The sequence below is a fragment of the Lepisma saccharinum genome, chromosome 20, assembly GCF_977018435.1.
Source record: "Lepisma saccharinum chromosome 20, izLepSacc3.1, whole genome shotgun sequence".
Taxonomy (NCBI): domain Eukaryota; kingdom Metazoa; phylum Arthropoda; class Insecta; order Zygentoma; family Lepismatidae; genus Lepisma; species Lepisma saccharinum.
Genome location: NC_139248.1, coordinates 9,171,004 through 9,243,092, shown reverse-complemented (window position 1 = coordinate 9,243,092; position 72,089 = coordinate 9,171,004). Strand labels below are relative to the sequence as shown.

Sequence of the window (72,089 nt, the reverse complement as noted above, 5' to 3'; positions counted from 1 at the left end):
AGCGCTCTCTGCCAACGTCATCGAGAACTACGCACAGTCACGACTTCACGGTACCTGGTTTTCTTGTTTCTTTTTGCTCTCCTTCGAATTCCTGATGCACTCCGACGAGAATGCAGACGTTACGCATCAACGCTCACAGGAAAAGATACGCAGATTTTACGCAACGTATGTCGGCGTTTGAGAATTAATCTAACTGGATTGAATCTATGTGTCCCCAGTCTGCGCACAAAGTCTGCAATCCACAATTGAATTTCGGTTATACCTCAGGACATCCGGTAATGCTGTTTTGACTCAAACACAGAATTTTAAGTTTATAATTTCAACTAACATTCTTATCCGGTTAGAAGACATTTCAAGTGTGTGTGGGGGGGGGGGGCTGGAGCTCCGTAATCATTGTAAACACTAAAAGGGAACTAAAATTTCTGTCATATGATCATTCACTTTGTGTTGGTCTTGGTGGGGCCTCCCAGATCGTGTAGTAACGTCGTCGCCTTGTAGTCGAGGGCTCCCGGGTTCGATACCCAGTGAAGGCACATTGTGGCTAGGATCCCACTTTAAACCGTAGGTCCAGTCCCGATTACCATTTCTCAGTGTCGGCATGCTTAAAACAAAAGAATGTTTAAAACATATTCATATGTTTTCTTACAAATGTAGAAGATAATCTAAATGGAAAATCTAACATCATCGCATAAAAATTACAGTTCATCAAAAAATATTAATTTAAACTGTTTTGGGCCTACCCGATGGCATCGTGGTAACGTCATCGAATTGTAGGTAAATCAAAGGTTTTTGGGTTAGATACCCGGTAGAGGTTCATAACGGTTCGAATCCTACATTAAACTGTAGTCCCAGTTCAGATTAGCCTATCTGTGCATAAAGTGGACTTAAAAATAAACCTTTAAACTTTTTAAAATTTCGTTTACAAAAGTGCTGTTTAGAAACGAATAAAACAAGGTTTAAGAAATGCATCTAAAAAAAGAAACTATCTTCGACAAAGCTGTTCACAGCCAGCCAGCCGGTGTGGTATTCGAAAATTTTCAACAATTACAACTAGAAGCTCTCAAGCTATTATTTCATTGAAACTTCCTCGAAGTTCTTCTGGATATTGAATATTGTTTCAATGTATGAGACAGACATCGCTTTTCAAAAGTTTAAATGAACAATTAGTCTTTTCGAAGTGATTTCGGAAACAAAACTACTTATGTTGAAGTTTGGAACTTTACAGAGCTAGGCAGCCCTCTTGTGTTAGGGATGTTAAAGGATCTGATTGATTATTTGAATCGAAAATGTTGGGTGCATCAACACTTCGGATATTTGCACCAGTCACATTATACGGGGCGAGCTTCTTAATTCAATACAGGTACATGTCTCTGAGGACTAAAATCTCCTTATCTAATTAATAGCTGAGGCTGTAAAGAGGTACTCGGCACTATAAGGACATACACAGGACAACACAGCCATGGGCGTCGGGAGGGGGGTCGAACAGTTACGACGTGCTCTCCATACCAAGAGACCGGAGCTGCAAGGTAAGGTCATCAAACTCCATCATGACAATGCCAAGCCTCACACAGCCATGATGACACAGCAAAAAATCATGAAAATGGGATGGGAAGTCGTCCCTCAGCCGCCCTATAGTCCGGACTTGGCTCCTTCGGATTGCTTCCTGTTTGGTCGTCTGAAGGCCCATATGCGGGGAAAACATTCGACAGTGACAAGGACCTCATTTCTTGTGTGAAACAATGGTGTAAAAGTCAGCCACATGAATTTTACCAAAGTGCATTCAAGGCATGGAAAGAACGTTGAACGAGATGCGTCACAGCAGATGGAGGCTACATTGAGTGACATGGTCTTCTAGCCAAAGGATCAAAGTATGGTCACCTAAAATTTCATCATCATATTGCAACAAATAAAAATATTATAACCATCTGTGCAAAACTTATTGAACGCCCTTCGTACAAAAAAGCCAAAGGTTTGTTACTCTTATTGTTAAGAACAGAAATAAAGTTAATTTAGTTAGTATTTGAACAGAATAATCAAAGTAAAAATGCATTGAATCGAAAATATTGAGTGAAAATTACAGGAACAATGGTACGAGTATATTCTACCATTTCATCCAAAGAACAAATGGTTCCACAGTTTTCAAAATTCTAATAATTACAGTTGTAGGTGAGAGGCCACACAACAAACTTTATGCAAAAAAAAATTCCCCTAGAATTTAAAGCCTTTTCTTGAACGAAACGTGCAAAAGTTAATATCAAAATGCATTTCAGATACTAACTGCATAAAATTCAAAAGAAATAATGGAAAATAGTTAACTGGTATTCACTCGTTTCGTGGATCGAGTCTTCCCATTTATATAATAATAATAATTATTATTATTTTGAATAAAGTGAATTTTTGTTAGTTTATAATATTTATTATTGTATAATTTATAACAGTGGTAATAATACTTATTTGTCTACTATTCAACTTTTGTCATTTGTCCGACCCCCCTGCAAAAATTTCTGGCGACGCCCATGAACATAGCCTTACAGAGGATTATACTGGCCGTAAGTTCAGACGCCAGAGCCTCGTCGGCCTGCAAGACGCAGTTACCGGGGTGTACCACGTGGAAGGTGCCTTAGCAGAAGTTCACCCCTTGCACCCCGATAAATGATCCAGGGGTAATAAAATTATCCCCTGTGAGAGGGAGGAAACAGGTTATTTCTAGTTGGAAAAAATTGTTAATTTTTATGTAATTTTTAGGCCGTACCCGGATTGGCAAGCGCTCCGTCCCGTTCTCTCCCGTTGCTCTCGTCTGCCGTCGAAGTCGTCCGAATCTACATGTCCCCTTGCAGTATGGTTGTCACTTTTCCCGCCAGGTGTCGCCCCAAAGCCAAACGTCTCTCACCGCGCTCTAGGACGCAGGCGCACAGGATGGAAGCAGAAGGCCCCAAAGCCAAACGTCTCTCACCGCGCTCTAGGACGCAGGCGCACAGGATGGAAGCAGAAGGCCCCAAAGCCAAACGTCTCTCACCGCGCTCTAGGACGCAGGCGCACAGGATGGAAGCAGAAGGCCCCAAAGCCAAACGTCTCTCACCGCGCTCTAGGACGCAGGCGCACAGGATGGAAGCAGAAGGCCCCAAAGCCAAACGTCTCTCACCGCGCTCTAGGACGCAGGCGCACAGGATGGAAGCAGAAGGCCCCAAAGCCAAACGTCTCTCACCGCGCTCTAGGACGCAGGCGCACAGGATGGAAGCAGAAGGCCCCAAAGCCAAACGTCTCTCACCGCGCTCTAGGACGCAGGCGCACAGGATGGAAGCATAAGGCCCCAAAGCCAAACGTCTCTCACCGCGCTCTAGGACGCAGGCGCACAGGATGGAAGCAGAAGGCCCCAAAGCGAAACGTCTCTCACCGCGCTCTAGGACGCAGGCGCACAGGATGGAAGAAGAAGGCCCCAAAGCCAAACGTCTCTCACCGCGTTCTAGGACGCAGTCGCACAGGATGGAAGCAGAAGGCCCCAAAGCCAAACGTCTCTCACCGCGCTCTAGGACGCAGGCGCACAGGATGGAAGCAGAAGCCCGACACCAAGCACACGATTCAATGATTTCCAGTTCCACCTATTTACTACTAATCATAGGCGTAGCTAGAACTTTATATTTGGGTGTGCACAAAGAAAATAAATGAGGTCTTGTACCTTTTTAATAGCATATTTTGCAACACAATCACTTGCCTCTTTAACTGCATTGATGTTTGTAAAGGAATATAAATTCACTAAATGACAGTGTTGAAAATTTCTGAATATATGTAGTAGAAAAAAATCAAATTGCATAGAAATTACACACACACAAAATGTTCATAAATGTTACAAACAAATACACGTCATCTATAACAAGAGACGTCTGTAAAAAGGTACAATGTTCTTAAACTCATCAATAACTTCATTTACATCAATAGACGAAGTTTTTTCCTGTTCGACAAATAGCAACAGCAGGGATTCCAATCTATCCTGCTTCTGAGTTGGTCTTAATTTAGTTTTAACTTGGGTAAGCTTGGAGAAAGCTCTCTCTTACACGTGCAGCTTGTGACAGGTATAGAAGAATGGCGCTGCAGTACAGAGTAGAATGCAGTAAATATCTTCTTTCCCCAATGACATAAAAAAATCGAAAATCTATAGACACCCGTTTCATCAGCGATAATGCACACGTTTGTACCAAGTAATGACATTTTCAACTTCTTACAAACTGCCGCTTATTTTCTCTCTTATTGAAATATCTGTATTTAATTCTCTTTGATAAAGCAGCCCATTAGGGTGTGCCTTGGCACACCCGGCACACCCCGTAGCTACGCCTATGCTACTAATATTCGAAATGTGACATATGATTTCTTCATTTTCAATTTTTCTACATTCAGTTTTGTCGATAAAATGTCCAAGAATCACTGAGTTTTACATCATCTATTCAGTAAACGTTCTCTCCGCAAAGCGGAAGTTGCAATATGGCTGCCAAGCGCAGGGCCACAGCGAGTTTGGAGCGTGCATCTGTCGCGCCGTTCGTCTCTCCCCTCCGACTCCATGTCTGCCGCAAATTCGGACAACGGAAGTAACATGAGTCCCCGGATGGAACGGCGCTCTAGGCGACATCTGCTGCCGATTCGGACGCGTCCTTACTCGACTTATTTCTTGTTACTCCGCTACGGATCATAGTGCCTCTTCGTTGATCCTGGGCCCTGGCGTCAATTAAAACGGGGCAGCGAAAGGTTTTCCTAAAGTTTGCGACTTGCAGCCCGAGCTGGCAACTACTTGGGGAGACGGCCTTTCGTTCGGGGTTCACCAGGGATAAGAGGAAACGTCTTTCCCGCCAGTAATGGTAAGAACTCAAAGCGACTGAGAGTTGATTGTCACCCGTGCAGCCTCCAAATTTGAATTTCAACTGTGGGGCCGTTTTCGAATTAGAGCCGTAAGAGTTAAGCGACTTGCAGCCCGAGCTGGCAACCACCTGGCAATATGGCCTTCCGTTTGGGTTTGGAGATCAGCTGCAATAACAGGAAATGTTTTCGCGACAGTTGCGGTGATGGTTCAAACGATCTAACCGAAGAGGGGGGGGGGGGCATTGCTTCCCGCCTCCAAATTTGGAGTTGACAGACAGACACCACAGTCAAATTACTTTGTGCAGCAATTTTCATGAACAAATATATTGAAGTGGAAATAGTCTGATTAACTGGAATTTTCCGGTGTACGAAATGGAACATGCCAGTGAAAATCAGCACTTAACTAACTAACTAACTAACTCTCTAGCCTTCTTAAACCCGAAGGTTCATGGCTGCAGCAACATAGGCCTTCCATCCGTCCCTATCCTGACCAAGATCTATATACTCTTTTCCATCTCTCCCGATTTCCTTAAGGTCCATCTCAACATTATCCCTCCATCTTCGTCTTGGTCTTCCTACTGGTCTCTTACCATCAACATTCCCAACAAGAATCCTGTGAACTCCTCTTTCCTCTCCCATTCGTGCCACATGGCCTGCCCACCTAAGTATTCTTGATTTAATTATTTTAGTAATTTCTGGACATGAATACAAATTATACTTCTAAATTATGTAACCTTCTCCACTCACCTGTCTCCTCATCCCTTTTAGGTCCAAATATTTTCTTAAGGATCTTATTTTCAAATACTCTCAATTTATGTTCCTCTTTCAATGTAAGAGACCAAGTTTCACACCCATATAATACTACAGGCAAAATTACTGTTTTGTATATTTTAACTTTTAGTTTCTTAGATATTAAACGAGAACTCAAAAGTTTATGAAGAGAGAAGTAACATGCATTTCCTGAATTAAGCCTACTTTTTATTTCCTCTTTAATATAATTTTCATTTGTTGAATTTGGAAATTGGTTCAAACGAGTTATTATCAATAATTAGATTTTGATTATTACCTAACACTTGGTTTCGGCCTGTAAGCATATATTTAATTTTCTCCTTGTTAACTTCCAATCCTATCTCAGCACTTAACTAATTGATTTTTAGAGATATTGGACCCCATTAGATTCAGTCGCTGTCAACTAATTTGAACCAAATATTGTATTTGTCAACAAGCATGGACATCAGTGGCGTGCACAGGATTTTCGAAAAGGGGAAAGGGGTTACGTATACTTTTTTTAGTAGTCAGCCCTCATTTTGCCATACTTTTTTTCATATAAAAAATACAAAAATCTAAAATATAAAAATGGATGTATATGTATATGTGTGTGGGTGTGTGTTTGCGTGTGTTCCGGCATAACTCTCGAACGCCTGGAGCGATTTGAACCAAACTTGGTACTCGTATCACTTGCAATCTCGAAAGAAATACTCGGGGGTAAGACGCCCCTGGCACCCCTAGGGGTGGGGGTGGGAAGGGGGTGACATGTGAAACGACGTATATTAGTTTGGAATCCATAGTTTTCGGGGTCGCTAAGATGAATAGTGACACTCCTAATGCCGTTCAACTCCAAGTTCATTTTACACTATAGTTAGAATTCATTATTTTCCTGCGACGCCAAGGGTCACGGGTTCGAATCCCGCTCTGGCTTGGTTGTTTGTGAATGTCCATTCATCAATTTCATCATTTCATCACTCATCCCCATCTTCGCAAATTAGCCAAGAGGCACAAAACGCGAAGTAAAATAAACTAAATCAATCAATCCAAGACACTCCTGGCACTCCTATGGGTGGGGGTGGGAAGGGGGTGACATGTAAGACCGGTATTAGTGTGGAATCCATAGTTTTCGGGGCCGCTGAGATGAATAGTGATACTCCCAATGCCGTTCAACCCCAAGTTAATTTTACACTATAGTTAGAATTCATTATATTCCTGTCTAATATAAGATTGGGATAAATAAATTCCCGGGCAACGCCGGGCAATCAGATAGTTAATGTATAAAGGTAAGAAAATTAGAAAAGTGTTTACGAGTTAAATGGTTGGGATCGGAGCATTGACGTTTTATAAAAACAAATTTACCGGGGAAGGTTGAGAACAATTGCTCTAGATTAAATAGCGACGGTTGATAGTTCTGCAAAATGTTATTGAACAGCCTGCAGCATTAGAGCAAAGAGAGGAAGATGTATTTTTTTTTCACGACGAAAGACTGGAATTAATTACTGCGTTTTACGATCGACTATGTCCGATCTAAATCCTCGGCTTGTATGTGTGGTGCGTACTGTCTGGCCCAGGATATAGGTGCAAAAGGGGGAGGGAGATTAAAACATCTAGGAAACCAGTCTTGCGCGAGCGCGGACGTGCACACACACACACACACACACACACCCACACACGCGCGAGAGAAGATATTACCCGTAGACCCGTAGACACAACCCTAACGCCGGACGTCAATAATTATCGTCTGGAGTGAGAGGCTGAAGTATGAGACATGCGCAGACTAGTTTTCGGATAGTTTTTTACAGACGTACTATGTCTAGACGCTCACCCTCTCCTCCCTCTTTTCTAGGCACCCCTTGCGCTTGCAACCCCTTCATTCTGCTGTTCTAGTTTTTCCTTGTTCGAGGAACGAAATTTTCCAATATCTTTCCCTCTTAACCGCGAGCGATCAAATTTCATATCGGAACGGAATTGTGGGGGAACTTGCTCTATCTTAGACAATATAATATTTTCTCCTTCCACACTAAAACAAAACCTCTTTCTGTCTAGTACCAGTTTACAGGCTTCAAAGAAGCTAGAGCTGCAGTTACTTTTATAAAGCAAAGTTTCAAAGCAAAGAATGTCTTATGATATTCCTAAAACGGAAAGATTCAAGAATTCACCATTATTTGCGTACAACAAAATATCTGTATTGCAATCTAATCTTGATTTTAGTATCTCAATCAATGAGTACAAAATAATATTAAGACAAGTGTTTACAACATAAATTATCAGATTTAGTGTTATACTTGGCAATATATCACTGCATATGAATAAAAATGACATTTGGTTTGTTTTTTTGGTCTTGTTTTGTATTGTTTTGGGTGAAGCGCTTCTAAATTGCTAATTGGGTGTTACATTATTCTATAGTATAGTTTAGTAATTTATATTACATTATATTTGTGTATGTGTTCTGCCTGTGTTATGTCTCACTGTATTATATTATGTGTTTCTTTTTTTTTATTATTGGCAACCTTCTGTAAAAGGAGATAATTTCTCTGTTGAAGGAAATAAATAAATAAATAAATAATAGCCATACTGTGGATACTTTTGCCTACCCGTTATAATCTACTTGGCAGTCTACTAATATCTATAGCAAAGAAGCTAAAATGATAACACTAATTCAACTTCCGTCCAATTTTGTATGGTTTAAGTCAAATTTCCATCACAAAAATAATCTACATCCTCTTGACGCGCCTTTGGACACCCCTGATCTTTGTTACCCTGTTAACTCATCTTTTCTCTCTGAATTTACGTCTATATCTCGCTTTTTCTTGATCTCTTTTCTAGGGTGACCAGATATTTGTTGACCAAAAAGAGTATAGTCGATAGGTTGAAGGTGCGCATGCATTTTTGCTCTTTCACGGAGTGCGCAGAAATCCCGCGCGACTTCATGACAGTCTAATTATCTTGGAAATTATGCAAAATTAAAACTTCCTTTTTATTTTACACTAATTTTGCACAATAAAACTATATTTTGTGACCACATAATATCTATTTGGAACGAGTTTACAATACCGGACCACTCTCCAATTTCTATGAAATTTCGCCTACTCACTAATTGTGAACTCCTAATCACGAATCTGCATGTAATAATTGGCGGTCGAGTATGGAAATCGAGAAAAAGCTAAATAAACTATGTATTCTTAACGTAACGTAACCCTGCCATAAGAACAATAGCTCCACAGAATACGCCATTTTCCCCAAATGGGTGTCACTTATCGCACAACACTTTAGCATTTAGCAACATAGTGTTCTGACGTCACGGAATAGTGCTTTTTCATGTTAGGCAAGACAAGGTATAGTTCTCTTAGCCAAAATATTAATTTTTCTTTGTATTTATGCTAATGGAACCTAACCTAACCTCGTAGGCATTCCTCGTCTGACGTCAATATTGAAGGTAGCAAGATTGTTGTGCGTAGAGGAAGACCATTAACGAATTGCGAAAGAAAGATGGTTCCGAATTGCTCTGTATGGACAATGACCGTAGTAAATCGCAAGGTTATTTTACAAGTTCTACACGTAAATGTACAATTTTAACGCGTGACCGCCAAATATGAACTACAGATACGTCATCAGGACACCGACATTAGTAAGTAGGCGAAATTTTATAGAAATTGGAGAGTGGTCCGGTATTGTAAACTCATGCCGGAAATTCTTGAGTCAAGGAGTAAATAATTCAGTTTGTTGACATCTTGACGTTTTCCGTTCTGTGGATTTTAAGTCATTTTTACACGTAACATAATGAACGAAATTAAATAGCAAGGAAAAGAGTATATTTGGGGATTTTTGCAAATTGAAAAGAGTATAGAGTATATGAACCTCTAAAAGAGTATAATACTCTTAAAAAGAGTATGTCTGGTCACCCTATCTTTTCTCTGCTTTTCTGTCACCTCGTCTCTCCTCTTCCTGTCTTTTATCTCTCCATTTCTATTACAGCGCCTTCTCCTTCTATTTCTCACTGCCGTGCATTCTCTTTCCTCTCCCTCTTTGTAACCTTGTCTTTTCGCCAGGGAGGATTTGCCACTAGAGTGCGCGTCAAATCTCCTGCATATGGCGATAGCCAATAGCAGCGCATTGCAGCGGTGCCATGTCGAAATCTCACACGGAAAAGAGACAGCGTGGTTCAGGGAAACGCCTTGTCACGGAACAAGGCAACGCCGCACGTCTGTGATTCGCTGGCCATATGCAGGAGATTTGACACGCACTCTAGGCTACAGTTCTAAGGACCGCAGAAAAATGATTCGTTTTAGTGGAAGAAGTGACAAACACCAGCAACTATTGCAATAATATCAAAATATAATAACACACTATGAGCTAGTATTACTAGCTTATTTCATGAAAGGAGGTAGAAGGAAGGACTTTCTAGCGTTTAAATATTAAAACTGCCCCTAGAAATTCAGCGTCCAATGGCAGACTTTCTAGTTTGGCATCCTTCACAGCGAATACTATTAACATCCTTCAAGAAATTGACTCATTCATCACTTTACTGCTATGAAAGCCAGAAGGAAAGAGTTTTAGGTGAATGTTCTATTGTTAAATCTAAGTGTATTGTTTTAAGAAGATTAATAAGTAATTTTTAATCAGATGTGTCCATATTTAAAATTTTACAAGTGTTTTTCATACACAGCATGTAATTAGTGGAAACAAAGTACCACGATAACAAAAATAAAATAAAATATAAATAATAATAATGATGATGTCGGCCGGGCCCAAAACAAAGGAGAGCCTAGGCTAGAGGGCAAAATTTCATAAATCCCTCCCTGAAACTGTAACTTACTATCTTTTTAAAATGAGTAACTGTGACTCGATTAAATTTGAATCGAGTAATTGTCAGTCAGTGTCCCGCACCGTGGCGTCATGCATTGGGCTCCCGCTGCGGAACTCGCGCAGGTTCGAGTCTCGTGGGTGAAGCGTAACAATTTTCCTCCTGAGATTTCGGCCTGTGTATGGGACCTGTGGCCACCCACCATCGGGAGGAAATTGGGAGCTGCGAATGAGTAGCGTAACCCTGTCACGAAACCTACAGCAACGACTTGTGGAGTTCGTCGTGCTGACCACACGTCATTCCGTAGGTAGGCCCTATACTAGCATTCACGGTCTGTTCCGCCACGGGTTATTTAATTGTAACTCAGCAACTTTCCGAACACTGCATATAGAGCATCCGATACATTTGAGGGTTTAGTACGAGTAAATTATATTTCCTTGCATAACATGAAAACAATCAGCCAAGCAACAATATGGTTATGTAAAAAAGAAACGCATTCTAGAGGAGAGTAATTTGGCAAAATCTAGCGCCCAGTAACTCCATGATTGGCTACGCCAGTGCTAGTGCTAGATAGTTAATGCAGGTCATTACTGACTTGTGGGAGCTACGCATATCTAGAAGGAGAATTCGTTTTCGTGGCTGCAGATGCGAGGGTTTGTGAACTTCTTATCAGGTCATTGTAGGTTAAAGTTCGAGCGACCTTGCGTGCAGGACCAGCGAAGGAACGCACGGCACATGCTGGCGAATCACGACAAGCGGGCAGAAGATAGATAAAATACCTGCCCACCCTCTGGCGGGAGATGGGCGAATTACTCCAGTGTATCAAACTCGTTCTGTTCAGATCGTATGCTCAAGTGTCTTGCCTTCCAGCAAAGAGAACATGAAATAGCGTGTCCCAAGAATTTCATACGAGGCAGGAGTCTACATGGGCATCTGGAAGGGGGCAAGAGGGACTACTGTCCCTCCTGTTAGACACAAGTGACCATCATCAATAATAAGCACATTAGTAACAAATATTTTCATTACACTTTAAAAAGAACTTCTTCACGAAGCGAGTATGGTCTTGAGATTTCAAACGCAATGAATGCAATAGTTGACAGCACATTGTGAAGCAGTAGCGTACGCAGGATTTCATCAAGGGGGGTGTTATTTCGAAAACTTTCTACAAATTCACATTACCATTGTTTTATTATACCTAGGTACTTTAATTAATTAATTAATAGTAATAATTAATTAATAATTCTTATAATTAATTAGTTTAATTACCACTAATAATTACTACTAATGCAGCTGCTATTTATGAAAGAAATAGAACAAAATTACATTTCTTTTGTTTCTCTGTTACAAAATAATTGTCTAGTCAACGGTTATTTGTATATGATAAGTGAGACATTTTAAGTTTGAAGAAAATTCATAAAAACAAGCAAATATATTGGATTTATTGAAATAATCGAAATATGAAACTCATTCAAGGAGCCGCGCTGGTCTAGTCTGACAACTTGGTGGGATATCCGAGTTCGATTCCCGGAATTGGTTGGAATTTATCCAGCCTTGTCTCCGCACCCAGCTTCATAGCAATGGGTACCTGAGAGCAACCCTGGGGGATGAAGGCAGCCTGAGCATGGTGCTGATCACATCACCTGCAAAATAGTTCGAGATCGAGAATCTTTGGGGCCCACCACACCACTACGTGTGCCTTCATGGCGCAGTGCTATATGCACGGGGAAATGTACATTTATGGAACTCACCCAGGATGATGATGAAGCGCGAGAATACGTGTTGCTAAATTCCACTGAGTCTATGTTTTCGTTGAAAAGTAAGTTTATAGACATTCCAACACATTTATCACTTCTAGGTGATTCACAAAGCACTTCTTCAACATTATTTAATGATGTGGATGTAGACTCAGCATAACTTGAGAGTTCACAAGGGGATGTGAAATCGGTACCGGGAAGAACGTTTGCAATAAGGTCGGCACACTGCGACGAAGCAAGGATTTTTTACAATTCTCGCGAGAGTCACTGCGCGACTTTGCAAAAAAAATGCAAAATTGAACATTGCGCCCGCTTAGATTGTGTTTGGAATGTTGTGTTTTTCTTCATGCTGCATGGGAATAATAATTCAAATTATTATTATTATTACTGTCGCAGATCTTTGACTGTGATAAATTAGCCATTTTTATTTTTTTCTACAACATTTTCCATAATATTTCAAAAGCTCAAGGGGGGGTTTAAACCCGGTAACCCCCCCCTTGCGTACGCCACTGTGTGAAGTAGCTGGCATGTACCCTACTTTTTATCAAATTCTCAGCAATATTTAAAGTAAATACCTTTAAAAAAAAGTAGTGTGTAGTAACAAATTTAACACGAGAAGTTTAAAGGACGAGATAAATTCATGCCATATCGTTGCAAAACTTTTTGGCACGTCATTCTCGCATTAACTTCTTGCAGTAGTGAACTGTTCATAGTAACTGACACATAGTGTGTAAAAAGCGCTCCCCTGTGCTTTGTAACACACCATGTAGACGTATAGGGAGTGTGGAGTTAGGGCCCCACACTTTCTTGATCATGGCCGAAGGTGGAGGTGATGTGACAGCGCCACGTATCTGGCCGCTCCAGGTACCCACTTTATACGACGCTGGGTGGGCACCAGAGCCGCTTGAACAGGTGGATAAAATCCCGGTTCTCCCCTGCCAGGAATCGAACCCGGGTTCCTCGCATGGTAGTCAGACGCCCTAACGACTTTTTTTTTTAATTAAAGGAATACCCCTAAGCGGTAGTATCCGCCGTTTTTAACTTTTTTCTCAGTTTTCAGTTTTTCTCATTAGGACAAACACAAACAGTGCCGTGCCCAGTATTTTCAAAATGAGGGGGGTTATGAGTGCTTTTCCTTGGTAGTTAGCCCTCATTTTGTCATATTTTCCTAACTTTGACGTTCTTTTTTTTTAGGAATACTGGGCCAAAAGGGGGTTATAACCCCCACCAACACCCCCCCCTTGGGCACGCCACTGAACACAAATATCCATGTGTTATATCTGGGATTCGAACCCGGGGCCCATGGCGTCGCAGCGGTCTCCGCCACGTAGGTCGCCATAACGATACAATAAATGTTAAAACAGTCTTGTCTAAAACAAGCAAATGGTTAGGAGTAACAATTTGTGACAAATAAATAAATTCAAATGAACAAATAAATACCGTGAACTCGCAGAGAAGATATGTTGTGAGGAAATGAATAATTATTTTAATGTGTTCAAGTTCTTAAAGAACACAAGCAGAAGAAAAGCTTATTTTGCTGACTTTGATGCTTAAAAGTAAACTAATTGGTAGAAATTCAAAATCCATGCCCACTCATTACTTACTGAGTAGGAACCTAGACACTGAGTGAAACTGGTAAAAAATCACTGAGAAGAATTGAAAGAAAATACAACGGAACATATATGGGTCAAATTATGGAGAATGGAATATGGAGGCTACACTAATAATGATTTTGTTCCACAACCAAAGGAATCTTTGTTCCACCTGAGTCGAGGGAGCGTACAAGTAGGGTGTCCCAAAAGTAACGCAGGATTTTAATTGTGCGCCATTTTTTCCCCGCAAGGTTGACAGCGTTCTGAGAGGTCACATGTTGTAGGGAAAACATTGCGGTTAGTCAATATGGAGCGCTACATGAAGAAGGAGCGAGTGACGATCGTTAAAATTCGTTACAAGTACGGAAACTGTGGGCAAATTACCTGACATTTTCGATAGGAGAAGCGCCCCAAATGAAACAACTGTGCAACCTCACACCGAGCAATCTTTCTCTTCTGGGGATTCATTAAGTCCAAAGTTTATGCTGCGACAACGATTCCTGAATTGAAAGCAGAAATTCAATGAGCTATCGACGGCATTGAGCCACAGTTATGCGAAAAAGTGATTCAGAATATTGTAAAAAGAATTCGAGTGTCGAATGCGTCGTGGAGGACATTTTGTCAGATATTCTCTTCCACATTTAATGGGAATGTTCACTCTTTCATATAATGTAATAACTTTGCCAACTTATAAATACATGAAATGTTTTTTCCTTAAATTAAATCATGCGTTACTTTTGGGACACCCAAGAACCACTGTTGCCTGTGGTAACAATTAAAAATAGTAAGTATGTTCGTATTTAGAGGGTGTTTGGGTAAATTTATAGCCAAAATGACCATAAATTGGGCATCAGTCAAAATGTTGGAAGGGGGAGCTCAGTGTAGGGTGACCAACACTCTCTCCCGCATTTCCCGGGATCTCCCGTATTAGAGCTAGTCTTTTTTTAATCCTCCCGGCTCCCTTATTGACATTCTATTTCTCCTGTAATTTTCATTAACAACCAAGATCACAAAATTTCAACTCATTCTAGTTCAGCGGCCCACACAAAACTTCAGTTTACTGCAAGATCTTGCACGTTAAAACTTTGGCAGGTGGAAGTGACGTCATATCTTGCAGTAGTTGATTGATGCTTAGTTCTGCAGCAGCAGTGGAAACATACATATGGGTTAGTACTAAGAAACATGACAATTTTAAATTTTTATTCTCTACTTAGATCTGTATGTTATGTAAAATGTAAATTAATTCTTGTGTTTAATACCATCCCATGAACATTTGCTGGAGTGATGCCGGGCCGCTAAAAATGCTCAACATTTGTAGCGGCTGAATCCATCGTAAATTTAATACAGTTTTTTTTAACGAAACGCTGATGTAACTTGTTATTTCTTTTTAACCTGCAAAGGAAAAAATAGGTTAAAAACCTAAAATCCCAGGTCTACTGATGACACACAGCGAGGGCATTCTAGGTCAATATTTCCGTGTTTGTGAGTTTCAAAATGAACTCTGAAGCTCATCTCTTTCTGTAAACACTGTTAATGTAAATAAAACGTAGAACGATTTCTTTTTCAGACAAAAGCTAGTAATAGTACAACAGTGTAATGAAAGTCCTGGGTTCGATTCCTGGTGGAGCTACAGTAGTTCGTATTCCACTTTGAAGGCACAGTCGCGATAACTTTTTCTGACCACAAATCGGAAGAGAAATAAACCCTCGTAGTTGTCTTCATGTGAATTTGATATATAATATATTTGAACTTGTTATTAATGTATAGAAAAGGTCTGCAAATTAACTTTGTATTTGCTTGTAGCATATTGTGTGTCCCTTCCAAGAAAATATTAGCCTATGCTTCTATGGTTTAACATAGTGACAGTGATGAGACAGCTATTGCGGTGGTTTGAGAAAATTTTGTTACCTGGGGATATGCCATCCCCTACACACACCCTCACTTCAAGCACTGCTCTAATAGCGCGAAGAATTCTGTCCCTCACAATCATGACGGTCACGACTCCATCCCATATTTCGATGACGCCAGTGAAACTCACTCATGCCCTGATGCTTCGATAGAAGGCTAAAGAATCCACCTCCGAACAGGGTACAGAGGGCGCACTTGCCCCCCCCCCCCCCCTTTCCTCCAAAAGTGATAAGTAACAGGAAAAGGATGATATCTTGAAACTCCAACGAACAAAAAAAGTTTGAGCAACATCAAATAACAATATTTCGATAATGACCTTTCCGAACTACCAAAGAATACAAAAATAAAGTTTAACATAAATAGGCTAATCGGGACTGTATCTACTTTATATTTATAGGTCAATAATGTTAATAGACCATTAATATGTACCAACAGCTTTGGGCTTCTCTGCAGAACTGATTAAGGAAGTCCTTTATAAATCGTGCTTCATAATGTTTCCCTCTAGTTTCCAGTATGCAAGATTTTTACGCACAAAGGAATCTACCGAGAATCCATGAACACCATCGTGTTGTGTTATGCAAGAAAAATCGAATTAATTAAATAATAATGGTTACATATTATCTACAGTTTGATGAATCGTGTAAAAATTTGTAATACATTTTTTGTAAGCCTACTTGCTAGAACATTAAAATATGGGTCCCTTACTCCACCACGGATTCTATTTGCTTCAAATGAAAGACTCCTGCATCACTTCAGACAATCTTTGCCTACTGATTACGTTAACCATTTTGCAAAATATTGTGTTGTTGAAATACATGTGTTGACATCCGACAAACAAATAGGAATCCCTTGATTGATCAATGACTTCTTGGATTAGGCTACAGTGTCATCATTAATATTTCATATCAAGTTTTATAGAGGGAAATGTTGTATCCTCTTTGCATTATGAAAAATACCTTCCTTATAATGACTATGGCACGAAACCGAACGATACAAGGGGCTTCCTTTGCCTTACCACATTTCCGCGGCAGGAGGTCTCTGGGCCTCTTATCGCCACCCCTTTTTGAGCAGAAGAGTACAAACCCCAAATATCAGGTTTTTTTTTATGCTGATACTGATTTCTGCCAGTCACACAATGGCTTAAGATATATGAATAAAATTAGGAGAATCCACTCAACAGCAGAAAGTTGACATAATTATTTGTCAAAAAATTAAGGTTGTGCCTGAGGTACTTCAACAGACAACGTCTGCTAGAGACACAATGTAATATTATAAATATGAGAAAATAAATAGAATATAATTTGAGAGATTTTAAATCGTATTTATTTCACTACAGCTTCTTTCTACTTGTCATTTTCTTGAACCTATATTCATAAGGTGCCACCTGATAACACCGACAGCTTTTACAGTGTGTACAGGACATCAAGTCAAGCAACTTTTTTCAGTCACTATTTGCTCGTCTAATTCTTCTTTCGATGTTACAAGCAATCGAAATATGGCATCTTCTGTCCTTAATGTATGCAATCCCATTGTAAGCTTTGCAGTTGCAAATGTCATTTATTTTTACTGCCGTTTAAAATTCTGAGAGCAATATATAACATGCTATGGAAACGATATCATGCAAACAGCCAGGGTTAAAACTTAACTTTTCCTTTATAAAATGGATATCATAACACACACCTATGTTGCTTATCATATTTGATGCGTTTGCATAGAGAAATGATTCATAAGATTTGATATTTACACTCCATAAGATGCTTAGTGTAACCCGTATCAAACTACAAATTTTATCGCTTTCCAACCGAAATAATAAATGTGAAACACTATAACATTTTCATCGTGTTTGATAATAATTTGAGCCAGTGAGCTGTCCTACATCTTTCACTAGCCGTCCTACATGGTGGGATGGTTACATAACACACTACGAAGCCAGGGGTTCCAGGTTCGAGTCTGGGCATGAGTGTTCTTTGTGAGCAGAGGAGAAATGCTTATCTGGAAAGGAGGGTCAAGTACCAGGACAAACGTGCTAATAATAATATTATATAGCGGTGGTAGTAGTAGTAATAATAGTAGCATTACAAGATGTTATTATCGTCGTAAATCATGCAAAAGGGGGTAGAAGTCGGTGCTAAAGCATTTGTGTTTGATCAAATAATTTGAAATATTTTTCCAACACGTTCAATTTCATATTAGCTAATAATGGAAAGACAGAATATGCATGACGAACATTATTTTTTTTGTACATATGAGCGACATAAAATAAGAAAATACATATGCAAAATGTTAACGCTAAATTGTGTACGTATTCAAAGTTTCTTTAATTTATATATATATATATATATATATATATATATATATAAATATATAAAAATTTAAATACATTACACGATCAATTCATTTGACAAATTGTCTCTCAAATGTGCACGCTCCTTTTCACAAAATAATTGTTCATGCATTTAAGCAGGTCTTTAGAACCAAATATTTGCAAACTGAAAACAATATTGATTTATTAGGGCGCAAAAAAAAATCACAGGTCGCCATGGCATTCTCCTTGACATTTTTTTTTCATTTTTTTTTTCATTTAGATCGTTTTGGCTCCCAGAGCTGACTCTCGCCGCCCCCTAGCTATGGCTCTGAACTTGGACTATATGAATAGCAGAGATTGCGCTTGCGAGCGAAGTGAGCAAGAAAATTTTACGAAATGTATTTTTATTTCTATAAAATTTGAAATCGATGGGGCAATTGCACCTCTGTGCCCCCTGCAAGTGCCCTTAGCCGTCTGGAAGAAAAATGCAGGAAACACTTGAAAACTAATTCCATCTTGAGTATCCATTTGCCCTACTATTCTTAGATTCTGCTAGTCATGTTCCTTTACTTCAATGTGTGCCCCCCTAGATTGGGGGGGGATGCCCCTGCCTGCCTGTGATTCCAGCACTGTTTGCGAGTGTCTCTACATCAATTTCACGTCATCACTCATTTTCACTATTAGCTAGATGTGGCAGAAATGCAACGCTAAGAAACAAAAATCAAATATCCACCTCCTCTCTCTCTCACATGAATCGCTATTACCAAAAGGTAGACTTGGGAAACAAAAAGATATGCAGTTCAAACTTCATAGCAACACATCCAAGAAAAATATCCAAGTACATTAGGAATCTTTAATACAAGACTACTCAAAATGTCACAACTGTTCTAGATACTGAAAATTGTAAAATCATTTCCCGAAGTTTGAATCTGGAAGAGAATCCCCCCCCCCCCAATCCTGATCCGACATTATACGAAATCCCACACACCTTCATAAATCACAAAATCAATAAACGTTTGTTATGTTGCTAGAGTATTATAGGATATAATTGTAAAGATTAGTGAGAATTCCAGGTAGAAATGATTCTGTATTTTTACATGGGGCAAAGCAGGCTCTCAGGGGGCAGTTGCCCCCCCCCCTCTAGCTACGAGCCTGGTCCGAACGAAACGAAACGAGACGATTTGTGAGCGGAATGATGTCAATGTCACTACCGTTTGGTACAGCTACAAAAAATTCTGGCGATGCAACAGGTACAATTTTTAAAATACAGCAATGTTACAGCTACAAATTTGATTTTTGGCGCAGTGGTAGCGTCGTCGCCTTGTAATCAAGGAGTCCCGGGTTCGATACCCGGTGGAGGCACAAGTGGTTCGGATCCCACTTTAAACTGTAGGTCCAGTCCCGATTAGCCTTAATGTGCATAAAGTGGACTTAAAACACCAACTCAACACCAACAACAACAACAACAACAAATTTGATTTTCTTTGCCAGCTACAGATGTGTGCGTCATGGGTGTAGCCAGACTTTTTTTTTCGGAAGGGACAAACTTTTTCCGGGGGATGGTTAACGACACTTTTCGATTAGCTCATAATTGTGGCAGTGCTATATTTTGAAATATTCGGAAAGGGAATAACATTTATTTTATTTTCCAATGTAAAAACACAATGAACAAAATAAAAATTTTCATCTCTCGTTTTCCAGGGGTAAAGTGTCCCCCCTTCGCCCCTGCTGCATCGAGGCCTCGAACTGTATATATATCTTGCATTCAGTGCATTTATATTTAAAGTGGGTTTCTGGTCTACTGGAAATGTCCATAAAAGAAATACGTAAATAAATGTATATTTCGAAACGAAATGAACACGCTTTGCGAATTGGACGCGTTGCGCTTTTCACTTGTTTCTTCCTTTTTTCTGTGTTGTGGTTTGTTGATGTGACTGTGAGGAAAAAGTTTAGCTGGCACTGGAAGTTAGTCTTTGTTCGGATAAACAAAATTGGTTTTCATAGTACAAACATGTTTAGGTAAGTTAATAAGTATATTTTTAATGTATAGTTATTTACTAAACATTATGTAATAAATATGAGTGGTAATTTTTAGTAACAATACATTTCTGTCCGTCTGTAAACAAAGCCGTTTCACATTAATGGTTTCATGTGAGAACAAGCACTTCAAACAAAATTAAGTAGAAAGTAGTGAGTATTGAGACAGTTAAAAATCTCCATTATGTATGTTAAAGTGAATGAAAGCTAAGACTAATGTTAATCTGGCGTGATGGCAAATCACACACACAACACACACTTTGGGATGCATAGACCTACTTAAATGAAGTCGAGAAGAAATTAAACTAGGGCAATTAAAATAAAAACTTTTACCAACGTTAAGCTGCACCTAAGTATTTTCTACTTCTTCTATTGATGTGTATTAGTACGATGCAACCCCTCTTTTGTAGTAAATCGCGCGGAATTTCATGAAATCCGAGGGTGGAGGGACATACGTGGTGGAGGGATGTATTCTGCAACCAAAATAGTTTTAGGCCCTTTTGCACTATCTTTATAAGTTATAGTTAAGTTTTAAAAATAACATTTTGATACTATTATCGTATGGGTGAAACACCTACGAATCATATATTTCGGACTTCTTTACATTGCTAACGTGTTGCGGAACATTTCTTAAGGCGAAATAATGCATTTCTAACTAAGATAATGTTTATTTTCTCTATTTACGAGTACTTACTATTACTTGCTGTTTCGAATCTGTAACACATTATGGCCGTCATAGCATACAGGTTTAGGGGGCGTTCTGAGAGTGTTTTGTCGATTTATGCAGTGGTGCAACCTCGTTCACCGGAAAATATCTACTTTCGTGCCCCTATTTGAAATTATGCTAATACGTCGCATTTACGTGTAGAACTTGTAAAATAACCTTGCGATTTGCCACGTTCATTGTCCATACACAGCAATTCGGAACCATCTTTCTTTCGCAATTCGTTAATGCTCTTCCTTTACGCACAACACTCTTGCAACCTTGAATATTGACGTCAGACGAGGAATGCCTATGTGGTTAGGTTAGGTTCCATTAGCATAAATACAAAGAAAAAATAATATTTTCGCTAAGAGACGCGTTACCTTTGTATTGCCTAACATGAAAAAGGTCTCTCCTGTGACGTCAGAACACAATGTTGCTAGAGTGTTGTGCGATAAGTGACACCCATTCGGGTCGGAACCATCTTCCTTTCGAAATTTGTTAATGCTCTTCCTTTACGCACAACCATCTTGCAACCTTGAATATTGACGTCAGACGAGGAATGCCTACGTGGTTAGGTTAGGCCTGTTGGGTTAGGTTCCATTAGCATAGATACAAAGAAAAATTATTATTTTCGCTAAGAGACGCGTTAGCTTGTATTGCCTAACATGAAAAAGATCTTTCCTGTGACGTCAGAACACAATGTTGCTACAGTGTTGTGCGATAAGTGACACCCATTCGGGTCGGAACCATCTTTCTTTCGTAATTCGTTAATGGTCTTCCTTTACGCACAACAATCTTGCAACCTTGAATATTGACGTCAATGCCTACGTGGTTAGGTTAGGCCTGTTAGGTTAGGTTCCATTAGCATAAATACAAAGAAAAATTGTAAAAACAGCTCTCTCCTGTGACGTCCGAACACAATGTTGCTACAATGTTGTGCGATAAGTGACACCCATTCTGGAAAAATGGCTTGTTCCGAACTCGACAGGTGGTTCTAGTGAAAACACGGCGAGGCTGAAACACTGGCTACGGGGTTGCATCGTCTTAACACACGGAACATTGCACTCTCATCCAAAAAGCAAATGGCGGGAGCAGAAACAGCGTGTCGACAGAGATTTTCGCAGAAAACAAAACGCATTCACATTAAAATGGATCAAATCTACATTCAGGAACTTCCAAAACGCTCAAGAAAATGATTTCCGTAAGTACTTTCTTCTGTAAATTTGAAGGAAATTTGAAGGAATCCATTTTACCCATACGATAATGTTACCAACATTTTTAGCTCATCCTGTGTTAAAAACAATGTACAGTGTTTTCTCAGGAAGTTGAGCTAGTTATTTCAAATAAGTTTCAGTTGCATGCTACATATTTAAAATGGAGAAAAGATTCTACATCTGCCATTGCTTTCATATAAACACCTCCAGTTTTCTGTTAATAACCATTCTCTTTTGAATTGAAGCAACATTCTTTTTAGACCATAGTTAATCTTGCAATCATCTGTCATATTACACCGCAGTGTGCTACAATACTAAATAGAACATAATCCATGTGTTGTATTTCAATCTTTACAATGTAGATGCTTGAATTTGCAAAATACATATGTATATACTTACTCACCATTGTTGGCAGAGTTATCGTTTCTTCCATTATGTATCTTTCCTTAAGCCAAATTGTTTGACAGATGTTGGCCATTATTTACAAAGCCAGAGCCATCTACTCTTTTCCCACAACTAGAGTTAACATGATTAAAATACTGAACTTGAGGCCTATGTATCAATTGAAATTTGGTGTTAGTTTTATCACCAGCTGCACCTTAAGAACAGAACTCGGGGGCTGTTAACCCACTGTATCCCCTTCGAGAAATATGTTCAATTTTTGTTTAATTGACAGATTCCGATGTTTTACGTAATATAAAATTGATTCCACACAAATAATGGAGATATTTGATCCCAATGTATGGCTCACGTAATTAGAAAACTTGACTTACTTTTGGTTTTTTTATTAGTAAAAACAGTTTGTATGCACACTAAAATAACATTTTGATTGGGTCTAAACAGACAGAACTAAAACATCATGCGTTGTTTTCAAGGAATGGTGAGTTAATTGCTAACAATGTGGTGCTGGGGAAACTTCTTCCCAGTCATCCTCAACGGGTATATAGGTGGTGTGAAAACCACTTCCCATCCGTCCACTAAAGGTTAAAACAGACTTCAAAGTACAACCAACAGAGCTATTGTTCAATTTACAAAAACAAGCCAGTTATGCTCCTTGAGGCATTTTTCTCCTTTCTCCACCATTGCATAATATGACTCACTTTGTTTTACTTTTCAATTTTTACAAGTTTTCAAATGATACAATATTAGATAAAGCAGTATTAGATTTAATGGACCATTGTAAGTAAATTGGAGGAGATATTTTCATCTTTCTCTAAAACTGTATAATTTCTCATCTCGCCTTCAAGATATGCAGTTCACTCTCTTTATCACAACTAACCTCACTGAAGTTCCTGAGTTTGAGTTCTGTCTTCAGGGGCAGATTTATAAATTTTGGACCTCTATGCTATTCTTTGTTTTGGGCTCTGCCGACATCATTATTATTAACAGTTTTGTTATAGCGGTACTTCACTTCTGCTAATTGCATGCTCTGTATTAATAACGCTTGTAAAATTAAAAATATAGACACATCTGATTAAAAATTATTCATTAACCCATCTGCATACCTAGTCGTTGAATCGACGGCCTGTCTGGACATTCGCTTGCCATACCTAGTCGTCGAATCGACGGGTTCCCGATTTTCATCATGTAGTTTCTTTTTCTGTCAATAGATGGCAGAGGTTGTATGATCTTTCGAATCTATGATGTGTATGTTTGTTCTGCTAAGTTTTTCATACCATTTCAAGCTTGTTATGTTCAGTAATTTGTCATGTAAACAAACCTTCATTTGTTACGTCTTGCAAACATGTCGCGTAAGAATGTTGTAGACGATTCTGCGATTGAAAAGTTGGTTTTCAATAGCGATAAAGAGGAAAATGTGGATTTTGGAAGTGGAGATCAACACAGCGATTCATTTTGTGTTAGTGAGTGAAGAATGTAGTGAAAGTGAGGAAGAGGTGACTGTGGCAGGAAAAAAATGAAAGGTTGAGGAATGGAAATAGACAGATATGTGTGATCAAAACTATTAGGTGAGTTTCTATTTATTTTTCAAGTAAACTGCATATGTGCATACTTATTACTGTACTTTCACTTCAAAATATAAAATTTTCACATAAATTGCGTGGATAGTTTTTACAATATTTGACATCTTGTCTTGCCGTGCAACCATCACGGGAGATGGCCAAATTTAAATGGTATTTCATGGCAAAAAAGTTGGCATTTAAATGGTATGCGGATGGGTTAAACTTCGATAAAACAATACACTTAGATTTAACAAGAGAACACACTCCTAAAACTGTACCGCAAGAACCTCCTTCCTTCTTTCATGAAATAAGAAAGTAAAAGGACTTGATACGTTGTTTTATTTTGCTATTATCACAATATTAAGGAATTTTAATGGCCTTCGTCGCTTCTATCCCTTCAGGGTCTCATTTTTGTGGAGCCCCTAGGCTATAGCCTAGGATAACTTAGTACCAAATCCCCCCTGCCTGTCCTGGGCATGGGTGTTCGTCGTGAGCGACCTTTCATCAATTCCATCTATCATCACTCATCCACATCATCGCGATTAGTCAAAATTAGCAGGAGTGATGTAAAGTAGCAGAAATATAAATATAATATATATATATAATAAAACAATGGGAATAGGATGAGAGAAACAATTTATTTGACATAAATCTGGAAATCCAGTATGAAACCAATTTTTTCTTCACCATTGTAATACAGCATACATGCTACTATTTTTAGTATTCTTATGAATACTACTACTGTTATTTATTTAAACATCAAATTTTATTACACCAAATGAAATATAGTGCCTCCTTGATGGCGCAGTGGTAGCGTCGTCGCCTTGCAATCAAGGGGTCCTGGGTTCGATACCCGGTGGAGGTACATAGTGGTTCGGATCCCACTTTAAACTGTAGGTCCAGTCCCGATTAGCCTTACTGTGCATAAAGTGGACTTAAAACACCAAATCAACAACAATCAACAACCAAATGAAATATGCTAGCTTCCATGACAGAGTGGTTAGCACATCATGATACGATGCCAGGGGTCTTGGGTTCAAATCCTGGTCTGGGCATGTGTGTTCTTTGTGAGTGCCCCTTCATTAATTACATCATATCAGCACTCACCCTCATCTTCGTGATTAGCCAGAAATGACAGAAATGTGAGGTAAAACCCAATTAAGCAATCATCCAAATGAATTTTTTAATTTAAGAACAGCAGTAATAACAATAATTATTATATTGACCTTGAGATAATTTTAATAATTACTATTGCTATTATGTCTATAAGTTGTAGTGGGGCTGGAAGTAGAATAAGATCTTAGACTATTAAGTCACATAATATGAAAACATACTGCACCTCCCCAGGAATAGAACTGTATAATGATTCTATTACACTAACAACAATTGTCTGAGTCAGTTATGAATTTTTATTAACGTAGACAATTGACGGAAAATCGTTAAACTAACTTCAAGACCATAAAACTAATAAAGACAATTATCCAGGATAAACCTTGAAGTTATTTTTTAAAGGAAAGACAATTTATATTTTACAAACTTTATTATAAATATGGAAAGTATTGTGTGCAATTCTAGCACAGATGTAAAATACCACACATATGGGCTAGTGTGGGATATCTAGTAGATAAGCCAACAATGATCATTCTTCTTTACAACATTCATTAATTTGAGGAGAATTAAGTACAAGTCTGAAGTCAAATCAAACAAAATATCACAGAAGCACTTTATACAGTGGAACATGCTTTTTTTTTTTTGTTTACCTGTCAGTGAACAAAATTTTTATACCTTTCCAAAAACAAGATAAGCACCATTTGTTAGAAACCATTATATCACTTAAATTTCAGGTACTAATGTGGATTGGATAGTTTTTTATTGTTCCTTTTTCCCCCTTACAACTGCCACTTGTTTGTTTTTGTGCATTGTTTATTAACTGGACTTTCCTGGTGTGGATTGAATCTGTTCACATTGTTTAGGAGTTCTCTGGCAACATCTGTTACTGCCGTTGTGTCCATGCCATCTTGCTGTGTCTGGTATCCGGTCTTCATTTTTAATATTGAAACTAACAACACATTTAAAAATATCATAAATAGTCTGCATTGTTGACTTTCTGTCACTAATGATACTGAGCATGATCTGAAATGAAAAACATTAAAATATGTAGTGATTAATCTGGTTTAGATACCTCATATACATGCTCAAATATAGGTACGGTGAAATCCCAATTTTATGTATCTAGTTTGTACATTTTCCTTTATTCTTAGTTCCCTTGGTTCATATCCCCTGCTTTAAACTGTACGTCCAATCCTGATTAGCCGATATGTGCATAAAGTGGACTTAAAGCAAAAGCTCAAACTCAAGTGTTTGTCCTTTCATTCTCATATTCAAAGTTAAACAAAAGTGTCAGAAGAGCAAAAATCAATCTCTTGAAATACACATTTTGCATCACAGTGTTAACATCAAAATCAAACATTGCATTGTTGCTTTATTCTAAAATCAGGAATAAGCACCATTTTTAAACAGCATACAATGTGACTAAATGCCATAAAAGCTAAGGTTGCTTATATAAGATGCACCTTAACTTTTCGCAGTTGAAATTTGGATAAAAAGTGCAGCTTAATTTCGGCCCAATACAGTATACTCAAAATATTGAAACTAGGGATGGTCATTTTTGGGGGGAAAAAACAACAAAGAAATCTTGTGAAAGTGAAATTTATCATTCTTTGCTATTTTTGAAACATTTTTGTTTTTGAAGAAAATTTCCATTTTTTAAAATATTTGTTTTTCGAAAAAATCTATTTTTCATTTTCGGTCTTTTTGTTTATAGAAAAGTTTTTCATTTTCCAAGGTTTTCTTGTCTTTCGATGTTTATAATTTTCGAGAAAGATTTGTTTTTGCAAAATGTTAGTGTTAAAAAGGTAATTTCTTTCGACAAATCCATTACTTTCTTGCATTTCCATGTACTTTTTCCCAAAATGGATTTTCCAATTTTTAATTTTTCAAAAATGAATGACCATGCATAACTGAAAGATACTGGTAAAGAATGTTTCTCATTGTACTTACCATTGGAATGACTTGCATAGTTAGGAGTAGGAATAACAAAGCCATGAGGGAAGCCAAAGAGATAATTGTAGCCAATGGGAGGAGCAGCAACCACGCGATGTCCAATGGTTGGGGCAGCGTAATGACCATAATTAATGCTGGGAGCAGCAGCAAACCCGTGGTTGGCACCAAGAGCAGGGTAGGATGGACCATGAGGACCGGCTGCCGTAGGATAACGGGCAACCACTGCAGGAGCTGCAGGAAGAGGATGAGTGGGAATAACGGGAGGAGAAGGACCAGGTACCACAGCAGTGGCTGGAACGACATATTGCCCTTGCGCTGGATGGAGAACCTGGTTCTGGAAAAATGAGAAAATTATTTTCAGTAAAGAAATAATTAAGGCTCAGCTGGGCCTCTGGCTGCTGCCACAAATATTTCCCCACTATGATATTCCAAAATGTGAAAAATTGTCTGTTAGAATTCCTGCTAGAGCATTCACGTGATTTAAATTATCTCTTAGTTGACTCAGTTGCACTTTTCACTAGACATGACTTTTTTCAGAAATTGAGTAGTTTGTTTCAATAACATCATAAAATTCACAACATGGAAGTTCTGAATTAATTTTAACATTCAGCAGATGTTTAACAGTGGATACTAGAAGTCTACCTCTTTCTGCAGACCAAATATTCCCCATAATTGAAAAGACTCTCTCAACTGGAGCAGATGTTCCAGGCAAAGGCATAACAAACTCAACCATTTTAGAAATGTTGGTACATGAAATATCAGTCTATTAAAAGAGCTTAAAAATTGGTTGTGAATATTCAATACCGGTAGCTATTTTCATGTTCAGATTCTCAAAACCCCAGATATTTTGCAATCCAGGACATCACTAAAAAACCAGGACTGTCCGGGCTAATCCCGGACGTATGGTAGGCCTAGAACAGGTGTTCTTATCAGCCTCGTTAAATCAGAGTTGGTGCCAGGTGTTTCAAGCATATACATTGCTCTCATCATCAGGGAATGTAAAGAAAGGTAAAGTGCTCCCCTGTGCTATGCACCATGCCATGAAGGCATATAGGGGGTGTGGGGTTAGAGCCCCACACATTCTTGATCACGGCCGAAGGTGGGGGTGATGTGATCAGCACGATGCCCCTGGCCATCTTTACCCCCCGGAATTTCCTCCAGGTATCCACTTTATATGATGCTGGGTGGGTGCCGGAGCTGCTTGAACAGGTGGAAAAATTCCCAGTTCTCCCCTGCCGGAGATCGAACTCTGGTCTTTTGCATGGTAGTTCAGACATCCTAACAGCTACCGCAGCTATATCATCAGGGAATGTAGAACTGAAAACCAGTATTAGGTTAAATACATGGGCTGTAAATTTAAAAATGGCGACACTGTCAGGAAGAGGTGATAACACCGTGCATGTGATATCAAGCCATTGTCAGTTGGGACTGATGTCGATGTGTGGAGTACCAAAATTTGTCGGTGCAGCGAGTCTTGTTGTGTATGTACGAGGTTGAAATGAACACAATTTTATGTACTACCCTAAAACATGTTTACAAAGGTAGAACAGCAATTGTGGATCAAAATCCAGGTAGCCCGTGGCAAATTATTCACGAGAATGTCATAAAGACCTGCATGAAGCCTGAATCAACACTTGAGGAGGTTGGGATGTGTCTGTGAGAACAACCTCAACATGAGGAAAATTGCATAATGCTGTGTTCCCTATATTGTCACCATTGTGGAACCATCAGATATGGCTAGGTATTGTTGCTACAGGCTTCATGCAAGTCTTGATGACATTCTCGTGCATTTTTGCCACAGGCTACCTGGATTTGGATCCACAATTGCTGTTCTGCGTTTGTAAACATGTTTTAGGGCAGTACATAAAATTGTGTTCATTTCAACCTCGTACATACACAACAACACTCTGCACCGACGACTTTTGGTACTCCACACATCGACATGAGCCCCAACTGACAATGCTCAATGCTTGATATCACGTGCACAGTGTTATCACCTCTTCCTGACAGTGTTGCCACTTTTAGAATTACAGCCCACGTAATTAAGTATTATGGAGTAGAGCTTAGTCTTTGTCTTGTGATTGGTATGCTCTGGATGCCAATGTTTTATTGGCAGATGTGCTTTTAAGGAACAGTGGGTTCCAGGTGTGACTGAGGTGGAGTTCCATGTCTGTGTTAAGATCCGTGCTTTCTCTGGCAATGGCTTCCTTTTCTCTTCTGTCCCAGAAATCGTCACATTTGACTATGATTTGGTATCTGCAAATAAAATCCTGCAACCCTTGGAAATGCTGTGTTCTGCTAGTGCTGCCTTTTCTGATTGTAACAGTCTGAAGCACATGTATGCACTCAAAACATTTGATGGTAACACTTATTTTACCTGTGTGGTAACCCAAGAACATTTGTCCTAATCATGTTGCCAGAAAAGCTACAATTCCTATATTCACAATAGTTTTAATAGGCTTGCATAGGAATGAGACTTCACATGATTAAACTATTAATAAATCATTGTGTTCATTCTGATTACTCCACAGCAATTTTCTACACATCTATATTTTTAAAAATTCTGAATAATGTTGCAATTCTTATAAAACTAAACTGAAAATTTGATTAGACATGAAATGTAATTCAATTTCAAGTGGAGGAAAAACCCTCTTTGTAAGTAGTACATACATGGAAAGTCACAGTTCGTACTGGTTGTTGGCTTGAAGCTCTCAGTGTAGAATTACTTGTTTGAGAGTTGTCAGCAAGGGGCGTTGCAATGTATGTCGTTATGATTGTTTTGCTAACCGCTGGATGCGCTTGCTGGTTCTGGAGTGGAGGCAGAATTCCTGCTGGTGCATTAGCTGCGTTTTTGGAGTTTGTTTTTGTGATGGATGCCGATGGTAGTTGAGCTGGAAAATAGAATTTGACAAATGTACTGATGATTACTGTTGGGGCTTGGTATTTCTTAAGATGCCTCATATTAAAGTAAATTTAATCTAATTTTCAATATTGTAGCAGTGTCTCGAAATAGACAAACCTTTGTAATATTGAGACAAGATTGAGACTTCGTATTCGGGACTCGAAGTGGAGCCACATAGTGGTTCAGATCTCACTTTAAGTCCAGTCCAAATTATCCTTACTGTGAATAAAGTGGACTTAAAGCACCAATTCAATCATTCAGATCTACTCTTGTTAGATATCAGTGGCATATTCTCTCATGCCAATAAACAAACTTTTTTCATATATAGAGAGAAATTGCTGTAATAGAGTTGTAGGATTTCTGTTTTTATTCTACTTGCATGCCTACATTGGTGTTTTATATATATTCTATAGAGTAAATATGTACAGTAAATAAGAATTGTTTCAGTAAACCAGTCAAATTTTCAGTACGTGCCACTGCTTGATACTCACTTGATTATGAATGAGGGTCAAAATATTGTGAATAAAAAAAATAATAAGCTAGAACTACAATAACACACTCTACATGATTTTTTATAATTATTATTTGATTACAAATTATATTTGCACAACAGCTGTTTTAAATAAATTTTGATTTTAGCCAAGTGTTATTTGAACATAAGTCAAACGTGGTTCATGTTATTACAGCTGTTTTAAAAATTATTAATGGTCATTAATGTTTTTGGCCAGTGTTCATGTTGATGCAGTCATGTGAATAAAAGATACTTGATTAAACAGATTTTTATGTGCTTGTTGATTACTGCAAGTACATCTTGCATTTTGTTTTATTCTTCATGCTTCTCAAAATTTATATCATACTTAACTTACTAATTATGCTTCACACAAACTTTTGTATCCTTATTTATAATATTGCTAATATTTTATAACAGTGTTTAGTTAACATTGAATCATTGACCTTAAATCAATACTACAAAGGTGTTTTATTATCAATACTCCTTAGTTCATATCTTCATTATTGTTTGAGTTTTTGTTTTACATCCATTTTATGTACAGATAGACTAATTGAAACTGGACCTACACTTTAAAGTCGGTTCTGAACTATACGTGCCTCCACCATTATTTTTTTAAAAAGTACAACAAAATTTTTATTTTTATTTTACAAATCCATCTAAAATATATCACATACAGCTTCAAGGTATGCCACATTTGTATGTATTTGTGTTTGTGTGCATAAAATAGCAGGTTTTAGAAATATAAATTGTCACTTCGGTTATTTATTATGAAAAAGGGACCAAAATAAGTTGCTTTATTTTAAATACCAGTGCATATTTTTGTGAATATAAACCACACTTGCTTAATTTTTTGTAGTCTTGAAACATCCACATTATATAAGTTACAAGTTGAAGTAAAGATATTACCTGTGCTGCCTTCATTCAGTGTAGGAATTTTTTGAATTCCTTTACCCTTGGTTACTCCACCATCTTTAGCTGCAGTGGCAAGAGCTGTTGGGGATAGAAAAAAGAAAGTAGTAACCAAAGTGAAAGTGATTATTACATGAATTTATAACATGAAATTATTTTTCAGTCTGTTTATAATGTGGAATTATATTTTCATGGCTTGCCTTGCTCACTTGACAGTTCCATGCTATGAGGGCCATTCAGAAAAATATGGAACGTTCTGGTGTAAATCATAAATGACAAACGATGCGTGAAAAGAAATTGTGGTACAGAAACTACAAGGTAGCGCAAAAGTCATCACCTTGTTTTCTTACCCTATAGCTTTGGTTTTCAATTAAACAAAGTAGGTTTTTTGTGTTAAACTTTTATTGATACTTATAAGTTTTATGTCCTCAATTTTTAAAGATAACATCAAATAAATGACCACCATTCGAATTGTTGCAAATTTGGGCTCTTTTTATTGCATCTTCCATGGTGTTGGAAATCTGCGGGGAAATGTTTTCAATTTCATGCTGAATATTGTCCTTTAGTTGCTGTAACGTCTCTGGCTTATTCACATAAACCAATGACTTCAAATATTCCCAAAGGAAAAAATCTGGAGCAGGCAAATCGGGGGACCTGGCTGGCCATGGCAAATCACCAAAATGGGAGGAAAAGTGTCACGCAAAATTGTCACATTTTTCCACGTTCTTGTGGGGTATACTTATTCATTTTCGCACAAAATAAATTTTGTGAGTATCTTCTATTTAACTGACAAAACACTACTGATATAAACAACAAGATGTCAAAATAAAGGTCAGTTCAAATAGGATGATCACTTTTGCACCATCCTTTACATACCTTACTCTAATTTTCTGCATATTCGCCATACCCATTCAAGAAGTAATGTAGTATAATTTTTTTGCACACATCATTTGTCATTTGTGTTTTACACCAAAATGTTCCTTTTTTTTCTGTATGACCCTCGTAGTTTTCAGAAATATTCCTTTTAGTGTGTGTGTGTGAGGGAAATATGTGTGTGTGAGTGTGTGTGCCCGTATCTATAGGTTAGATTACATTTCTTATATGTAATTTTTCTTTGTATTTTTCATTTCTCTGTATTTTAATTATTTCATATTCAATTTTTTTTGTAAATATGGTCAAGTGGAAGAAAGGCGTCACAGCCTTAACTTCGCCATGTAAAAGAAGACGAAATAAATAAATAAAAATATATTCTGTCATTTTTGACAATGATGTGTTTTAAATGTTAATTATTGCTGATATGAATAGTATCGTTATTGGAGACACTCAGTTCTGGGCAATGCTTTTACTGGTTCAGGGTACTATGTGGAATTCCAACCACTTCCAGATATCGGCCATTTTGGGAGGTGATGTAATCATACATTTTAAGATGTGATCAGCCCGATGCTCCAGTCACCTTTACCTTCCAGGCTTGCCCCTAGGTACTCATTTCTTAAGAGACTGGGTGAATCCCAGAGCCGCTTTGCTTTATACAGGGACAAGGCTGCAAAAATTCCGACCTTAAACCCCCCACCCCAGGAATCGAACTTGGTTCTCCCGCTTGGCAGTCAGCTGCCCTAAGTTGGAAAATAATAGTCTCTTACAATGTTGGATGTTGAAATTGTGAATCAGTATTTTGACACCCATTTGAGAACTATTGATCAAGTAAAAATAATGTTTCTAGAAATAGTTTGACTTTGTTGTTTCAAATTAAGAGACCTATCAAACAATTCACTCTACCCCATTTGAAATTTTTGTGATACTGACCTAGTGCGCACCATGTACATTTTTTTTGACTCACTCTGTGCATTTTGGTAAATTGCCATTGGTAGATTCTGCAATATACAGGGTGTACACACAGTGTTGTGACAAATTTCAATTATTAATAAATTAGAAACTAATGAAGATAAAAATAAACTGTACCATATCAGTACACTTCTATGTGTGCTTCTTTTGTCGTACTCTTGCCTAAAAACAATTCTGCCATATATCCCCAGTGGGAAAAAAAATCATGGGGTTGTGCTGGGTGACCTTCGAGGCCAAATCCAACTTCCCGGAAAGCGTTCGTTCAAAACACGACGAACGTTACAAAAAGTGATGAACATTGATGAATTGAAAGCCAGAATAAACAACACGATAGCTACCGTGGATGTCAGCATGCTGACCCGAACGTGGGAAGGAATCGATCATCGTCTTGACATTCTCCATGCGACAAAAGGAGCACATACAGAAGTGTACTGATACAGGACATAAAACTTTTAAAATGTATCTATCATTGCCACCAGTTTATTTTTATCTTCATTAGTTTCTGATTTATTAACTATTAAAATGTGTCAGACACTTTGTGTACTCCGTAGTCTAGCCATTAAGAAACATTCACCCTGTTTTGACAAGCATATACTTTCTTAAGGAAATAGTTAGCTATTTTTTTTCTTTTTAATCTGAACTGATTTAAAATTGATCAGCAAGATTTCCCGAGAGATAGTCTGTAGGCAATATAAAGATAGTACAATACATACCAATAATTCAATTGATTAGAGTTTGTTATTTCGGGTTGCTTTTCTGCCAATTTTGGCCAATGAGAATGAGTGATGATACAATAAAACTGACGAGGGAACACAAAGAACACCAATGCCCATGCTGGGATTCGAACCTGGAACCTCCTGCATTGTAGCATGCTGTGTTAACCACTCTGCCACAGAAATCGGCAACCTTCATTTTGAAGACAGCACACTAATACATACCAATGATTGATAAACACACAAGCACTTTCATTTTGTGTTAGCCGCACAAGTTCACAATCACAAGCAAACACAACACTGAGAGACAGAGGAGGGTTTTGTGGTTTATATACAGGCCAAGCTGTTGAACCACTTTCAGGTAACCCAAGAGGAAGCTCTAAAAGAGAAAGAAAGAAGAGGTGCATCTTATTAATATGTTTGTAGTCCACTTCACCCAGAATTGGATTGGCGAAATTCACCACTTTCTTCTTCACAGCAAGGGAACAGGCGACTCACTCTCTGTTTTGTTGCCATAATATTTTAAAACTTTCCCTGCTTCAGACAATGTAAAAGGTTCCAACGTCTGGCCGGAGCCCAAACGTGCATTTGCACTCCAATTTTTGCATTTGCTGCGCTTGCATCCGTGTTTTCTCCTTTCTGATTTAGATTGACAATTATTTCCTCTTAATTCCGTGGTTCATTATACAAAGGACTGAGTGAACATTTTAAAAATCTGTCTTGTCGATGATCCTGGTTTGAAGCCTCTGGCTGTACGGAGGCCATCCTCTCCAGTGCAATGATATGTAGTTCACCAACCTTAATCAGTGGTCGTTTGTGGTTTGAGCAGGTTTTTTGTGCTCATATTAACTAATTGTTACAAGACTTACAGTTTTAAGTGTACCTGAATCACTGTATATGATCCCCACTGCGAGTTGAACCAGCGATTCCCTTGAGTTTTAGGGGTGTAAGGGCCCCAAAGGCACCCAAATATCAACCTCCCTTCTTCGTAGTACACCCTGGACTGCATTTTGCAGACATACAAGTCTCTGCAGTCTGGACTTGCAGCCAGAATAATCATCTATGGGGCACGTGTTGTGTCATCCATACATGTTTGTGATTAAACTTTCACCCATTTCATCTTATCACCATTCATTATCATCTTCACAATTAGCCAAAAGGAGCAGGAAGTGAAGTAAAATAAACTAAATCAATCAATCAATACCATGAGTTTGTTTTTAAGTCCACTTTAAGTACAGAAAGGCTCTGTGTCTCCACTGGGTATTGAACCTGGGATTCCCTTTAGTACAAAGCAATATCATTAACCAGTGTACTATGAAGAAGGCATGAGCATGTTGTTGATCACATCACTTTCATCTCCTGCAAAGTTACTGCACCTCCTTTGTACCATCATAACCATGTTGTTCATCCCAGTGAATAGCATCTGTCATCATGTATCCTGAGTTTGAAAATATTATTAGACTTTGAAAAATACCCCCAGCTTGTATGTTGGCATGAATTGTAAAATATAAAATTTCATTATCGTAGGAGATCTTTTACTTTATCTTAATGAAATGAAGAGAACACATGTCACATCCTGATTAGCCTCAGTGCATGAAATGAAGTTCCATTATTCAATAGTACTTTATCTAGTAAATGTTATTAATTGAGCGGTTTGGGAATAAATCTTAATAACCCACAAAAGTGTGAAACAGAAAAATGCAAGTGATAGTTCATTCATCGCATTGTGGCGTATGTATTACCCAGATGTCCCTGTGTGGTTTCGCCAATTACTAGCTTCTGAATACACTTTGTTCACTAATGTGCGAGTTGCTATAGACATTAACTGATACACAGTTTTTGTATAGTTGATGTTTGGTTGTTAAGACGTTAGGGGTCCTAGGTTTGAATCCTGGCCTGGGCATTGGTGTTCTTTGTGATCAGTTTCATCATAACATCATCTAGCAATAATGCATTGCTAGAAATAGACCTGTTAAAATTTGAATTGAAAGGCACATTTCTAATAATGATACTCATCATTACAATTAGCCAAAAGTTACAGAAAAGCAATGCTAAATAACAAAATTCAAATTCAAAAAGTGAATTGGAAAATAACCATGCACTGGAGAAATGTTAGGTTTTGCTATTTTTTTTCTGTTAACTAAAGCTCCAAACTTTCCAAATTAAGTTAATAATTTTTATATTACTTCATATTCATGTTTGTAACCTCAAATTTGTTTTCAAAGTGAAAGGTAGGAACTAAGAATTTTAATTCTTCAACCCAGCTACTTTCCCTGATGGAGCTATTTTTTGCTCATTTCCTTTCTTCAGAAAAATGGCAGGTGCAATATAAATCACTTGATAATGTAGAAAATTGTGCAGTAGACACTAAAGAAGCCATTCAAAAGCCCTGTCAGTATGAAACCACAAGATACTTTACAGAAATGAATGACTGTGGAATTCACCTTTGAAGTGGCTGCTGCAAATAAGAAGAACGCTACATAAGATTCAGCACAGTTATTGTTAACAGCAGGAGATCCGTTGTAGCCTCAGGCGGTGTAGAGATTTCAAAAGATACCGGTGTGAGTCTGTTGTAGAAGATGGTGAAAGTTATTTGTTGAGGTCCAATTATTTTGATGTGTGCTAACAGACTATCGATAAGAGACCTTCCTCCCTTTTTTTTTTGCTGTTAAAATTTTTTGAAATGAAAGGACTGAAAGAACTTACCTCTGGTGGCAACGACCTGCACGGAGAAGACACAGTCAGCCTCTAGACTGAAGTTCAGTGGCCCACTTAAATTTCTGTCACAGTGACCTAGAAACTTTGTTTTGCCCCGAGGGAAGAAAACTTGCTCGAGCAGGTGGATGATCTGCAGTATTCAAAACTGAAAGTGTTACTTACGGTTGCACGTGTTTATTTTTTCTATTTTCTCCTTCGGTTATCTTGTCCTCTTTTCTTTTTGTGATCAAGTACTTGTAAGTAAATGCTTACTGTGAGTTGTACTTTATACCTCTGTTCAGGTTTAGACTTGTAATGTATGAGGTTGTTAATGCTTATCCAAGTGTGCCTACAGGGTGTTTCTAAAATTGTTAGCATCTGCATTTGGTGAAATGTTTTATTGTTCCTCATATAGTATTTGTAATTTCTTGCTGTTAAACTTACTAATCATGATTTATCACCTGTGTAAAAAACAAAACTTTGATTCATAGTAAGAATTATTATTAATATGTCTTTCATGTCTAAGTTAAGTGTATACAGGGTGTCCTAAAACAACTTCAACAGTGTGTGGGTGCTGACATGGGCATAACTTTGGACCTAAGTTTGAGGGGGCATAATTAAACTGGGCCTAATTTTGAGGGGTGCAGAATTAAATTAAGCCTAATTTTGAGGCAAAATTAAATTGGGCCTAATTTTGAGGGGGCAGGACTAAATTAGGCCTAATTTTGAGGGGGCAGAATTAAATTAGGCCTAATTTTGAGGGGGTAGGACTAAATTAGGCCTAATTTTGAGGGGTCAGAATTAAATTAGGCCTAACTTTGAGGGGGCAGAATTAAATTAGTCCTAATTTTGAGGGGGCAGAATTAAATTAAGCCTAATTTTGAGGGGGCAGAATTAAATTAGGCCTATCTGTGAGGGGAAGAATTAAATTAGGCCTAACTTTAAGGGGGAAGAATTAAATTAGTCCTAATTTGGGGGGGGGCAGAATTAAATTAGCCTAATTTTGAGGGGTCAGAATTAAATTAGGCCTAACTTTGAGGGGACAGAATTAAATTAGGCCTAATTTTGAGGGGTCAGAAATAAATTAGGCCTAACTTTGAGGGGCAGAATTAAATTAGTCCTAATTTTGAGGGGGCAGAATTAAATTAAGCCTAATTTTGAGGGGGAAGAATTAAATTAGGCCTAATTTTGAGGAGGCAGAATCAAACTTGGGCCTAATTTTGGGGGAAGAGATTCTAATAGTATTCCATCAGATAAAAGCAGCATCCAGGATTATTTGCTAATTAACTGTGACGTTTGCGAATTCACAAATATTACTCTTTATTACTTTGCTCCTCAGGTTCCCTAACTTGTAAATTTTAATAAACCAAAAAAAATTGAGGGGGGTAAGTGCCACCCCTTGACCCCGCCAAGTTACGCCTATGGGTGATGGTAGATATCGTAAAAACAAGTAACTTTTCCTTATAAACATTACCTCGAAAGCACTTAAAATCTAACCTAGATGTATGCAACCCAACACAGTGAATGATCGCTCTGCTGTAACTTCCAGGGACACATGGCAGGTTTGCCAATATCGCCCCTTCTTAAGAGAGACAACTTGTAAACAGCAACTCTGGAGTCTTAACCTGAGTAAAATACAAAATAATAATAATAATAATGCTTGTGGTGTTGCAAGAAGCAGGTAAGAAAGGTAAACATTTAGGGGATGTGCAGGTAGGGCCCCACACATTCTCGATCTCGGCCATTTTGGAGGTGATATGATCAGCACCATGCTTTGGCTGCCTTACCCCCAGGTGCCCATTGATTTGAGGTTGGGTGAGCCCCAGAGCTGCTTTATGAGGGGACATGGTAGGAAAAATTCCGATCTTAGATCACCCACCCGAGGATTTGAACCTGGGTCTCCCGCATGGCAGTCAGACACCCTACCGACTAACTCTTTTTATTTTATTTTGCTCAGATAAGAGTCCCTGTTGTTTCCAAGTCGTCTCTCTTAACAAGGGACACTAGTGGCAACCATGTCATGCATCCCTGGAAGTTACTTCAGAGCAATAATTTGCATTTTGGGTTGCATACATACAGGTTAGATTTTCAATGCTTTAACTGCAAAAACTAAGTGCTTTTGAGGTAAATTTTAGGAAGAAAAGTTTCTTGTTTTTATGATATCTACCAGCACCCAGCCATTGTTGAAGGTGCTCTATAATATTTCTAGTGAATAGCAGCAACGTTGTTCTTGTGTGTCTGGAGAGATTTAAATGAATTAAAAGAAATATGTATACTTGGCATAAATACACAGAAAGTAACTCTCCTAGACATCAATTTTGATAAGATTTGCAGAATGAATTTGTTTTGTGCCTATTTTGGGAATTTGTTTCTGTGCAAGCTTAAACTGGTTCTGCAAATTCTACCCAAAATTTGTTAATATGAGGGCCAATACCTGTGTAATTTAATATGGAATGACCCCCCCTCCTCTCTCTCTCTCTCTCTCTCTCTCTCTCTCTCTCTCTCTCTCTCTCTCTCTTTCTTTTTCGTGTTTACGATCTGGTTTTATTTAATGAGAATTTTTTTTTAGTGAACAATGTGAAACATAAAAATGGACAGAAATTTTGAATTCCAAATCATTTTCCATGTTGGCATTTATCGTGTATTCTGGATTAGTTTTCAAACATTTGGTAACTAAAGTTGAGTTAATGAAAAGCAAGTATGACCCCCCCCCCCCCCTCTCTCTCTCTCTCTCTTTTTCGTGTTTACGATCTGGTTTTATTTAATGAGAATTTTTTTTTTTTTTTTAGTGAACAATATGAAACATAAAATTGTACAGAAATTTTGAATTCCAAATCATTTTCTACGTTGGCATTTATTGTGTATTCTGGATTAGTTTTCAAACATTTGGTAACTAAAGTTGAGTTAATGAAAAGCAAGTAGAATTAGTTAAATAAAGGCTCCCATTTATTAAGTTGGGTTTAGGTTCTGAAAGTATTATCTGTTTACTTCGTTTCTATAGTCGTTTTCACATTCAGAAGACACAACGGCGCTTATGGAGAAACCGCACAGTGTTGCCAATACAGCGCTAGCTCATGTCGCCGGGAAATGATGACCTTCCTTCACAATGAAGGTGTTACATATTTTGTATATATAATGATAATTATATGTAATTATTAATATTAATATTATACTGTGAACGTTACAGTTACCCTTTTTACTATGATCCATTGCGATCACTACACACGCGAGTGTAATGCACGAATATGACACTTCAGAAATCACTTAAAAAAGTAAAAATCACTGAGCACTCACACAACTGAAAACACTTTTTCGAGAGAGGAAAAAAGTCTAAACAGACCAAAGCAGATCTCTCTCACTCAAGTAAGGGGAACCTGGCACCTGGGTTAGATTCAAGTTGCAACCCAAACAAACAAATGAGTTATGGCCCACCTGAACTGATAAGAGGTGAATGACTCAAGCAAGGCATGACATATTTCTATCTTGAAGCCCCATATTTTGTCACGTGTTTGAAAGCCTTTCAAAGGTTAATGTGGTGTCTATGAATTTATGTGTAGTTGGAAACTGAAAGGTGATCTTCATTTCAGTATTAATGTCGACAGTAATGTAAACAAAAACAACTGTATTTGGGACAGCACTAATGTTGCTCACAACAGCAGCATTGGAAATAATTGTCAATTATTAAATTTAAGTCATTTCAATTCTATTATAACAAACTGCATGAAGTTCATATTTTTACTGAATGGAAATAAAATAACAACTTGAAAACTTGGTGGTGATTAGCCGGAATGCTCCGGTGAGTCAGCTCAAGATACAACGTCTCCTTACTTCGCACGCGGTTCGGGTTAAAAAGAAACTCCAAATGCATGGAAGTAATATTTCTGGGAACCTTTGAGTGGTTATAAAAAATAATTTCATTATTTTCTCCACAACTTTGTCGCTGGAAGTTTTTACTTGGAATTACAGAACAAAAAATGGCCAGCGACGACATTTTCTACTGCACGAATATAAAAAATCTCCACATACTTTATTTGAATATTTTTTAATGCAAATATGTTTTAAAGTATTGATAAATTCTGAGTACCACCGTCACCTATAACAATTAAAAAACAGTGTCGATTTTTTAATAATGAATGCTTCAATTTTACGGCATGTTTCAACGTTAGGAATGAAAACAATGTAAAAATTGTGTTTTCACAGAAAATTTGCGTTTTTAATTTATCTAAAATTATGTAAGCAAGTTACCAGTTTTTTGTGTTCACCATCGTATTCTCTACAAAATTTCCTGCAAAACTGCAGGTACTGATTTTACTTAAGCTAAATTTGTAAATCCAGAAATTTCACAACAGCGCGCTCGTATTTTCCATAAGAAAAGCATTGCCCATAAGAGCCCATTGTGTCTTCTCAACGTGAAAACGACTTTAGACAGTATTTTTTTAAAATTACAGTGTAAGGATTTAAGTGTCTCCTTTTTATATTCCCATATTATCCAGTCTGCGAGTTAATAATATTTAATATGGAAATTATGTGGACTATTTTAATCCTCATTCACACAACTTCTCACATAGAACAGATTTGTGTTTTGTTCCAAAATCATATGGTTGACCAGTTGGGTATTCTCTAAAGAGGGGTCTATTTGAATGGCCAATTGCTTTTTGGCAAATTTGCTCATAAATCACAATTGATTAACATGTTGTTTCAGAGATGAGTTTTGTTTGTGTATAGATAGGCTAATCGGGACTGGATCTGCAATTTAAAGTGCAGCCCAAACTAACTACTATGTGCCTCCACCAGGCATTGGACCTAGACCCCTTGATTACAAGGTGATGACTTAACCACTACGCCATTGTGAAGGCCCTGTTTCAGAGATGGATGTGTAACATATTATTATATATAAATAATGAGTATTAGAATTGCCAGTATTACCTTTAATATTTGGGCAAGAAATCTGCTAGTCATAGGAAAGCACTAAGGTTTATTGTTTCAAAGACACCCATCTCCAATCTATTTTCCTATTTGATGATGTGTATATTTGTTTTTAAAAAATCCCTTTCATAGAATTGTAATGTATTGAATTGTATTCCAGGTGCAGTAAATTGAAGAGTGTGTGACTGCGAGAGGTATCAGCAGATGACTATGACTCAAGATGGACGCAGTGGAAATGGCGAACGTACAGTTGGAATCCTCAGCACTTCAACCGTTGATCCTGGACCCAGTTCAACTTGCAACAGTAACAGTACAGGCATCACTTGACTCCGAATCAAACATTGTTGCCAGATTCTTTTTCATCCATTGGGAAAACCACTTCCATCACCTTACGAGTAAACTGCAAGAGTTTCTGCGTCAGAATATATTAACGGACGTCACGTTTCTGGGAGAGAACTATTGCTTGTCTGTTCATAGAACTATTTTTTCTTTTTTTAGTCAGTATTTGAAGCAAGTCTTCAAGCAAGAGAGTAAAAAGGCTTGTTATATTCTTGTGAAAGACATAAAGCAGTCCACGATGCAGGCGATCGTGGATTATATCTATGAAGGTAAGATGTCACTGCCCACGAACGATATCGAAACCATGTACAGAACGGCAGAGTTCCTGCAGGGAAAACTGTTCCATCAGTCTGAATGCCAAGAGATAGGGGATCATTCGTACTTCAACTGGGTACATTACCAAAGCGAAATTCTTCATCATCTGTGGCTGTCGAGGGCCGATGCCTCGCAGTGCGACGTTACGTTCATTACAAGTAACTACGTACTGGTCTATGCCCATTCGTGCATTGTAGGTGCCTGTAGCGAGTATTTCTTAAATATTTTTGTACAAAGTGAAGTTAAATCTGGGCCTTTTGTATTTGCACTGCAGAACGTCAGCAGTCAAGACTTGGAAATTGTGCTGGAGTTCTGCTACAAAGGGAACGTTTCCATTTCGAAAGAATGTATGAAATCGTTCTACGAGACAGCATCGTTGATGGGTGTTAAGGAACTCTGTCAGAGGTTACTTTCCATCGATGCTTCCTTAAAAGAAAACAAAGCTGCCATTAGTAATGCAAACTGCGTTACGAAAATCAAGACAATAGGCAACATCGAGCAGACAAAGCTAACAAACATCTTCTCTAATTTACTGGAGGTTGAAAGCCTCGTTGATGTGTTCATACTGAAAAACACCCAGTGCTTCAAAGTTCATAGTGCTATTTTGTGTGCCTTTAGTCCGTATTTCAGGAACTACTGTAAAATCCAGTGCTTTAGAAATGCCTTCTTTCTTATTAAAGACATGGATGTGCAGAATGTTCAAGCTTTCTTAAATTATATTTACCGAGGAGAAACAGAGTTTGTGGGCACCGTGGAAGATTTTTATCATGTGATGTCAGAATGGATAGATTTTAATCTTCTGCCAGTTTCAGAAGAAACTTTGCAAGTTTATGTGAAGAACAATGTCAGTGGAGATGTGCAGAGGAGCATTCATAGTGCAGTCGAATCTTCCATTGAACCTAAAGGGGGAGAAGTCGTATTTCAAGAAGATATCCACCAGGTCAGCTTTTCGTCAGAGGAACCCTCGGCGCAAATCAAAGATCTCCAGCATAGTGAAAGGGTGGACGAGAGTCAGAAACATGAAGAGACCACATTCCAAACCAGTGGGAACACAAAGGTATTTTCATTCTTTATTGTAATTAATGATATCTCTTCTACTCTTTGGACACTGTTTCCTATGGACCATATTTGTGATGTCACCAGCAGACAACTGAACAAGATTGAATCCAAACAAACTTGTCACGTTTGCCTATCTGATAGCATTGGATTTTCCATGGAAAGGGCCAACTTTTAAAATAGTGACAGCAGCTATGAAACAAAATTGTGATGTGTATCGTACATCATTGTTCAGATGAGATTTCTGAGATTACATCAATATGTTACACTTACTTTAGAGACCATAAAGTGAAGAATAACTGGAACTAGGAAATCATGCATATATATATATATAAAAAAAAAAACCTTTTTTGGTTCCGAAGTTCAGGAGCTTCACGTGACTGCAGCAGTGCCACCTATTGGCTGCGGTTCTGGATTGGCTGCTGGCTAAGAGCATTCACTTTATTTGATTTCTTACTCCAGATATTCTTTACCTTATCCTCTGTAAGGTATGTGTAATATATATAGACGTATTCTCTGAAATCTCATCTTAGATGTACGACATACTTCACAATTTTGTTTCGTGATTGCTGTCACAATTTTAAAATTTGCCCCTTGTGATGGATTTTCCAATTCTATTGTATAGGGAAATGCGACGTGACAAGTTTGTTTCATCTCAGTCTTGATCAGTGATGTCACAGTAATATGGTCCATTGTTGTCACCTAATTACATTCTTCAACCATAGCCATCATAACATGAAAAATAAAAGGGAGTAGCCATGCCCACTTTGTGACTGACCACTCTTTACAGTTTGGGCGTAGTTATGCTACTTATTTGTTTTAATACACTTTTAAAATTGGAGAATGTGCAGGGAAACACTTCATAGTATGAGAATCAGAGGAACGTATCTCCAAAAAAATGCTGTTTTTTTGCATATGTATTAACTTTAAAGATCTCTATTTGCAGGGTTCCCACATGATCTCAAAATGTATTTTCGCTGAGATTTGTCTTGAGTTCTCCAGGATCTTCAATTTTTTCCCAGAGTAATTAATACACAGTGCAATACTATTGTAAATATATTTTACATAGCCCATATTTCCCCTCAGAACCATTCCACCTTCACCTTCTTTATTATTATTAGATTTCGTTTGTTTTTAGTTATTTAACACCACTTTTGCCTAATCATGACGATGATGACTGAGTGATAGAATTTGATATGAAATTGATGAAGGTACAGGACAGTCACACAGAACACTCATACCCAAGTCAGGATTAAAACCTAGGACCTCTGGCTATTATTATTATTACAGATGGGACATAAATTCTTACTCTATTGGTATCGTCAATACTAGTCATAATTTTACCAATCTGATATATTTATAAGAAGTCTGTAATTTAGTGTAATATTCTGCCATTTTATCATAATTGAGGAAATGGAAGTGGTTATCTGAAAAAGAAATCATAACCGTTTGCTTTCTGATACTAATAACAAAACTAATTCAATATGAGTGAATATAACACTGGTCGACATTTTTTCAAAAGTTGAACGATGTTTTGAAATGAATAGGTGACTCTGAAAGGATTTTTCATGCTGAATTCAAATTTGAAAACCGTTTTGCTCCATCACGTCACAATTTTTCACAAATCGTGAAAACTGAACAGCATATAGGGGTCTATTATGTTATTATTGGGATCATTTGGGGTTTATATAATCATATTACAGACACATAGAATAAATAATTTTTGCAAATATAGTAATCAGTGGGACATATATTGAGATTGTAAAATCTATATTATATACTACAGGGTGATTTTTTTAAAACTCATGGTTTTCTTTGTTGTGTAAAATTTGTAAATGAAGTATTATTTCCATGCGGTTTGTGGCAAATGAATAAGGAAGGATGGGAGCTTTTTTGGAGTATGTATACCGGTTTATATGCATCCCGGGTAATATCGCCCACGCCTCAACAAAAACAGCAAATATTCACCAGTGTACCTTTCGCATCTATATGGTCTGGGGGTTTGGATGCAGTGCGGAGGTTTAGGTTTCCTCCTGTAGATAGCACCGTTGTCATTCTCAACAATAACCAGGAAACTGAGTTGTTATATTGTTGTGCTGGAAAGTTGTGTGCTTTTGCGTAATTGTTGTGCTGAAAAGTTGCATTATTGTGATCAGGACACACAGTAAGAATGGTGTACTTGCAGGAACGTGTGTTTATCGTGAAAAGTTTTTGGAAATCTGATTCTGTTATTGCTATGCAAAGGGCATTTAGAAACAAATTTGCCTCACGTTCTGCCCCAGACAGGAACACAATATTGTCGCTAGTGAAGAAATTGGAAAAAACAGGATCGCTTCTGAGTGAGACAGGGAAGCATCAGACCCCGCGGGCAGGTGTTGTGGAAGATGTCAGTGCTCGACTCTTGTGGTCGCCCAAGAAATCTCTCCGTCGTTTGTCACAAGATATCGGCTATAGCTATTCAACATGTCAAAAGGCAGCGAAAACTGCGAAACTAAGGGCGTACAAAATTACAGCTGTTCAAGAATTGAAGGATCCAGATTAAGTTAAACGTGTAGATTACTGTAATTGGTTTTTAATGTTTATTGTGCGTAATCCTGATATCCTGAAAATAACGTGGCTTACTGATGAAGCCTGGTTTCATCTCTCTGGGTATGTTTATTCTCAGAATACACTGATATGGGCAGCTGAAAATCCACATAGTGTAATCGAAATTCCGTTCCACTCACAGAAAGTTGGGGTATGGTGCGCTGACTCAGCATCACGTATAGTGGGTCCAATCTCCTTCAATGAAACAGTGAACACAGAGCGGTACAGGGCAATATTCATGGAATTTGTTGAAAGTTTGGACGACATTGAACTCACAAAGGGTTATTTTCAACAGGATGGTGCTACATGCCATACATCGCATGACAGTATAGCACTGATTGAAAGTTTCTTTGCGAATAGGGTTATTTCAAAGGGATTGTGGCCTCCGAGGTCTCCAGACTTAACTTCACTTGACTTCTTTCTGTGGGGCTTCCTAAAGGGACATGTGTACACAAACAACCCTACATCCCTGGAAATGTTGAAGCAGAACATTATCACTGAAATTGCGAACATTAGCGCAGAAACACTGTCAGACAGCCCTTAACATGGAGCGGCGTGTTCGACTTTGTTTACAGGAAGGAGGTCGACACTTTCAGCACCTTCTTTAAAGGTGAGATGTTATGTCATATGTCTGTGCTATAATTTTTATGTTTTATTTATGTTTGAGTGAATACAAAAAAAAAAGAACTCATTTTCATTAATTCATTTTAGCAAAAATCCAATACTTCAATGTTATTGTTGGGTACACTGGTGAATATTTGCTGTTTTTGTTGAGGCGTGGGCGATATTACCCGGGATGCATATAAACCGGTAAACATACTCCAATAAATCTCCCATCCTTCCTTATTCATTTGCCACAAACCGCATGGAAATAATACTTCATTTACAAATTTTACACAACAAAGAAAACCATGAGTTTAAAAAAAAATCACCCTGTATATTCATGTACATTTTCATTTACACATGTCTAGAAAGAGATATAACATAGTGCATTTGGAATTACTGAGACTCAGGATCAAACTTCATTCTTTTTGACTTTGTGCCTTCCCCTACACCCGAAGTAGGAACATCTCTTTTTAACATCCAACAAAAATCTGCCATCATGGAAACATTCCATCGTCCCTGGTATCTCCGTTCCATCTCTGCTATGTCCTTGTGAAATCTTTCCCCGTGCTCCTCGCTGAAGTGTCCGAGATTACTCGGAAAGAAATCTAGATGCGAGTTAAGATGCAATTTGAGGCTTATTTTACAACCAAGTTTACATAAATTCCTTAGCAGATTTTTCACAAAATGTTCATAGTTAACGTGTTTTTCATTGCCCAGAAAATGGGCAACCACCATTTTGAAACTTACCCAGGCATCCCTTTCTGTAGCAGTCATTATTTCTTCAAAATCTGCATCCAACATCAGTTTCCGTATCTGAGGGCCAACAAAAATACCCTCTTTGAGCTTATCCTCAGTGACGGATGGAAATTTCCTTGCAATGTATTTAAAGCATTCGCCGTCTTTGTCTAACACTTTCACAAACTGTTTCATTATCCCTAACTTAATATGCAACGGAGGAAGCAGTATTTTAGACGACTGAATTAATTGCTGTTGTGTCACATTCTTCTTCCCTGGAGAGAGAGATTCTCTACTTGGCCACGTTTTCACTTCCCACTGAATCTCCCTGTCCCGATTGTCCCATTCGCACAAGAAGCAGGGGAATTTTGTGTTCCCAGCCTGGAGATCCAACAACAAAGCTATCACTTTGAAATCTCCACAGACAGACCAACCATGTTCTTCATATTTCACTTTCAGTAGCGTGAACCTCAAAGTTTCATAAGTTTCCTTAAGCGACACAGAATATGCAACTGGAATCGATGGGAACACATTACAGTTATTTAACAGAACACCCTTCAGACTAGTCTGTGATGCATCAATGAAAAGTCTCCATTCACTTACATTGTAAGAAATACCATACAATTCTATGACTTTCCTTATGTTGTCACAATAAACAAGGTTTTCGTCTTCAGTAAAGTATAGGAGTAGCTCTGTCTCTCGATGCCTGTACCATGAGAAATGTGTTCCTGGAGACAACAGGTTTTTCTTACTCAGTCGGGAACCAAGAAGTTGGGCACTCTCCTTTGGTAAATTTAGGTCTCTTACGAGATCATTCAGTTCATGTTGTGTGAAAGGTTGCGGAGTGCCTGTACTTGTACCAGGACAGAAATCGTCACTGTCATCATAGTGTGCACGTTCAACTTCAGTGTCACTTGAAGTGCTGCAATTATCACTACTCGTACGTGGTACAGGTACAGGTACATCTGGCCCATGAGGCACGGGCCTAATGGCCGATGTTATGTTGTTGGGATAGCTCACATTGCTCTTGTTCTTAGCACTGAAACCGCTAACATCTATAGCACAGAAATAGCAGTCATCAATGTGATTTTTTGGTTCCCGCCATACCATTGGTATTCCAAATGGCAATGCTTTCCTCTTGCCACACTTCCGCAATCGCAAAGCTTCCACACATGTTTTGCAAACTTCATGTGGGGCCCAGTTTTTGTCCTGATCACCTACTTTAACACCAAAATATTCGGTGGTAAGCAGACCTCACAAATGTGGTGATACGTTGTCTTTGCCTCTTCACTACATAGCTTCCACAAATGTAACAGAATACATGGGGCAAGTTCAAACACTTCCTGGAGGACGACGACATTGTCTCTCGACACAACACAGCACGAACTATCGACAATGACGAAAACTTTATCAAATATTTTGCATTCCCTACTGCTATTTACATATATAATATCTACAATACACTTAACTAAGGTTTTCGGATCACGTAACCTTATACACGGTAAATAAATTAAAAACTGTACTATTTGCATTAGTTGGTATCGAATAACAAAACTTAGAAACAAATTTATTGGATCATTTATTGTTACTAGGCGTCTTCAGCAATTTTGTTAATCATATAATGTAATAAGAGGTGCACTGCCATCTATCGGGAATATTATTAACTTCTAATTTCTGGGCAGGAATTACGATTTATACAACAATGAAGATTTCTAAATAACTGAGGGTGATACAACAAAAACAAGGTCACTTCTGAAATCAGCATCAAATGTAGTTTCAGAAACCACAATTAGTTTCTAAACATCAGAACCCATGTCGACCAGTGTAATTAAGGACTAAGGTTGCATATATTTGTTGGAATTCAACACCTATTCAAACTGTATTACAGCACACAAGTTAACATTTCAAACATATCATATAGACTAAATATTGGAAATGGTTCCGAATGTTTAATGATATTTTGCAAGTTTAAATAAGTAAAGGGTGTCCCAAAAGTAACACAGGATTTAATTTAAGGAAAAAACATTTCATGTATTTATTAGTTGGCAAAGTTATTACATTATATGAAAGAGTAAACATTCCCATTAAATGTGGAAGAGAATATCTGACAAAATGTCCTCCACAATACATTTGACACACAAATTCTTTTTACAATATTCTGAATCACCTTTTCGCATAACTGTGGCCCAATGCTGTCAATAGCTCATTGGATTTCTGCTTTCAATTCAGGAATCATTATCTTCGCAGCATAAACTTTGGACTTAATGAATCCCCAGAAGAGAAAGATGGCACGGTGTGAGGTCACACAGTTGTTTCATTTGGGGCGCTTCTCCTATCGAAAATGTCAGGTAATTTGCCCACAGTTTCCGTACTTGTAACGAATTTTAACAATTGTCACTCGCTCCTTCGTCATGTAGCGCTCCATTTTGACTAACCGCAATGTTTTTCCTACAACATGGACCTCTCAGAACGCTGCCAACCCTGCGAGGAAAAAGTGGCACAGAATTAAAATCCTGCGTTACTTTTGGGACACCCTTTATTTGGAAGTACTTTAGAGTACTAGAAACAGTTGTGGGAGTAAGTTTCAAGGTTGGGCAAGCTAAATAGCACAGTTAAAAAGTTTCACTAAGTAGTATTGCTGGAGAAATTAGATTTCAAAAGTAACTTATTCGAGCATCCGCTTTTTGCACCAAGCAGCCGCTCTTGGTGTCCTGTTGTCTAACACACATAGTTTTAATGGATTTCATGGGATATTTGAAGGGGGTTTTGTGCTTTGGACCAGATTTATTACGTGATCAGGTGTTGGAAGCATTTAGGGATATTATAATAATGCCAGGAAGCACTAAACCTGACCCACCTAGCATTTAGGGATCTTTTATTAATGTCAAAGAGACGTAAACCTAACCTGCCTAACCTAACATTGATGCATTTAGTGATACAATACTTCTTGCATTCCACGCATGTAAAGTAAAGGACAGCAGCAGCCTGTTTGTACCCAAGACTAGCGTGAATGAACGGCTGCTCGGGAACAAAAAATCATATATGGAAGGGACAAATCGTTGTCAAGATGAGATGCAGTACGTAATCACTAAAACTCTGAAGTATGTGTTAACAGACATAATAGAAACTGGACCATGTAAAATATGCTTGTGTACCATGATTGATTCTGAATTAAACCCTTGAGAAACAGAAGTGTACAAATGGGCACAATAGTAACTAATCTGCAATGCAAAATTGACATATATCTAAAACCTATATCTTCAAAGAAGATTGTATAAAGCAAATTACTGAAGTTGTAACAATTGGTGTTGTAACTATTGTAATTATATCAAAAGGCAGGGTCATATTCTAATCTTTGAGATGTACTTCATTGAGACTCTTTGAGCAACTAGATGACTTACCCTGAGATTTCCATGAGAATTTTAATTTTTTCAAATTCCCTGAGATTTCCAAGTTTTTCCAGTTGTGTGGGAACCCTGATTTGGAGTCAGATGATGAATATAAAAGAAAAAAAGATCAGCAAATTGTGTGACTCCACTTTACCGCTAAAGGGATTCGACTCAAGCAGAGCTCTTAAAGTGAGAGATATGTTAAAAAAATTAATAAAGCATTTTCGGATTTATGTTTCTCTGCTTCTCACATAACAACGAGAGATTCATTTTAAAGAAAAACTTATTTTGCTGTTCAGATATTGAATGTGCATCTTTGTCATTGTATTATTTTGTAGTGGTAATTTTATTTTCTCCAAGTACTTTTTCGTGAGATATAAAAACAAATTATCTCGAGGACAGTGGCATATTCTCCATGTTATCTGATTGACCAATTGTAAACCAACCTTTTTTCACATATGTAGAAATTACTGAAAAATTTGAAGTTTCCGGACTTCTGTTTTGTTTTATTTGCATTCCTGCATTTGTTTTATTTCTATTATATCTAATGAATATATAATAAATATATACAATAAACAGTGCTCGAAAAATCTTCTTCAGTGCTAGGCGCCAGCTCTGAAAATCAGGTGCCAGAAAACCACCTGCTAGGAATTGTGCATACTATAAGAAGCTGTGCCGGCCCCTGTGGTGGAGTGGTTAGCACATCGTGCCATGATGCCAGGGGTCCTGGGTTCGAATCCCGGCCTGGGCATGGATGGTTGAGTATTCATTCATCATATCATCACTTATCCAAATCTTCGCAAATTAGCCAAAAGTTACAAAAAAAAAGTGAAGTAAAATAAAGCAAATCAATCAATCTGTAAGAAGCTGAGCATCACTGTAATCAAAATGAATCATATGAGAAAGCAGGAAATGGGGGGTTGGAGGACAAAGAGTAAGAAATTGTTACCGCGCCTATGGAATGTTCACAACGTTGATAAAAAAAAATCATTTGCTAACTTACTCTGTACTGCAATTTGAACTTAGAATATTCAAAATTTCGTACATGCAAACTTAAAAATGGCAATATTACAGCAAAAAATCACAGTCGGCAGGCTGAAATTTTTAGTCGCCATGGTGACCTGGTGACGGGGATCTTTCGAGCCTAGACAATAAATAAGAATTGTTGCTGTAAACCAGGTCAAATTTTCTAAATATGCCACTGCTCAAGACGTTCTGTCTGCATTTACTTTAAGCTCCGGTTGGTGTTTGCTTATGTGTAAGTTCAAACTTAAAAAAAAAAAATCAAACGTAAAGTCTCCTACAGTTAATTTCAATCTTCTATATACAGGTCAACGATGAATCTCGTCCTCACGTGGAAGACTCCGTTGAAAATGTTCGTCAAACACCAGCAAAACATGCAGCTGATAGAGATACAAAAAGCGTAAAATCAGAGGTAAGAGATGTACATATAAAGTGTAATAATATAGTGTCAGACAGTTTCAGGTCTAATAACAATAAATGAAGTATTGATATACAGTTGGCTACAAATAATATTTATTAGAATTGAGAAATTGAATGGTAAATATCTTTGCGGGCATTACCGTGGGTATTTAATGTAATTGTTAATAGAGTTTTTCATTTTATGCATTACTTATCATGCTAACTGCTTCTTGCAGTCCACAATAACATATATAAGACCCATTACAGATAGGAAGAAATCTTGGAAGGTATCAGTTATTATTTTTATTATTTCTTTTTTTTTTTGTAAAGAAAATGTGATAGTTCATTTTTACATACATATTCGACCTCCGTGTCAGTGTGTTAGGATGCCAGGGGTCCTAGGTTTGAATCGAAGCCCAGGCATGGGTGTTATTTGTTATCCCTTCATCAATTTTATCTAATCATCTTCATCCTCGCAAATAGCCAAAACTGGCAGAAAATTGATGTAAAATAACACGAATACAAATACTTTCATTCTTCAATCATCTAATCATCATTCATTCTCTTAAGCAAGATTAACTTAAGGATGTTACATAACAAAGTGAAAACCCGTAGAAACAAATAGTTGCATGCATAACCATACAATCTCTCATACAAATGGTGTATATTACATTATTTGTAATGTGTGTTCTTTCGAAACATTACATCAAAAATTCTTATGTGGTTGTAAGAACAGTGAACTACAGGAGGAATAATTGTACAATGGAAGCAATATGTACATACAAGAAAAATGATTTAGTCAGTTTTTGGAAAACTATGAGTAAAGGACTGCTGTCTCGAGGGAAATATGATTTAGAATTCTTGAAGTGTTTTGTAGTAAACTTAACTCTGTATGACTTTTTACCATTTGTGTACCTGTTTCCTACTGTATGCATGGGCATCACCAGAAATTTTTGTAGGGAAGGTCAGGCCATTGATAAAACTTGAATTGTATAATAATTATTAATATCATGGTTCAGATTGCCAGCATGAAATAATAACTATTATAAACTTACAATCATAAACCAATTTTTTCCAAATTTATTATCATCATCATTACATCCTTTGAAAAACTCATCTACTCGATCCACCATATGAGTGAATATTCAACACAACTTTTTTCTTCTTCATTATTTTGACATTTCACACAGTATGTGCACTGACACAATTACTTACTGTACTTTGTTAACTTTTATTCATCTTGTCCAAGAAATAGCTTTGAAATGTAATTGTGATTATTTTTTTTCATTCAAGATTGAAGATGCCGGAGACGACTTTGTTGGTGATTTGGATGAGGATGAAACCAGTATTGGAAAAAAGTCCGACTCTGATGCCCTTTGTACCTGTTATACATGTGGCGACAAATTCGAAACTAGGCGAGCTTTTAGAGAACATATGCTTATTCATCCTAATGCAAAAATTATGAAATGTAAGTACTGCGGAAAAGGATTTAGGAAACCAAGCCAGTTGAAAGCCCACGTAAGGGTACATACAGGATCTCGTCCATACCCTTGCAAGGAGTGCGGTAAAAATTTCATGGTGAAAAGTGCCCTCAGGAAGCATCAGGATACGCATCTTAGAAATAAGCAGTTTGTGTGTGACATTTGCACCAAGTCATTCTCAAGGAAAGAGTACCTGGAGGAGCATTTACGAACACATACCGGCAGCAAACCGTATAAATGTGACATTTGTGGTAAGGATTTTGTTGGCAAAACTGGTTTGAACCATCACAAGCAGACACACCAAAAAAACAACAAGAACTCCGTTTGCGAGATATGCGGGAAGTCATTTACTCGTCATGCACTGTGGACGCACATGAAAACGCACGAGAAGGTTTATAAGTGTGACACCTGCTTCAAGAGGTTCACTACGTCAAACTTACTGCAGTTTCACGTTGAGGGAACGCATCTCGGACAGAAGAAGAACCAGTGTGAAGTGTGCGGGAAAGGGTTCGTGCAAAAGAACCATCTGCAAAGGCACATGCAGGTGCACAGCGAAGAACGTCGGTTCAAATGCGACAAGTGCCTCCGGTCCTTTTCGGTAGAGTCGAAATTGCTGTCTCATATCCGAATGAGTCATTCAGATCCTGGAGAAAAGCTGTTCTCGTGCGACATCTGCCATAAAAAGTTTGCCGGGAGAAGTACAGTGATATACCACCGTAGGCAACACACGGGGGAGAAACCTCATACGTGCAGCTTTTGTAACAAGCAATTTACCCGTCCCGATGCCCTTAGACAGCACTTACGCTGCCACACAGGAGAACGCCCTTACGAGTGCCCGGTTTGTAGGCGGAAGTGCACCAGCAAAAGTACCCTCAACAAGCACCTAAGGACTCATATCAATGACAAAAGGAATGAAAAGGATTGCCAGTTTAGTTGCGAGATATGTGGGAAGGGATTTCCGTCATCAACGCATCTTCATTTCCACACACGTGCGCACAACAGAGAAAAGCCTTACAGTTGCGATCTCTGCAATAGATCTTTCAGATACCAGGATAGCCTAAAGAAACACGCAACCGTTCATGCTGTTCAAGCTTCTTATTCGTGCCAGATCTGTGGACAAACGTTCAACGAATCTAACAGCCTTCAAGAGCATATGGATATTCACTCAGATAAGTTCCTAGCGTGCAATTTCTGTGGTAAAGAATACAATAACAAGGACGAGTATCATGTACACATTACAGGTCATATTGAAAGTGACGCATGTCACAAAAAGACTGTGAATGTCATGATGCCTCCCGATGCAGTCGTCGCAGCTGTTGCTTTAAGTTCCGACAGTGCACGTCCGTCCATGACAGCACCATCGCACGATGGACATGCGGAACTAACTTTACATCAGCTTCAACCTCCTCCGTCTTCAATTTTTCCAGGACATCCTTCCAATGGGCATCAGCACGTGGAAATTCTCCAGCACATCACTCCTGGAGCGACGATGGAAGTTCGAATCCCGAACTCTATTGCTCTTTCCTCTGGAAATAATGTCCTGTCGTCTTCCGCAGATCTTGCACCACTGCAGCCTCTGCAGTTGGAGCACCAGTACATTCAGGTTCAAGTTCCTAGGACTTTGGAATCGACAGAAGTTTTACTGAATGTAAGAACACCAGGTATTGATGACACTTCATCCCAAACTTCTCAGGTACAACAACAGGTTCATCAGACGTGGAACGTAACTTATCTAGGATAGTAACAGTGTAGGTGTCAAAGTTCATATTTTTTGCATTTATTTTGCTTGAAACTTTATTATAAAACTTGTGGGTATTTGGGTTGAATCTCTTGTGACAAATTTTTCAGTTTCTTCAAAACCACGTTTATTGTAACTTTTTTTTTAATGTGTTTATTTAAATTGTTGATTTGTTCATTTCAAATTTTAGTGGACAAATAACTGAGCGCAATATACCAAGTGTGCCATAAGTAGAAATGCCAAATACAGAACCTGGATGACCTTTGTGTTGGAATCAGGGTTGCTATGCATCTGGAAAACCTGGGTGAAATGTCAGGGAATTTGGCAGATCATCTGGAATTTACGTGCATTTTGGAGTCTGCAAGAGAAAAAGTTGCAGAATGAACAAGCAGTTCACTTCCACTTCTGGGTTCAGTTTAGAAACTTGTTTCTTTCCTTCTTATGATTCTCAGTCTTGTGCAAAATTATTGTTCCTTCGAATTTCTGTAATAAATTTTCACTTTTATAATAGTAGATATTAGAAAGAATATCAAAGTACAACTTGCAGTCCAGATATCTGATTGATAACTAAAGTACATTGACAATATGATCATAATTATCAGACAGGTTGGTAAATAGGAAGTTATCGTCTTTTATTTTATAGACCTTAGTCTTGTTGGTATTTCCTATAGAATTCCTATATGCAACAAAAATTTCTCCAGATGCTGTGTACTTATAAATGTAAGCAAAAAAGCAGCATTTTGTATGACACTATAAATCTGCCAGAAAATGAAAATTGTGTATGGTTTATGAACTATTTCTGTTGTTTTTATATTGTGGAGATCTGTTATGGTGAAATAATGTACCTCTGTTACCTGAAAGCTAGATGCACGTGATTGTAGCACCCAATACATGTCATGCCAATTGTAATTTTACATTTTACTCGTTGAATGTCTGGAAAAATTTCAATTTTGGACTGGAAAACCTGGAAATGTCAGGGAATTTGATAATCAAAAAATCGTAGCAACTCTGAAGAATACAACCTTCACACATACATTTATGAAGAAGGGAATTCACTGTAATAAAGTTCCATTTGCAGCAGTGGATTCATTCAGCTGTTCATCAAACAATTAAATGAATTGAACATATATTACAGTTCTACATTATACTTGTTTGTGTTTTCTTTCAACTTTTTATTACAACTCTCTAATGTAACTACAAAACCACAATAACAAAGCATGCTCAGTCAACAGGATGCTACATGATACCGCATTCAAATGAAGGTAGATACAGGTTCAATTCTGAGATTATTCAATGTGAAAGATGATTTGTGCAGATTTCTAATATCTACCGCTATCGATGGTGTTTCAGTATTGATTTTAACAATGATTGAATTCGCGCTTGAACTAATGTGGCATCTAGCAAGCATGTTGTGACTTGCTATGCTATTCTTAACATTTTAAAATGTTTATTCAGGCTCTACAGAAAATCTGTACATATTTAACGCCTAATCACACGGAACTGGATTTCCAGTAGAAATGACCTAGTTGACGCTCGACTGGCTACCCATCTGATAGTTTTAACGTCACTCGATATTTGTTACCGTACTTGTCGGTATACTTTTTTTCGCATTAGGTATCCTGCAGAGCAGACAAGAAAAAAGATGGACGAGCGAATTAAAGAACGTAAGAAAATTACTGCTATTATTAAAATTTAAAAAAGAAAAGTTTGGACTAGAAATTGACTCGAAATAAAATATGGTAATCAATGTGTACTGAACAACCTTTTTAATGAACTTGGGTATGCAGATTCTTACATGAGATTTGCAGGATTCATTCACACTTTTCCCATATCTAACCTAAACATTAATGAACTGAATACGAATGCACAGTACTACTTCTTCCATCGAGAAACGAACACAAACAACCAACACTGAAAGCACAGACAAAAACTTTCCTTTGGCAAACTCGCAGATTATCTTCACATGGCCAAACTTTGCTCTGATTGGCTGTTTCACAGAATCCAGACGAGGAAAGCCAGTTGCAATTAGAACATGGCTATTCCTCAAAACCAGTCAAGCAGCCAGCCTGGCAACCATGATTTCCACCCAGGTAGCCAGTTCAGCACCAACTAGGGCATTTTTGCCTGGATATCCTTTTTATTTTCTAATACTAGGACATGCCTGGGGATTAGAGGACGTATGGTAACTGTGTTAACAGATCTTCAAAGATTTTATAGTCACGCTGCACAGCTTTTGATGTTTTTGTCCTGATTTTAACCCATGTATGAATATATCAGTATCTTGCTTTAATGGATCAGAATTGTGCAATTGTGCAAGGACCTGGGTATCAATGTAATTAATGTGAAAAATACCTGCAAGTTTTATAATTTGGTTTACATTATTTATCTTGAAACAGTAATGTGCCTAACTGAGTCTTCGAAATAAAGTAATTTTGTACATGAAGATTTGTTTTCTTATACAGTAGAACATGGTGTATTATTTTGTGGTTAAATTAATATTTATGACTTCAAATATTAAATAAACTCTACAGCATAACAGAAAAGTAAGTTATTAAAACTTATTTTAACTGTGCCGACTCGCAAAAATCTCCCTATCTTAGGCTGATGGGTTTCTGCCTTTGAGATTTGTGAAACTGTTAGTATTTTCTCACTCTTCCCTCCTACCATAAGAGACTTACAAGGTCGCAGAAGAAAAGCCATCACTAAAGTCTTACCAGAAGAGGTTGGAGAAAGTGTAGAGTGACTATGAATGTTGTCTTGATGCGTATGTGGTTACCAGTGGACCACACATCAAGAACTAGCAATTGTCATTATAAGTAAATTATCTGACATGTAATTTTTCATCTGATACCTCTTTTTGTTTACAAATAATTATAAAATTCTTCTACAATAAATGTTTAAGTTGTCAACATTTTGAATAACCCTGTATTTCATATATGTACAGTAACAAGAAGTTCAGGTATAGGGTACATGGTTCCCACACACCTGGAAAAACCTGGAATTCTAAGGAAATTTGAAGAAAAGTAAAAACTCAGGGAAAATCATCTAATTATCATTGAGTCCCGATGAAGCACATCTGAAGGTCAAACATATCTTGTTTTTGTACTAATAATTCCAACTTCACTAACTTGCTTTATATGAACTATTTGGAAGAACTATTTTTAGATATGTGTGTATTTTGCATTACAGATTAATTGATATTATAACAGGGTGTCTACCAGTCAAGAAATTATGCTTTAGGTGAAGAACTTTTGCTATTTTTTTACAGTATAGTGAACTTACATTGTAATATACCTGTACTCTGATTTGATAAAATTGAATAATTGGAAATCCAAAATTGTGTTGAGTTGTGGTTAAGATTGGTTCACTGTATTTCTTAAGAATATTTTTTATATGCATTAATAATTAAAGCAAGTCTAAATCTATTTTTAAGATACAGCTTCAGTTTCCATCGTAACCGGCCTTGGGGCAGGATTTTTTTATTGAATAAAAATATCTATTTTCTTAATTTCCAACTATACCTAAGTAAAATGTTAAGAATAAAGGAAAAAGTCAAGAATTTTGGGTAGACACCCTGTATAATCTTCTGTTTGCCGAAATTATTCTCCACATACACACCCAGTATTACCATATAAATAATACATTTTGAGAGAGTGGGGGGTGGTCAAACTTTGAACGAAAAAAAAACAACAGAAGATACTTTTAAGATATTATATCCTATGGATATGTGCTAGGTAGATATATTGTGTATACAAAGCACATAATGACCGCCTTTGACCTGCACATAGGACCTTTAGTCTCTGTGGCCACTCATCAATTGCACTACACCTGAATTGAGTGGGAAATCTTCCACTGCCTTCACAAGATAGTGGTTCAAAGTGGCAGTACTGCATTATATCTTCTTGCAAGTCATGTCTTCAAGTACAGACCACAATTTCTTGTCCAGAGAGCTGAAGCCTGCACTGCCAGATGATCCATCTGAAGAGGAAATAAAGTTGAGTACATTTGTCTCAAGCCAATGCTGGGTTGTTTGAGCCGTACGAGCTGGTGCACATTCCTGCTGAAAACTCTACTCCTGGCAATGGAATAATATTGCTTAGATCCTTCACCATTGTCTCCAGAACTGTCATAAAGCATCATTTCCCATTGGGCACTTTCCTTTTATTGCTTTCTGAGGCTAGAAAGTGGTCTGTATGTTGTTTGTAAGCTTTCAGTCCTACGTCACTTTTCAACATATGAGACATGGACATTTTGGAACTGGTCAGTTCACAGACCATTGCTGATGCTTCCGTACAATGATTCTTCCAGTTGCACAGTCCTTATAGTACCTGGCTGTCCGAGGCTGGGTCCGTCTTTCACTTTTCCAGTGTCACTGAAATGTTGGACAGTACGACATTTGAATCACTTGGAGATTTGAAGCTTCCATATCTTACAGGCTGCTAAACAGCCACATGGTTTTCGTAACCGCCCCATTCTATTATGAAAGCTGAAGACAAAATGTTCTATCACTTCTATAGGTCAATTAGCATTGACTTTAAACACCATATGATGAGCCACCTTCCGAAGTTTGTGACGTGTTTGAAATTTATGTTGTTATTTTGTGTGTTGTAAAGAAGTGTGAAAATTCCCCAAAAAACCTTACTCTTTAATTAAGTGCATAAAGATATCATTTTATTCTTTAATTTGTCTTGTATTGGCTGATACTGATAAAGTACTGCGCAAAATTTATTAATAGGCCTACTGATCTGATATAAAATTGCAAGTGCTCCTTGAATGTTCGATTCACCTCCTTAATTAATGTATGTATATATATATATAACCGGGTGATTGTGGTGGCTTTTGCCTTTGAACAGGAACTACCTATTTAGACATTTACTTCGCAAAACCATGACATTAATTATATGTTCTTATTCATAAAATAAATAACAAGATGGCAGAATATTGCACTAAATTACAGTGTGTTTATAAATATATCAAAACGGTAATATTACTGATAAAACCAGTGGCATCTCATCCCTTGGGGCTTCTGGGGCTTAGTCCCTAAAGAAAAATGGACGTACTGACGTAAATTTCAATCACCATAATACATAACTATCACACAATCTTTTAAAAGGCAATTTTTACCCACATAAGTTCATCGTCTGCTGCAATGGATACGACAGCGCTCCTAGCGGCATTGATGTCAGTTGTCGGTCTCGGGGCTCGTCGCAGAGGAAGGCGTGGCCTATGCTACACGCTACAGTGAAGGTCACGTGCTAGCAGAGAGAGCGAAGGGGGGAGTGTAATGGGTTTGGGTGTTGATTCGGAGCTAGTTCCGTCGCGTCACGTTCATTCGATTCCGAGTGTTGTAGTGTAGCATTGTGGTGGCTTTTATTCGCTATGAACAAAGTGGATTTCTTGTTGGCAATACCATTTCAGACATTGAGTGACCAAGAAAAACTTGTTGTTAAACAATTAGGTCCTGACCATCCGAGTGTTACATTAATACAAAAACACAAATCACAATCACGCTCTTTCAATCCAGACTGGTACAACAGAAAACCGTCGTTGACAGCTAGCGAGATCAAGAAAACTCTCTCTTGTTTTAATTGCCTTTTGTTTGGTGGTGATGCTTCATGGACAGTTCATGGTATAAGTGATCTCAAACATCTTTCTGAAAGAATTTAGTCACAAGAAACTAGTTCTTCGCACATTGGAAACTCGTTAAAATTGATTTTGTTTGGAAAGGTTGATGTTCGAACACAAATCGATGAAGGATATAGACTCTCAATTACAAGGCACAATGAATTAGTCCGGAAAAAATAGGCATATATTAAACAGAATTATCGATTGCTTAAAATTCTGTGGTCGACATACTTGCTCTACGAGGATATAACGAAAGAGAACGGTAAAAATGACGAACACAGTTTTAACAACTCCAGTGGCAACAGCTAAATGTGAACGATGTTTCAGCACATTGAAGCATATTAAAACCTACTTAAGAAATGCAATGGGACAAGACAGACTCAATGCCTTGGCAGTGCTTACAATAGAGAAAGAATACATTGCAAACATAGAGGGCTTCAATTAAAAAATAATTACAAAATTTGCTGAGCAGAAGAACAAAAGAGCACAGTTCTTGTTTAAATGAGAACCAACGTTCATAGAAAGGTACGTTTCACAGCAATACCTGTTTCTTTTGTAATTCATGTGAATGGTCATTATATTTTAAAAAATAAGTCCAATTTTGTAGTTTAGAGGAAGATAAATACCTGTTTTTTTGTAATTCATATGAATTGTTATTACCTTTTAAATACTTTTTTTAAAAAAAATAAGTCCTTTTTTGTAGTCTAGAAGAAGGAAAATACCTATTTTTTGTAATTCATGTGAATTGTCATTATATTTTAAATTCTTTAAAAAATAAGCCCTGGCCAAATTTGAGGCCACGATACGCCACTGGATATAACAGATGCACCATAGGCCATTGTAAAATATATTTAGAATAGTAATGTACTGGGTATTGAGTACTGTGGAAAAAATGTACTGATTTTGGAAATCTCAGGGAAAATGCAGTAAGAAACCCTGAGGTAGAGACATGAAGTTTTTGTTTTATTTGCCCCTAAATTTCCATGTTATTTTTTACTGCAATTAGGTGTTATTTTTCATGGTTTAGGGCAAAATTCGGTGTTATTAATTTGAAATCAGTGTTATTTTTACTGTTCCTTCTATGCTTAAGATTTTCACATTGTTTTAGTTGTGGAAAATTTTGACAATAAAAATATGGCTTAACTTCGTGAGAAATGACAAAATTTCTTACATTTGGAAAACTATTTCACTTCATCAGCAACTAAATATCAAATGTTAATTGAATAATATCACCCAAATCTTTGAACAGAATCATACACGTTTTCCTAACGATGGCAAAAATTCCCTCTGCAACCTCAAAATACCTTTTGTACACACACACATACACCCCTCCCAAAACACAACAGGTGCTTTTCCCTGCAAAATTTCCCTTCTGGGAAGATCCCCGGAGTAAGTTCTATTTCAGGATGATGTTAAACACTGTCAGTAATGTCTGGGCCAAACTGCAATAAATGAAGCGTGGCAATCTCTTTTGATTCGAACTATCACCAGCTAGACTACAAATGACAGATTTAATAGTGCTCCAGGTAGTTCTTTTTGAACAGAAAAAGTGCTATGTCCAGTCTGTATTGCATATTTTGCGTTAAAGTGCAAAATTCGCCATTATTCTGAACAATGGCATAATTTGCGATTCCGAAACACCGAAAACTTTCCTCCTCAACCTACCCAAATAAATTTTAAAACACTATTTTGATTTCTTCAACTTTTCGGTGTTATCATTATAATGAAAACTTCACTTCGTAGGTATAGGTAATTAGAATCAGTGGAATTGGAATCAGCTGCAGTCAAGCAATCTACATTCAGAACAAATTGACTCATTGCTTACCCTGCAAGGACCTTTGTTCCAAAAAAATAATGTTTACTAATCAATCTTTTCATCACCAGAAGAGCTTCAAGACTTACTTCAATTTACAGTGTGTTAGTGTGCAGTATACTGAGTACAGTTATAACGATAGAGAATCTGAATTATAGCTTACCTGGCGATGTAATTCAAACTGGTGCTCTCGGGTAACCAGCCATGTTAGATTGGCTTTAGCATCCCTTCCATGTGCATGCAATGCTCTCATTCCCAGGATTCCCCTGGCTGGTAACCCAAGAACATTTGTTTGAATTCAGAAAATAATTGTTAACAGAACTGTAAAAATGCAAGAATCGACAGAAGTTAATATAAATTTCATATTCTACTACTTAATATAAGAAATAAGGGTTTCACAAGTTTTCAAATTTCCAAAAATGAGATTTTTATTTGGGAGTTCACTGAATGGAAACTTCACAACTAAAATTCCCTCCAACTGTGAAATATTTTGGTTGATTGAGATGTATGAGATTTAGAAACAGAATGATTCTATTTCAGTGTACTAACAGTCATTGACGGCGATTAGGATGGGCAGTTGCCCCCACCTCTCAGGGCTAAGTCTTGTCTATGTAGAGAAAGCAAACTTGCCTCTCCAGTTTTGGCACTCATTCGCAAGCACTGTTAATATTCACTCATCTAGTGTATCAAGTAGAAGTCTTTCTGCAAAGATATAATAATAATAAGTAGGCAATAAAAATAAGTTTATTAGTTTATAATCATAATAGTTATTTGTTTATTATTATTATTTGAAGTGTTTAATTTCAGATTGAGGGCCTGAACCCGTCCCCTTCATCTTTTTTTTTCTTTGCAACATCCACACATGCAGACATGTGTGCTTGGACCGCCAACAATATCAATTTATCAGTTTTGTTGATTGATTGATTTAGTTTATTTTACTTCGCGTTTTGTGCCTCTTGGCTAATTTGCGAAGATGAGGATGAGTGATGAAAGGATGAAATTGATGAATGGACATTCACAAACAACCAAGCCCGACCGGGATTCAAACCCGGGACCCTTGGCGTCGCAGCGCGATGTGCTAACCGCTCGGCCACAGGGTCGGGCAGTTTTGTTGAGAAGAAGTTGAGGACATCAGGGAGATGGAATGGTCTATGACAGGGAATTCTTTGGCGAAGAGGTGGTGATCAAACAATATAAGTAGGAGGTGCATTACATCCCACCTCTGAATTTGAGAAACACAAGAAAGGCCCACCATTAAAATAATAATTTGGCCTTTCTCGAGTTACGGCTGGAAGGGTGAACCATATGTAGCCCCAGGTTCCCTATGGGAAAAAAAATACCTTGCTTGCCCCTCCCTTGAAAAAATTGTGCGGACATCCATGCACATTCTATGATGTTATGTGAAAATTTGTATAAATAATGAGGTAGGCCTATATATATCCGCTCGCTAGGTAAACTGTTTAATCTCTCCAACGAGACCGATAGTCTGAAATGCTAAGTCACGTTCTTGTTTCAATTTTAAATAGGCCAATCTTGTTTTTCACATCATTCTCAGAACCATCCCAGCAGCAAACGTTTGTAGATTTTTTTAACACCCTGCGTCTAGTATATATAGCTATGATTATCATCTTATTAGATAGATTTATCATAGGGACGTCGGAACCGGGGGGCAGGGGGCGACTTGCACCCCTCACTTATCATCGAGGGGGGCAAGATAGTATTTTTGCCCCCACCCCTCCGGCCGCTTGCAAAAAATGAGACTATCTTTTTCCAACTTATGTTTCGTTTTGAAAAAATGGGGGGGAAAATGCACGTGTTAAATGAACGCGGACTCAAGTTTTAGCTACTAACAAGAAGTATGTGACAGAAAAATCTACGTGCAGATAAGAATCACAGCCACGTCTCCGCAAATCAAGCGTAAGGTGGAATTATTCCCCTTGGAATTCGCAGCTTCAGTTTCCAGTTTTCCTTTGTATCTACCAGGTTTTGTATGAGGTGCGGTCGGTGTGAAACAATAAACCCAGCGTACCCCGATGAGAAGGGAGGGGGGCAGAGAACAGTTTAATTTTAAATATATTCTTTTCCATCTACAACTACATTGCATGCATGCAAGGACTCCGAACAGGGAGGGGGGCAGATGAAGCTTGAGCCTTCTAGCTTAGAAGTTCAAGGTGCAAAAAAAATCCTGATGAATGCGAGAGGACGCGGAGGTCTCGTCGGTAGGGCGTCTGACTGTCACGTGGAGAGCCGGGATCAATTCCTGCGGTGGATGATCTAAGGAGGTCGGAATTTTTTCCAGCATAAATCGGCTCCGGGGCCCACCCAGCCTCAAACGAATTGTTACCTGTGAGCAACATTGGGGCTAAAGACGGCTGGAGCGTGGTGCTGATCAAATCACATAAAAAATGTACGAGATCGAGAATGTGTGGGCCTTACCCCCACATTTCGTAAATCTGTCTTCATGGAACGGTGCTATATGCACGAGTAAAAAAACACAACTGAACATAAGAATAAATGGTGTTACCTCTCTCTGAGGTCTAAAACTAAGCCAATAGCCCTGAAAATGACGTTTCAAACAAATATTAAACTTTTATTAAATCTAAATGGCCAAGAAACGAACGTTCCTTCCTTGGTTGTTCCGCCTCTACCCACAAATGCTTTCGTTATTACCTGATGTGAAGAAACCACAGAGGACGGGCAAGATTGTATTTTTGCCCCCCTTCCCACCACACTCCCCACCCCCAGTCACTCCCTAAAAATGAGACTACAACCAGAGCGTATAGAAGAAATAGTGTGCGCACTCCCCGAGTTGCCGTGGTCCACCGTCTAGATGGCAGTGGTGACGTTTGAGACGGCGCGTTGCTTACATAACTAACTACATAAGAAACAAAAATGCATGTTACTTACGTTTGGAGAAGAGCTCAGCAGCTGGATAGTTTGGAGAATTTCCGAGATGATTTTGCTGTCTTCGAGGCACTTAATTCCTTTCTTATATCTTTGGTGCGGAAGAAAAATAGACATTTCAGATAGTGAAATACGAGTTTAGAAAGCGTACGCAGCACATGATCTTCACAGCATCCTAATTGCGTAGTTTTTACAGCAATTATATTTAAATTGTCCAAACACTCAAAAAATATATCACCCCATAAACTATTAGCACATGATAATTCTCTTTGCAACAACTTCTTCCACTCGTAGCAGAACATCATAAACACTTTTCGATACATAGGTAAGGTATTACAGCCGTCGTCCGAACCATAGGCTTGGATTAGCGTAAGTGGGGCAGGTACATTAGTTGGTTCCCCGTGCAGAAAAGTTGTACACAGTTTACAATCCGTCACTTTGGAAATATACCGCACTATGTATCCTGCCAAATGATACGCCAAGTATTATTTACCAACACTTTGTTCATTTAAGTTCGGTATGTTGTTTTCTCAGTTCGGTATTTGAATTTCATCTTCAACAATGCAAATTTTCCCCTTATTTCATTTTCAGCTTGCTTCTTCACCGAAAGATTTTTATTTTCGGTTGCTCTTGCCAGAGTTCGCATTTGATTAACAAAAGACGTCAGAGGAGATTCAGTCCTGTATTCACAGTTTCCGCCAGAAAGTAAAGCAAGTTTTGCTGGTACGTAAATTGATTGCATAAGGACATATAAGACCCTTCACCAATTTTTCTAAGTGATCTTCAGAAGGCAAAGGTAGCAAATCGTGATGCAAACAGTGTCTATACCCCTTGGGGACTTAATTTTTAAAAGAAGAGACTCCAGTATAAACTCAGAACTGTGTGTCATTCCTGTCTTACTTTTCAGTTGGCATTTCTTTAAGATTGTATCAATTACAATTTTTTGATTTTTGCTAAGAGACGCGAACTGTTTCGACTGTGTGACCGTTGTCTTTAACGCCTTTTTCAAGCAAATTTATTTTAGCCTGTGCGACCTTTAGTTTATTCTGCGTTCTAATTAATTGCGTTTCTGATTCTTAAGTTTTTCTTTAGCAATGCTATTGTATAGCTAGCATCCGCAGTGTGAAGCAAATCATCCTCTACTGATGAGCTTAATGATACATTGCGACGAGTACTTACTTTATTATCATCTGTCCGCAAGGATTGCCTTTTCATGGGAGATTTTCGCTTCTTAACTGTCTTAGAGAGGTATTTGAGCAGATTAGGAAATATATGAGGAACAGCTTCTGGTTTTAATTTCCACCTTTGTCGTGGAATTTCTGCTGTATCGCCATCCACTATGAACGAATGCACTTTCACTAAACGGTCAGAGATAAAATGAATATCACACACATAGCAATTATGACTTAGGCTAGTTTTTTATCTGTTCTAGGGATGGCACACTCCCATTTCGTCTTTAGTGGCCTAAAAAAAATGTCTACTACCTGAAGAACAGCGGTCATATCTAGATCTACAGCCGGGTACGAAACACGTAGGCATCTTGTAGTTTTCGCTCGCTGCTGTCTCAAACACAATGGGTGCGTTCCGAAAGTCTTAACGAAACGAACGCATTCAACGAAAATAACTGGGCTCGTGAATCTGGTGAAACCAGTTATTTTACGGACTTGTGGGACACTCTAGGCGAAAGCGCAGGCGCAGCGTTTTGTTTAGAGAAAGTTTCCGCATGGCGTCAGCGGAAGGAATGTCCTTATGGCAAAAATAAACTCTATTATGGCCACTGTTACTCATTTTAATCATATTCTAAGAACGGTCAAGGCATACTTATCTTGTGCATGTTGCTTCATATCGCTATCTGTTAAAATTATAATACATTTTCCGAACTAGTGCAGTTTGAATCCATCAGCACGCGCTTTGTCTGCAAGGAGCAGACGATTTTCACGGAACAAACCAGCATCCTGGCCCGTGCGTTTGGTGAATCTCGTTCTTGCACGAAACGCACGGAATGCGACTTTTGGGACAGCATAATGAAACTCACGAAACGCACGGAAGCACTTATGGAACGGCCAGTTGCCATAACTCGTTTAACGCGTTAAACTCGTGCGACTTTCGGAACGGGCCCATTAATAATGCGTTGAACACAACAAAAACTAGTCACAACGGATCAATCACAAATCTAACGACACTAAAGTGAATAACGTAATAACGTTGTCTTTAATAAAAGTACACAATGTTATTCTGATACAACAAAACACAACTCTCTACATAAAGCGCGGCCGCACTGCAAGCAGAAGACGCTCGCCGCAAGCGAAGGTGCTGCCAGTGTTTCGGTGGGGCACCGCTCTATTCACTTGGCTTACGGGAAGAAACCGAAGTGCACACACTTTCTCTTCTATACGCTCTGCTACAACCCTACATCTATTTCAATTTATCTTGGTTTTGAAGAATATTTGGAAAAAATATTTTTGCACTAGATTTGTGAACGTGCACTCAAGTTTCCGTTAACAGCAGGAAGCACGTGACATCGCAGTCAGGTGTCTTCAAAACAAGTATCCCCATAGGAATTCGCTGCTTCTGTTTCCAGTTTTGCTTTGAAGCTCGCAGATAACAATTCATCGCATCGGAGTAGAGGGACAGAGGACAGCTAGCTTTAAATCTTCCGGTGCACTTTCCCACCACGAGCTTGCTGTCAAAAAGGCCATCGACCATAGAAAACGTCCACCTTGCAAGTTCTTGGAAATTCAAGTCTACACTAATCTCCGCTTCCCTTACCAAATTTAGACTTGGTCAGACGACACAGTTATTGTTCAGAGTAGAACAACTGCAGAAGGCGTGTTTCAGCATTTACTCCGGAAATTGTAGTGACGAGTTTGGATTTCTTTCCGCACCAAGCGATATAACTGTGCACATGTACAGTGGGATCCAAAGTATTACCGTGCAAATTGTCCATGGCTATTTTCATTAATTTTTCTCTTACATCCTATGTGTTTTTAAGCGATGGATTTTTATGTATGCTGGTGCAGAAGTTGTCAACAGCTTGTTTTGAGTTTTCTTTTAATTCTTGAAGCTCTTATTGGGTCAAATAAAGTGCATGAACGTGGTGTTGGACAATTTTCACGGTAATCAGGCCCGTAGTCAGGCAGGGGCCAGGGGGGCTCAGCCCCCCCTGGCATTGTCGTCAGCCCCCTGGTATTAGGTAAAACTGTTGCATAATTTGTTTGCCGTTTCAAGTGAAATGTAGAGAGTGGATATTATTTGCTCATAACTTGATAGAAGGATAAATTCACAGAACATGAAGAGCAGCTATCACATTTGTTCATCTTGTTTATAAACCGAAGTTTAAGTAACGGGAAGTATTTAGAAGGTTCTCCAAACTTCTTCCACAGGGGATCTATGCACCTTCGCTCCCCCTCTTTCGGCTTTCCCTTGTAGCAGGTCCTTTCCATCTGCATCAAAGGTCATCGGCTCCCAAGTTTTGCGAAGGGGAGTTTTATTGCCCGGTCGGGGGTGGAATATAAGGGCTTGCACATGCCTTGTTGGGGGAAAACATTGACAAAGACACTTTGTTGAGTTCTTCATTCGTGTAAAGAAGGTTTTCGCGTTTGCGCGGGTGATATTGAGTTTCGTATCTTCGTAAAACTGATTCGTGTGATAGTGAGTGGTTTTAGTGGCGAATAATATATCCATGTTTCGTCCTTGGTGTGTAGTGTTGTGATATTTTAACGATTCCTCAGCACCATGGATAAATTTATAATTCGTAAAAAAAACATCTGAATCTTTGACCACGGCGACCACCGTAACTACTCTTTCCCCTCTTAGGCTGCCTCCCATCAAGAAGAGGATTTCTTGCCTACAGAAGTGAAGGACATTTCCAAACCAGGTGAGGAAATTAAACAGCTAAAACTCAAACATTACCCCAGAAATACTGATGGACGATGTTTTCAAAGTGACTGGTTTAAAAGGTCCAAATGGTTAGAGTATTCACAATTTCTAGATGCAGAATTTTGCTATGCTTGTAGACAATATCGGCCTTTCGGTAAAACCAAAGCAGGGCTAGTGAAACATGATGCGACACTTACACACGTAGAAGCAATGTCAAGGTGGCCAGAAAAGCAAAACCGTTCGTTGATGGGAAAATCTATCTCTACACTAGTGAATCAGAATGTTCTTGTAAAGAATCATTATTATATCAAGAGCATTGTTGAAGTTATTCAGTTCCTTGCAATAAACGAATTGCCTCTTAGGGGAACGTACCACTTAGAAGAACATGAAGAACAAAGCCTGTTTCGAAATCTTTTCGAGTTCACACTTCGAAAAGATGAGAAACTGGCAGTCTGTTTTAAGCAGGTGCCTAAAAACGCATCTTGCTTGTCCCCTGAAATTCAAAATGACATTATTGAAATAATGGCTGACATCGTACGTGAAAACATTGTTAGTGACATTAATAGTGCAGATGTTCCTTTGTATACTTGGCTTGAAGATGGTACATGAGATAAAAACAACAGAGAAAACTTAGCCATAGGAATTCGCTATGTAAAGAATGGGATAGTCGTGGAATCAATTCTGTGCATAGAAACACTGTCAACTTTTGATGCAGAGTCTATTGCAGATCTAACACTAAATATTTTCCAGAAATATGGTTTCGATAGTGCGAAATTGCTCAGCCAGTGTTTTGACAGAGCTTCAGTTATGAGTGGGAAGAAAAGGGGTGTGCAAGCTTTAATCCAGCAACGGCTTGGGCGTCTAATTCCTTACGTTCATTGTTTTAACCATCGGTTACATCTGGTAATTGTTAAATGTGTGGATGAAATTTCTCCAATCAAACACTTTTTCGAACAGAGTTCCATGTTGCACAATTTTCTAAAAAAGGGAAAAGTTGCCATCTTATACGAGGGGAGAAGTCTTTCGCGACATTTAGAACAACGTTGGTCAGGACATTTAGAAATGACGAGAACAATATTTGAAAACTACAGAGATATAATTCATGTTTTGCAGTTGGTGAAAAATGGAAATTTTAATGGGGATGACGTAGCAGCAAGTGTTGGTTTGCTTGTAGTCATTAGCAAACCTCAGTTTCGGTTTTGCTTAGTGTTCATGAAAAAGATCCTTGAAATATTAAGTCCAGTTGATAAAATGCTTCAAGCACGTAATGTTCATTTGGATGCTGGTAGAAAGATGATTGAAGCTGCCACAGAAACATTAAGGAGCATGCGTCAGGAAGATGTGTACGAAGCCATTCTGCAAGAAAGTAATGCACTGCTATAGTGCGCGTCAAATCTCCTGCATATGGCGATAGCCAATAGCAGCGCACTGCAGCGGTGCCATGTCGAAATCTCACACGGAAAGAGACAGCGTGGTCGAGCGAAACGCCTTGTCACGGAGAGCACGGAACATTAGATAATATAACATATAATAAACATAATGGGAGAAAAGAACATACCTGATTAGGGACTGCATAATTCTTTCAATATTCTCAAGATGGAAGTTGTAGAGCCTTTGTAAGATATTTTGTCCCGTAAAGAGTACGTTATCTTTTTGGTAGTAGAAAATTCGCCACGATCGTAAATTTCAAAGACTGTTCTACGAACTACGTCTTTTTTCAAAGTCATCTAAATTTGTCGTTCTTTTCGGTATATTAATGTGCTTTCTAGTCTAGGTTATTGAAACATTGGAGCAGGCCCCGATCCACATTGTTTTGCCCCCGAACATATCCGAGAAACGGTAGCTTGATTCACACCACACGCTTGAGCTGTTAGATCCTGGCACTTCTTAAAGTCAATTTTACTTCTTTGTTCGTCACTCAAACACTTTTTCTTTTAAAAAAATGTACACCTGAAAAATCACCTGTCGTGCCTGGCTTCGTACAACACTGTATTTTTCCCTCTTCTCTCGCCATCACTACCACTTGGTTTACTCAACGACATGCTGCACACACCCACTAAACACATGAAAAAAAAACGAACAATGACGGTATCCTCTTCGTCAACTTCTTCTGCCATCACTGGGAACGAACGTGCCCTGTTCCCTTAGCTAATCGGAAAGTTTCAGAATGCAACAGGAACGAAGGGAGAGCAAAAAGGATACAATGCAAATACGTTTATATTAACATTGCTTCTACAGAGGGAACGGTATAAGCTACAATCACGCTTGTTTTTCGTACATACTCGCAAATTTATTATCTTTCCATCTGTTGAACTACTGACACTTGAAATAATCTATTTATATCCGAGCGCCAGGTACACGATTTAGTAGCGAGGTGAAACAGCTTCTGAACTAGGCAACGCTGCACGTCCGTGATTCGCTGGTGCTGTTCAGTCGTTCAAGGTCATATGCAGGAGATTTGACGCGCACTCTAGAAGAGGTTGGAATTCAGGACGAGATTGTTGAGCACACCACAAGAAAGAGAAAACGAAATACACAGTTGCAAGACTTCGTTATCACTGACGTCCTAGGAGAGGAAAAGCACACATCTCTCACACAAATATTCTACGAATGTTTAGATCTTGTGCTAACAGAAATAAATAGACGCTTTACCAATAACAACGACTTATTGGAGGCTATATCATCGGCTGAGTTCCTTCAATTTAGCAATATTGAATATTTATCATCCTTTGGAATCACCA

The 72,089-nt window shown here is 38.1% G+C and overlaps 2 protein-coding genes across 2 annotated transcripts; one reads left to right on the top strand and one right to left on the bottom strand.

The window, feature by feature from the left end:
• The first annotated feature begins 19,913 nt into the window (after positions 1–19,913).
• LOC146003705 (uncharacterized) lies at positions 19,914–57,556 on the top strand. Its single transcript, XM_083142087.1, has 4 exons — positions 19,914–19,998; positions 41,621–43,171; positions 51,817–51,921; positions 53,202–57,556. Exons 2-4 carry the CDS (start codon positions 41,681–41,683, stop codon positions 55,128–55,130), a joined length of 3,525 nt encoding a protein of 1,174 aa, XP_082998213.1. The 5' UTR covers positions 19,914–19,998; positions 41,621–41,680; the 3' UTR covers positions 55,131–57,556.
• On the bottom strand, positions 25,457–34,134 carry LOC146003523 (uncharacterized). Its single transcript, XM_083141812.1, has 5 exons — positions 34,063–34,134; positions 31,280–31,363; positions 29,631–29,851; positions 26,958–27,294; positions 25,457–26,030 (listed from the first exon to the last, which is right to left on the bottom strand). The coding sequence occupies exons 1-5, from the start codon at positions 34,091–34,093 to the stop codon at positions 26,011–26,013; spliced, it is 693 nt and encodes a 230-aa protein (XP_082997938.1). The 5' UTR covers positions 34,094–34,134; the 3' UTR covers positions 25,457–26,010.
• Positions 57,557–72,089: the final 14,533 nt, after the last annotated feature.

Coding starts and splice junctions, on each gene's coding strand:
- LOC146003523 (XM_083141812.1), bottom strand. CDS start 34,093: ATGAAAGTGCTTGTGTGTTTATCAATCATTG. Junction 27,295..29,630: donor TACGAACTGTGACTTTCCAT/GTATGTACTACT, acceptor TCATTTTTCCAG/AACCAGGTTCTCCATCCAGC. Junction 26,031..26,957: donor CTATGCAAGTCATTCCAATG/GTAAGTACAATG, acceptor TTTTCATTTCAG/ATCATGCTCAGTATCATTAG.
- LOC146003705 (XM_083142087.1), top strand. CDS start 41,681: ATGGACGCAGTGGAAATGGCGAACGTACAGTTGGAATCCTCAGCACTT. Junction 43,172..51,816: donor AAACCAGTGGGAACACAAAG/GTATTTTCATTC, acceptor TTCTATATACAG/GTCAACGATGAATCTCGTCC. Junction 51,922..53,201: donor CAAAAAGCGTAAAATCAGAG/GTAAGAGATGTA, acceptor TTTTCATTCAAG/ATTGAAGATGCCGGAGACGA.